This window comes from Arachis ipaensis, chromosome B10 (genome assembly GCF_059453495.1).
Source record: "Arachis ipaensis isolate K30076 ecotype BB chromosome B10, ASM5945349v1, whole genome shotgun sequence".
NCBI classification, from domain to species: Eukaryota; Viridiplantae; Streptophyta; class Magnoliopsida; order Fabales; family Fabaceae; genus Arachis; species Arachis ipaensis.
This window is the reverse complement of record NC_142435.1, coordinates 56,958,773-57,030,861: the sequence shown is the minus strand read 5'-3', so window position 1 is coordinate 57,030,861 and position 72,089 is coordinate 56,958,773. Positions and strand designations below refer to the sequence as shown.

Sequence of the window (72,089 nt, the reverse complement as noted above, 5' to 3'; positions counted from 1 at the left end):
TATAAAGTCGTACTCATCCTCGATGATTTTCTTTCCATGACAACTCCTTTCAACTACTCTTTCATCTTCAAGGGTCTCTCCTACCTTTACCCGTAGGGCCTCCTCTAGCTCTTTATGAAGTATGGATTCGCGAAGATGATTCCTTCTTTCCTGTTCTATATCAATAGCATAATTGGGATCATCTTGCTCTTGGATTGATTGATGTGGGTGCTCTTCCATGGAGGGTTGTGATGGGATGAAAAGATCATTATGTGGTTGAAAAGGAAGTGCACTAGAGCTTGAGGGTTGAACATTAGAGGTAGAAGGTTGGTTCATGCGGGATATAAGATTTTGGAGTGTAGAGGTGAGACCAATGATGTTAGAGATGAGTGTATTGTTATCCAATGGAGGTTGGGGTAGATCTATGTATGGCTCATTCGGTTCATAGGGTGGTTGGTATGGTGGATGTGGGTTAGGGTCATATGGAGGTGAATGGCGGAAAGGGGCTTGTGAGTATGGTGGTCCAAAGTCATGTTGAGGAAAGGGTTCATAGGCATATGGTGGTGGTTGTTGATAGTCCATTGGAGGTGGTTGTTGCCATGAGGGTTTATCAAATCCTTGTGGCTCCTCCCATCTTTAATTGTTCCAACCTTGATGCCTGTTCTCATTGTAATTTCTTCTTCCTGCAACATAATTGTAACCAGACTCATAGCCAAAGGGGTGAGAGTTTATAGTAGTAAATAAAAATTAAAAACGAAAATAAAAACAAATTTAAATTAAAAGGTTATTTAAATTTTGAATTTGAAAATTAAATTTTTAAATTTGAAATTTGAATTTTTGAATTTTAAATTTTTGAAATTTGAATTTTGAATTTTGAGATTTGAAATTTGGAAAAAAATTTTAAAATTGAATTTTGAAAATTTTTAAATTTGAATTTTGAAATTTAATTTTTAAATTTTGAATTTTTGAATTTAATAAAGAAAGAGAAAAACAATAAAATGACAACAACTTAAAAATTTTTAGATCAAAACGAAGAAAACAACTAAGAACAACTTGAAGGTCAAGATGAACACGAAGAACAACTTGAAGATCAAGATGAACACTGAGAAAAAATTTTTTGAAACTTTTTTTATAATTAAATAAAAACCAATAACCTCTTAATTTATGAAAAAAAAAGTAAAAATAAAAACAAAAATAAAAACAAATAAACAAGTAAAAAGCAAATATTTACAATAACCAATAATAAGACACACGTTTGCAATTCTCCGGCAACGACGCCATTTTGAAAGAGCTAAAGATTGATGGTTTAGAAGTTATAGTAAACTCTCGTTGCAAGTATAGTTACTAAACCAAGCAATCAACCTTTCTTGCAAAAGTTTTGGTTGTCACAAGTAACAAACCCCTAAATAAATTGTTAACCGAAGTATTCAAACCTCGGGTCGTCTTCTCAAGGAACTGCAGGGAAGTATGTTCTTATTATTGGTTATGGAGATTGTAAATTTGGGGTTTCAAGAATGAGGAGCAAATGTGACAAATAATTTAAATAGCAAATAAAATAAATAAATAACTGTAAAATAAACTTTTGGCAAGGGATGAGAAATTGGAAGTCCAGATTAGTTACCTTTCTCAACAATAAAGAAGATTGAATCTTAATTCCACTTAGTTGACCTTTACTAAAGCAAAGGAAAGTCAAGGGACTAATTAGCTTGATCTTCGAATCCTATTTATTTCCTAAGAAAAGGTTGGGATTATTGAAGTTCAGTTCAATTAGCAAAGATAACAGTTATCAATTATATTGAGCTAAGATAACTCCTGAGTTACTGATTTCTTAACCAAGACCAAAAGGGGAAAAGTAAATCTATTGGAATAAAGATGTCTTCAGAATAAAAGCAATAATATCATAAACAAAAGAAAGCAATATTAAACTGAAATACCTCAAATAACATTAATTCAAATAATCTGGAACATAGAAGAATTCAAAAATTAAATTGGTAAAATAAATAAAAAGAACATTGAACCTGAGATCGAGAGTCATTCCTAAAACTAAGAGAAATCCTAAATCCTAATCCTAAGAGAGAGGAGAGAACCTCTCTCTCTAAAACTACATCTACTCATAAAATTATGAATTGTGAGCTTCCTTTTGAATGGATGCATTTTCCCACTTTATAGCCTCTAATATGTGTTTTCTGGGCCGCAAACTGGGTCAGAAATAGCCCAGAATTCGCTGGTTGCGAATTCAAACACGTTGATTTTCGTCACTGCGATGCGGCCGCATGGAGCACGCGGTCGCGTCGCCTAGCGTCATGGAAACTATGGCATATTATATATCAAATCGACGCCCCGGACGTTAGCTTTCCAACGCAACTGGAACCGCGTCGTTTGGACTTCTGTAGCTAAAGTTATAGCCGTTTGAGTGTGAAGAGGTCAGGCTGGACAGCTTAGCAATTTCTCCAACTTCTTGTATTCCTTCCACTTTTGCATGCTTCCTTTCCATCCTCTGAGCCATTCCTGCCTTGTAATCTCTAAGATCACTTAACATACTTATCAAGGCATCTAATGGTAATAAGAGATGATTAAACATAGGGAACTTAAGGCCAAAGAAGCATATTTTTAATCAAAGCACATAATTAGGAAGGCAAATGTAAAACCATGCAAATAGTATGAATAAGTGGGTAAAGAGTTGATAAAATCCACTCAATTGAGCACAAGATAAACCATAAAATAGTGGTTTATCACACACGTTTGCAGTTCCCCGGCAACGGCGCCATTTTGAAGAACTGAAGATTGATGGTTTAGAAGTTATAGTAAACTCTCGTTGCAAGTATAGTTACTAAACCAAGCAATCAACCTTTTTTACAAATGTTTTGGTTGTCACAAGTAACAAATCTCTAAATAAATTGATAACCGAAGTATTTAAACCTCAGGTCATCTTCTCAAGGAACTGCAGGGAAGTATGTTCTTATTATTGGTTATGAAGATTGTAAATTGGGGTTTTGAAAGTAAGGAGCACGTAATTTAAATTGCAATTAAAATAAGTAAATGACTGTAAAATAAACTTTTGGTAAGGTATGAGAAATTGGAAGTCATATCCTAGTTATCCTTATCAATGGAGACGAGAATTGAATCTTAATCCCACTTAGTTAGCCTTTACTAAAGTAATGGAAGATCAAGTGGATTAATTAGTCTGATCTTCAGGTTCTAGTCAATTCCTAAGAAAGGACTGGAATTATTGAAGTTCAATTCAATTAGCAAAGATAACAATTATCGATCACGTTGAGTTTGATAACTCCTGAGTTACTGATTTCTTAACCAAGACCAAAAGGGGAAAAGTAAATCTACTGGAATAAAAATGTCTTTAGATTAGAAGCAACAGAAACATAAATAAAAGAGAGCAATAATAAACTGAAATACCTCAATAACATTAATTAAAAGAATTATATGTGACATAGAAAAGTTCATAAATTGAATTGAGAAGATAATTAATTAAAAGGAATGTTGAACCTGATAAAAAGGGGCAATCATGAAAGCAAGAAAAAATCCTAAATCCTAATCCTACGAGAGAGAGGAGAGAACCTCTCTCTAAAAACTACATCTAAATCATCAAAAGTGAATAATTGGAGACTCTCCTTTGAATGGATGCATTCCCCCACTTCATAACCTCTGATCTGTGCCTTCTGGACTTGGATTTATGAAATGCAATTTACCTACACGGATGCATCTAATGCAAATGCTTCTATCTACTTGGTTAAGAGTAATTCAATCTCCCAAGAACATATATGAATGAGAAGGGCTAAGGAAATATGATAATTCATGAACTCTACCAATTTAAATATCAAAATGGAGTGTAAATAACTTGTAAGAAGAAAGCTTGTGAAAGCAGGGAACAAGGAGTTGAGCATCGAACCCTCACCGGAAGTGTATTCGCTCTAGTTGCTCAAGTGTATAGGGTTGATTCACTAATTCTCCTCTACTCATGCTTTCCAAGATTTGTTTTTCATCTAACAATCAACAGTTATTCGGTGCATGCATACATTTATCATGAGGGCTTAGCTTTAGGTTATAATGGGGTTAGGGTCAAGGTGGGATTGTATTTGGTCGAGTTTGAATTTGAATCTTTGATTAACCTAAGCTCTCACCTAACACAAATAACAACCTATACAATTTAAAAACAAACCTAACTACCCATTTATTCACTTTTCACACACTCATGCATTCTCTTTCAATTCACAACCCGTCTGCATTGGTTATTATTGGCTTCACCTTGGGGTATTTTGTCCCCTTTTTGTTGCTTTTTTTTTCTATATACTTTTCTTTCTTTTATTTTTCTATTTCTTTTTATACGTTTTTTTTATCTTTCTTTTGTTTTTCTCTTTTTATTTTGATGAATTATATACAACGGTACCAATGCATGTGGTTTAAAACATTCAATGCATGAGTATGTACCCAATTCCCAATATTTTCAATAAAAATACAAAAGCACACTTTTACCTCTACCAATGTTCCCAAGCTTCCCTCCCGCTTAAATGTCACACCCTCACTAGTGTAAGCTAATCAAAGATTTAAATTAGAGGACATTTATTATTTTTCACTTAGGGGTAGTGATGTGCTAAATTAAAGAACAAAATGAGGTTTAACATAGGCTCAAAATTAGCTAACAATAGTAGATAAAAGGTAAGGCTATTTGCGTAAGTGAGATATTGAAATAACGGCCTCAATCATACAAATGCATTCATACACAAAATAATGGACATAAATAATCAAACAAATCAAAGATTGCAATCATAGAAAGAGAATAATGTACACAGAAATGGAAATAAGTGGTTATATGATGTAACCATGCAATCGGGTTCAAAACTCACATGCCTGTGTGTTCTTAGCTCAAAAACCTTTTCCAAAATTAATTCCTTCAAGCAAGTTTTACGCAAAAAAATTTTTAAATTTGTAGGGTGCCTTAAAAACAGTTTCTTGGAAAAGAATCGTCACTCTAACCAAGTAGTTCTAACACCAAGATAAGTGGAATATGGACAAGCTCTAAAACTATCATGAAATGCAACTAACTTCAAAAAAGCAAATTATGCTAACCAACAAAGACAACTAAGATATGGGTGTTGGAGAAAGAAGGTTGTTACCTACGGAAGTCGGTAAATAGCCTCCCCACACTTAGAAATTTACACGGTTCTCTGTGCTATCAATGATGAACAGAGTAGGTCCAGGAGTGTTACTCGCAATGGCCATAGGATGGTGAAACAAGGATGTCTCCGTATTCACCTCTTGATTACTTCTTTGGCATGATTCGAAGTGGACTCCGGAGTGCCGGTTCCTGCCGAAGGTGGATTGGTGAATCGTGCTGAATTATTTGCAAGGACTTCCTCTTTTGTCTCATCAATGTGGCTAGAGTTCTTCAACCACTTAGAAAGTGGTTTTGGCCTTTGAGGAAGTTGGCGCCTTAGTGGTTGCTCGTTGAGTTGGTCTTTTTGTAGATATCTCTTTAGAAGCCTTTTTCCTTTCCTTTTTAGTTGCCATCCTAAAATGGAAGCAAAAGAGAAAACATTAAGCTCAGAGAGACAAAGACTAGAATTAATGAAATGCAAGAGAAGATTAATGCCACAAGAGAGTGAAGCGTCTTACAAACATGGTAGCTACTACATGCAAGTAAGACGAAAAAATGATGAAGGAGGCATATCACTAGCATGAGATGCAAGAGTAAAAGGAGCATGCAAGTATAAAGCATGAGAAGAATAAACTCAAGCATCGATAACAACAATGATAAACACATGCAAGAAAGGTGGGAGTCATAGGAAAACCTTTCGCTCAACTAACTCCAAGACAATGAAGTCTAGAAATTGAAGAATGTGGGGTTAGAGATCATTGAACCACTCATTCTTACATGACGCTACAAGCATAGCAAACCATAAACAACGAGCATTTGGTGATGAGAAATCATGAAAATGACGCTCAATGCTCGTGTAGCGCAAGTGTTGTGAAAAAGAGGCACTAAGTTGAAAGAAAAAAGGTCAACAATGAACAAAGATGTTATTGACTCTTTTTCACAAACACTTGGTGTGCAAAGTGTAAATAACAAGCAAGTTTGATGAGTCTAAGGGGAATATGCCCCAAAATAGAATGTCATCTACCATAGCACAAACAAGACAAGAGATATGAAATAATCCACCAATTCAAAAAGTAAATGAAACTCAACACCTATACAAGAAAATAAAAGGAAAGAAAAGAAACAAGAGTGAACAAAGAAACAAACAAACAAACAAACAACAAGGTGAAAATTCAACGAAGAACAAAGAGAGCAGAGAAATTAAATGCAATAGTAAAGAAAAATTTTAAAAAGAAACAAAAGAGGAGGAAGAGAAGTAAAACCTTGAAAGAGGAAGAAAGTGAGATTGAGTATAAGTGAGAAAAGGAGAAGAGAGAGGAGAGAAGATGTGGGACCGCCGGAGGTGGTGGTCACCGGTGGTTTAGGTCGCCGGTGGTTGTGGACGGAGAAGAGGTGATAAGGTGTTGTAAGAAGAAAGGAAGAAGGAGTAGAGGAAACAAGTGAGGAAAGAAGAGAAACAAGGCGTGCTGCACTATAGCTGCATCGGCAGTGTGACGTGTGCGCCTCATCCATGTGCACGCGTGGAAGAGGGTAAAAGAAGAGTGACGCGTGGGCGTCGTCCACGCTTAGGCGTGGAGAGCGGAAATGAAAAGGGACGCGTACGCGTCATGTACACGTACGCGTGGGGCAAAGTCATGCTTTGCGCACAAAGGTGGCACAAGACTCGCGCAACTCTCTGGTTTTTGTACCATGAGTTACTGCAGCAAATACAACGCGTACGCGTCAGTGACACACATGCGTGGAAGGCAAAATTGATAACTGATGCGTACGTGTCGTCCACGCTTATGCATGGATGGAAATTGTGCTCCACGCATGAAATTCGAATAGTACCGGCGCAACTCTCTGGTTTTTGTACCAGGAGTTCCAAGTTCAGCCAACGACGCGTGCGAGTCGCCCACGCTCATGCGTGGGTGCGCAAAAAATACAGGGACACGTAGGCGTCAGCTGACGCGCACGCGTGGAGGGGGTTTGTGCTTCTGGCACCTCTCCCGCACAATTCCATCGCAATTCTCTGGTTTTTATACCAGGAGTTTCGACAAGAAAATCGACGTGTACGCATCGTCCACGCTTACACTTGGTGCGCACGAATCCCCACACCTTTGTATAGCAGTACCAACAAGTGCACTGGGTCATCCAAGTAATACCTGAGTGAGTCAGAGTCGATCTTACAGAGATTGTGGTTTGAAACAAGCTATGGTTATCTTGCTGGTCTTAGTCAGGAAAATCAGAAGGAGTTGTTGGGTGGAACTTTGTATAAGTACTTGTTATATCAAATATTTAGATGATAAGTAGGAATAAGGAATTAAATGGAATCTAAGATACGAATAGAGTTAAGAGTTCGAGATGGTTTGTCTTTTTGAAGTAACTTTGGTACTACTGCTCTCTTTGCTTGTGAGTGATTTCTTCAGTGGCAGGCTGTATATGATTGACACTGGTTTGAGCAGCTGCCAATACTCCTCCAGATCTGAACCCTAGGTTTAGTGTGGATCCATTATGATTGATGGTGAAGCTCGTACAGTCCATTCTCCTTAATGATCCTACTCAAAATGCAACAGACAAGGTCGGATCTTCTGGATATGAGAATACTGCTTCTATGGATTCTAGCCTCTACCACAGAGACCCTAACCTCCATGGAAATGGGCTGAACTGATGTCTCGAGAAGTCCCCAATGAAGTCGTAGATTAGCCATCTGAGAGATGTATATTCAAGCTGTTGGTTCGTCCTTGTCTGGTGAAAGACACATTCTGAACCCAAGTAGACGCGGGTGTTTGTCGGGCACGTTTGTCTGAATGTGATGAGCACGGATCGAAGATAAATAGTAGTACTTTCATTAATTCATAGGACTCAGCAGGGCTCCTCCCCTCAACCTAGGAGGTTTAGAAACTCATACATAAAGTAAAATACAATGTAAAATGAAAATAGGGCTGTCAAGTATGCATTATGTTTGTAGATTATGTAAAATACACTTTAAATACTAAACAGATGACTAGTAAGGGTAAAACAGTCTATTTAGTGTTAAAATCCACTTCTAGGACCCACTTGGTGAGTGTTTGAGCTGAGCTTTGATGAGATCCACATGCTATGAGGCTCTTTGGGCGTGAAACACCTGGCTAGGGGGTCCTCATTGGGCGTTTGGACGCCAGTCTCTGCTCTTGGGCGCTGGACGCCAGGAAGGGGGCAGGAAGCTAGCGTCGGACGCTAGTTTTGGGCCTCCTAATCCGAAGCAAAGTATGGACTGATATATATTTCTGGAAAGCTCTAAAAGTAAGCTTTCCATAACCATTGAGAGCGCTCTATTTGGACTTTTGTAGCTCCAGAAAAGCTTTTTCGAGTGCAGGAAGGTCAGATTCGGACAACATCTGCAGTGCTTTCTCTATCTCTAAATCAGACTTCTGCTCCAGCTCCTCAATTTCAGCCAAAAAATACATGAAATTGTGCAAAAACACAAAAACTCATAGTAGAATCCAAAAATATGAATTTAACACTGAAACCTATAAAAACTTAATAAAAACTAAATAAAACTTACTAAAAACTATATGAAAATAATGGCAAAAAGCGTATAAAATATCCACTCATCACGCGTGGAGCGCCTTTTTTTTTTAAACTTGAGGAAAGGCAATTATAGCACAATCTTGGAATTGATTTAAGTTAGATACTTTAAAAACACTTAGAATTTCTTGCAATACTCAAAATCAAGCATTTTTCTTCCGAATTGCCAATTTAACCAAACAAAGATCAATGAAATCCTCATGAAGACTCTAATAAACTCACACTTAGACAAACTCACAAAATAAAAAAAATCACAAAATCAAACAAAGACCCTAAAACTACATGCAAGAGACTATGTACAAGGAGGATCATACCATGGTGGGGTGTCTCCCACCTAGCACTTTTCTTTAACGTCCTTAAGTTGGACGGTCATGAGCTTGCGATCGCCTCTTTGGAACATCCTCAAGGATATCCATCTTGTCCTCCTTGTTGGACTTAGTAAGATTGTTCTTCAAGGGGAGATGCTTCCAATTGTCAATTGAACTATAATTGGGTGCCTTGCTTCCATGAGAATGTGGAAGTTGTGGATCCTTTTCTTTTTCCTTGCTAACTCCTCTTATACCCGTGTCTCTATTGACACTTATCTCATTGTCACTCCCAAAGTGTTCTTCAATTACATTATCTTCAACAATGTCACAACCGAAAATTGAATGTACCTCTAGAGGTTACCTCATGGTTTCCTCTAATATGAACTTCACCACCTTCCCTTTGGCTTCAAATGAGTAATCCCCCGAGAATGCATCCAATTTAAATCAGGATGTCTTCAAGAATGGCCTCCCAAGATGGAGGATGGCCTATCCGAATCAATGGGAGGTGTCTCTAGGATATGGAAATCCACCGAAAAGATTAAGTCCTGAATTCTCACCAATACATTCTCAGCAATACCCACAACCGAAATTATGCTCTTGTCCGCAAGCACAAACCAAGCTTCAGATCCCCTCAACCGTGCAAGGTTCAACTTCTCATAAATCGAGAGTGGCATAATGCTCACACACGACTCTAGGTCGCACATGCAATCCTTAAGTTGAATCTCACCAATCATACAAGACACCAAGCAAGGACCGGGGTCACTATATTTTTTAGGAAAATCATTCATCACAGAAGAAACAAAATTACCTAATAGATTCAACCCTAGTCCACCAATCTTCTCTTTGTGAGTGCACACATCCTTAAGGAACTTAGCATATTTTGGGACTTGATGTATGACATTAAAGACTGGAATAGTTACCTCCACATTTTTGAAGATTTGCACTATGTTGGGGTCAAGCTCCTCATGCATCTTGGCCTTCTTGGCTATCGTAGGAAAAAGGTATAGGAATTTGTTCCTCTAAGTTGTTCTTCCGATTCGGTTCCTTAGCCCTCAATTGTTCTCTTTCTTCCCTTGCAGCTTCTTCCACCTTTTCATCTTCATCTATCTGATGCACGAAATCTGTATCTCTAAAAATTTCCTTCAACAAGTATACCGAATTGTCGTCAAGTAAAAACTCACAGTAGAGTGAGGCCAAATCCCACAGGGATTGATTGGTTGAGAAAAACTTAATCAGAGGAGTGTTCTAGTTGAACAAAACAGAATTGAGTTGGGATTTGCAGAAATTTAAATGGCGGGAAACATAAATAGCAAGAAATGTAAATAACGGAAAGGTAAATAGCAGAATGTAAATGACTGAAAGTAATCGCAAAAGTAAATTTGCAGAAAAGTAAATGGGAATGGGGTAACGAACATCAAAGTAAATAGCAGAATGTAGAGAATGGGAAGATAAGAATAGGTAGGTTCATTAGGTTAAGGAGATATTGCATTCTCCGGATCAAGTTCATTCTCATCTCTTCCTCAATCCATGCAACTCATTAATCTCTTGGCAATCTTAGGTGATTGAATCCTAATTCCTTGGCAATTCAATCCCTCTAAGCTTGAACAATTGCCCAATTCCTTGATCTAATTGCTCATGGGAAGAGATGAAGCACGATCACTGATTATACCACATGTTTTTCTAGATCAAAGCATCGGTAGGAGTATATGTCACTATATCCATCCAACCCTCAATCTAGTCCAACATGAGAAAGTGTTTCTAGCATGATTTCCTCATTCCTCTTCCAAGGTTCAGAGGAAATCCAAGTATGAGCAATTTCTCTTCCGAGACAATTGCTCAATTGGATGAAGAGCAAAAGCTTTCAAGCAAATCAAAGAGAATGATTGATCCATTGAATTACAACAAAGCTCCCTTCTCCAATGAAGTGGGGTTTAGTTGTTCATAACTCTGGGAATTAAAATTGGAAACGTAAAGTGAATTGAAGGTAAAACTGAATACAGAAAAGAGTTTTCATAGAACCCAAGTGTATGATTTAAAGATACTCTCGAATACATTATTCATAAAGAATGAAAAACTTAAAGAAAAATCTGAAAGAGAAAATGAGTAATAAACATTCTTCAAAAGATTAATAAAAACATAAATGTGGCATTATTTCAATATAAATTCAAGCAAAAATAGATTACACAAAGTTTGTAAATGAAAAGGTTAATTTGGCTAAGAGCAAAATTATATTTTCTCTTCTTTTTCAAGCATGCATGAATACTATGATCTTGTTCGAAGGAAACCTGAGATAAAGTTTTGCTCATAAAAGAAAAAAAATGCATTGCAATTGAACAGGTTTAAATCACATACAGAAATTTTTAGAATATAAGGTAAAGGAGTATAGGCTTAACTAAAAGCGATTAAATTGAGTGTTTACAATCCTGGATCCCCCAGGTCCCAATTTCCTTTCTAGTTCAAAACTACTCCTATATATACTACTTCTCTGATCCTCAGTTGAGTTTGCAAGTCTCTGGATGTGGGCCCTTGGCCTCAGTTGAAGCAGTTAACTAACTCTTTGGACTTTGCTCAGCTTGCTGGAGGAGTTGGAGTTGAGCAACATTCACGGTTGTCCCCATGTTAGTGGCATTAACGTGGCCACTAACGTGGACTTTCTTGGCTTCACTCAAGTTAGTGGCACTAACTTTTCTACTAACTTTCCATGATGCTCCAATCTCCACGTTAATGGCTCACGTTAGTGGCACTAACGTGGCTACTAACGTGGGTCTTCTTGGCTTCAAACAAGTTAGTGGCACTCAGTTTTCCACTAACTTTTCAAGCTACCCCTTTCCTCTGCGTTAGTGCCCACATTAGTGGCACTAACGTGGGTCTTCTTGGCTTCAAACAAGTTAGTGGCACTCACTTTTCCACTAACTTTTCAAGCTGCCCCCTTCTTCTACGTTAGTGCCCACGTTAGTGGCACTCACGTGGCCACTAACGTGGGTCTCCTCTACTTTTTTTCTGAAATCAATCAAACAAAGTGCATCAAAGTCTTGCTCTAATCATGAGATAATGCATCATTCATCCTATCATTCGATCCTTGCACTATTCTCATAAAAATATTTAGAATTCACAATGTTTGATTGAATCAAGGTATGAATGCATATTCAAATAATTACTTGCTTATTGCCTAAGAAAATGGATGAAACTAACCTAAAACATACCCAAAATGACTTGTGAAACTAGCTAAGATGTCCTGGCATCACAACACCAAACTTAAATCTTACTTGTCCTCAAGTAAGCAATAGAACATAAAGAGAATGAATGAGAATACAAGAGATACAAGTCCTTATTTTGAGAATTCAAAACCTTGGTTCATGGAGTTTCATGCATATCAATTTAGGTTCATGTTCTTGCTGGTTTCTAGGTTATTATATGCTCCTGACTACTCACTCTATTGCCTTCTATGAGACCCTTATTCTTTAATCCTTATCTTAGCTTTGTTTTTGTTTTCTTTTTCTCTATAGAGCTTATTGCTTTCTTTAGCTAAGTGTTCCATATTGAGGCAACTCTTTATGATAAGCTTTCAGCCAACACTCCCGAACTAGTTGGTTCAAGGTGCTAGGTGTTGAAACACCCCTAAGGACCTACTTACTCAAGCTTCTTCTCAGCACATACACACCACAGGCACATGGTTTGTTATTCATTCTTAAGACCTTGGTGCCCAGCACCTCTCTGGGTTACTAAATATTTTGTGACAAAGTTGCTCTTGATAGTGGACTTTCAGTTGATAATCCCGGGTTAGTTAACTTAAGTTATCAAGTGATAAAGCACTCTTCAAAACCTACTTATCCAAGCATATCCTTGCACAAAAACACCACAAACACATGCCTCAGGGTTCAAACTATTGGTGCCTAGCTTTATTGCGTGCTCTTTTCTTTCTTTGTCATTATATTTTTCTTTCTAGGATCTTATTAATCATCTAAGTCTCATAGAATGCACCTCAAGCTCATAATTTAAGAGATATATTAGCCTTGTACCTTAATGATGAACCAACTTAGCTAGCAAATACCACCATAAACACTAGGACTTTACTCTACAACATTGGACTTCTACTCTTCTTTTTCATAACATCTTCTTATATCTTCTTTTATTAAACACAAGAACACAGCATATAATTCAAGCATTGGTGCAGTGGCCTAAGCATCTAAGCTAGCATGCCAAAGATAAACTAAAGAACTAAATGCAAAGGGCTTAATTGAAATTCCTAAAATAATTATGGAAGCATGTTCTATTTCATACATGATTTTCCTTATTTAAAGCTTAAAAAGAAACTCCACCACCTTGTTCTCATTTGTCCTGTTCATGGCCATCCACTTGTTTGTTTTTTTCTTTGTTGTTCCTTCTTTTTGTCCGTTTGTTCCTCCTTGTATTTGTGCCATTCCTACCTTCTTCCAATCCTCTAATGCTTTTCTCACTGATTCATGGTTCTATTTTGCTCTTTCTTTTTCTAGCCGTGCTAACTCCTCGTGGACCTCTTCATATCTTCTGATTCCTGAATTTAGCTTGGGTAGTTGCCCAACCAAGTAACCAAGCCTAGCTTGAGTGTTTATATCATACCCAGCTCTACTTAGATAAACTCCTTCTTGAAATTCCCTATACTCATCAAATGCTTCCATGTGCTCACATTGCCTTTGGTGCATTTCATGAATATGTACAGCTTGGTAAGCTTGCATTTGGATCAATTTTTGGATGGCCTCTTGTTGTTGAGCTTGCCTTTGATTCACCATGTTGATGGATTCACCAAATTGTTTGCCTTGTTTGAGTTGCTGCTCCATTAATTGCTTTTGCCACTCTCTTTGGTTATCCATCAATTGGGATTAAAATTCTTCTTGTCGGTTCATTATTTATAATTGGAGGTTCCTCTGTTGCTCTTGGATTTCTAGATATTGCCTTGATAAGTTATCAATGGCCTCTTGGACCTGGCTCATGTCCATGGTGATTGGGACTTGTCCTCCCGAAGCTTGTCCATCTGAGTGTTGTGACGCTATTCTTTTCTTTCTTTGGGGCTTCCGTTGAGATTGAGCAGGTGTAACATAGTTCATTCGTCGAGGAGTAATTGGTTTACCAACTATCACCCACTCGGTGTCATTATCCTCAAATATCACCTTAGCCCTTTCACACAAACGAAAGATGGTGCTGGGGTATCCAAGTCGTCCGTCAGAGTCATTCTTCTTGGCCATTTTTGGAATACCTTTTGCTATGAGTTCATGGACCTTGATTTTCCGTCCTTTCATTGTACAATGCACCGTAGTTGCTCTGTTAAGACTAACCTCTGAATTATTCGAGCTAGAAAGAATGGACCTCCTTACTATCTCCAACCATCCTTTGGCTTCCGGGATGAGATCTCCTCTTCTAATAAATTTAGGTACTCCGTTAGAGTCCCTCACCCAATTGGCCCCTATGACACAAATACCATTTATAATTGCGTCATGGACAGGCTCACCCTTCCTTCTTGATTCATAACTTTCTTCCTGAAATGGTATGGCTCGTAGCTTAAGTACCCTTATGATGGACATTGGACTAAAATTCACCATCACCCCCTTACATAACTCTTGTAAGAGTCATCGTTCTTATTTTTTTGAACTGCATTTGCATAGAATTCTCTGACAAGAGTTGCACTCACTTTTGTGACTGGATCAATAAGAAGTTCTCACCTCCTCCTTTCAATTTTCTCCTGGATTTCTGGGCATTCATTCTCCTTGAATTGAAAGGCCAACTCGTGTACTATCTCCTTGTCTGTCATCCATTCGAATTGTAATACATGGTGTAAGGTTCTGAATTTTCTTTCATCAAAGGGGTGTTGCTCCATAGGCTCATTCCTTTTTCTTCTCTTGGAGCTTGGTGATGCCATAGGTGAGGAACCGAATAACAAGGATATAGAGGAGGGTGGCAAGTCTAATGAGTGAGGTGGGTTGGGGGTATGGTTTGAGAATGAAGATAAATGAGTGATCACATTGCTAGCTATAATCAAAGGGTATGAAAGTGTAAATAGGGGAGGTTGAACGAAAGTAAAGGGTATGAATATGGCTTGTAATGGAATAAGGATTGGTATATGGAAGTGAGCAACGGTTTTGGTTATAAAGAGTGGGGACTGTTTGCTTGCAAGGTGGTGGGAAAATGAAAGGTATAGATTGATCTTGTATGGTGAGAATGGATGGTGTGTGTGTGAAGTAGCATGAGAACAAGGATCACCACTTTATGAGGTGTTTGGGTTCGGTCTCCAAGGGTGGAAGCTATGACACATTGAACCATCCAATGCTTTCATGGTAACACTTCCCAAGGAACACTATTCAAGGACATGTGCCTAGCCTTTCATGAAATAGTCGAACTCCCCCCCCCCCTTTTGCGTTGTATTGTCATTTACATCCATTTCTTCCTTCAATTCCCTATGCAATAATAAAAGAAACAAAAGTTACATTCATATGGTGGCGGCAAAATTGAAAATTGGCTAACTCATTTTTGAATTTTCATCAAATAACTAACTAAAACAAACTAAGTATTACTTTTGAATTGAAATCAATTTTGACTTCTTATGAGTTATGCGTATAGCATTGGTGAACACCAAACTTAGTTTGTGATCATGTGGTGCAAAGGAATTATATTGGACTCCTAAGATACACATGATATGATTCCCATGTATCCTCTTAGGGTTCCTTGCACACCAAACTTGTTGTTTATTGTGTGTTTTACGCAAGAATTCACTTAAGTGCTTGTCATATTTGAATTAATTTTCATGAGTACTACTTTATTAACTACGATCAAGACATAAACTAAAAGGATATAGAGCATGGATTGCCTCCCATGAAGTGCTTTTTTAACGTCATTAGCTTGACGGTTGGCCTTTGTCAGGGAGGTTGCTAATGTCTCAGATCTTCTCCTCTTACAGTTAATCTATCTCCACTTGCTTCTTTGAGAATCTCTACATGCTCCAAGGAGAGAACTCTATTAATTGTGTACACTTGAGGTAGCTGAGATGGAATTATAGGAAAGTGAGGTGGAATTAATGGTTGGTGGAGTGATATCACCCTGTCCCTTGGAGAGAAGTCCTCTGTGGGGATTTTCTTGTTTCTCCACCCTCTTGGTACCTTTTTCTCAATTCTCTTCTCTCCTTCAAGTGGTGCTTCAATGATTCGTGCATTAGGAGGGTCCTTGTTGATTGTCCCTTTTGAGTCTTGTGGTTTCAGGTCTTTCTTGGATCTTTTTTATTGTTGTACCACTTGGATTTCTTGTTTTTCCTCTAAAGATGTCTTCAGAGACTCTGCTTGTGATTCACTACTCGTTTCTTCCAAAAATACTTCCTTGTGATCATCCTTCAGGTCTTTGTTTTCTTGTTCTAACTTATGTGAAGGTTTAAAGACATAAAAGGTGAGTTGTTCATCATTTATTCTCAATATCAACTCCCCTTGCTCAACATCTATGAGTGCTCTGGCTGTAGCCAAGAATGGTCTTCCCAGAATGATTGGATGAATATAGCTTGTTTCCATCTCAAGAACAACAAAGTTTATAGGGAGGAAGTATCTCCCTACCTTTACCAGCACATTTCAACTACTCATAGTGCTTGTTTCTGAGTTTTGTCAGCCAGTTGAAGGATTATATTTGTGGATTTTAACTCATTGATTTGCAGCTTCCTCATGAGAAACAGGGGCATTAAATTTCTGCTCGCTCCAAGATCATAAAATCTTCTGTCAATCATTGTATCCCATATAGCATAAGGGATGTGGAAACTCCCTGTGTCCTTCTTCTTTGTAGGCCAATCCTTCTGGATAAGGGCACTGCAATCTTTAGTCATCACTACTGTCTGTCCACCTTTAAGGGATTCTTCTTGGTTAGCAACTCCTTCATGCATTTGATGTATGAAGGCATTTGTTGGAGGACTTTAATGAATGGAATATTGATATGAAGAGACTTAAATGTGTTCAAAAACCTAGAACACTTCTTCTCTTTAGTACCACCCTTGAGCCTTTGACGGAATTGTACTTTTGGCACATAAGGTTTCAAGGCTTCCTTCTCCATTGGATCCTCCCTTTGTGTAGGGTTAATGTCTTGTTCTGTCCCCTCCAATATCTTCTGTGGAAGCCCTTAATTATGCTGTGTTGGTCTGCTAGCTTCTTCATCCAAGATCTCTTCAATTTTTAGAGTGATTGCCTTACATTCTTCCCATATCACTTTCTTTGTTTCTCCTCTTGGACTCTTCTCAGTGTCACATGGGAAGCTATCTGTGGGCTTAGGAATTTGCTGAAAAAGAAATCCTACTTGGGATTCAAGCTTCTTGATGGCAGCTCCCTGGTTTTGCATATTAGATCTTACTTCCTCCTTGAATGCCTTGTTGTCTTGAAACTCCTTGCAGAGATCTTCAAGTAGGGCCTCGATCCAGGAGATTCTATCCTCAGATGGTGCTTATGATGATAGGTTGGGAATTGGAGGTTGAGGGTGGCTGTTTTGTGCTTGATATGGAGGCTGGAAAGAAGTGTTATGTGGGGCTTGGTATGGTCTTTGGTTGGGGTGTTGGTAAGTGGAATTGTTGTAATGGTTGGAGTTTTGAGGCCTCTGGTCTTGGGTTTGGTTTCGCTGGTTTTCCCACCCAAAGTTTGGGTGGTTCTTCTAACCAGGATTATAGGTTTTGGAGTGTGGATCATAGGGTTGTCTTGATGAGTTTCCAACATAATTGGCTTGTTCTAAATCACCTCCTTCCTCTGCATTCACCCCTTCTTGAGTTGGTGGTTGAGTGTTGACTGCTGCAACCTGATTTCTCTCCATCTGCTTGGTGAGGTCTGCCAATTGCTTGGTAATCATCTTGTTTTGAGCTAGCAATGCATCCATATGACTCAGCCCCATTACCCCTCTGTTGGTACTCTGGTCTGAGGCATAGAAGTACTCGTTATTAGCCATAGTCTCAATGATATCTATAGCCTCTTCTATGGTCTTTTTGGTATTGAGAGAGCCTCCTGAAGAGTGGTCCAGGGCCTTCTTTGCTTCCTTAGAAAGACCTTCATAGAAGATATGCAGCTGCACCCATTCGTTGAACATATTAGGGGGACATCTTCTTATTTTCTCCTTGTATCCCTCTCAGGCTTCATACAAAGTTTCTCTATCTAGCTGCCTGAAAGTTTGCACCTCCGTTCTCAACTTGATTATCTTTTGCTGAGGGTAAAACTTTGTTAGAAACTTGTTAACAACATCCTCCCAGGAGGTAATATTCTCCTTAGGAAAGGACTCTAGCCACTTAGATACTTTATCCCTAAGAGAAAAGGGGAACAAGAGCAATCTATATGTGTCAGGATGAACACCATTATCCTTCACAGTGTCACATATTCTCAAGAATGTGGTTAGATGTTGGTTAGGATCTTCTTGTGCACTTCCGCCTAATGAACAATTGTTTTGAGCCAGGGTGATAAGTTGTGGTTTTAGCTCAAAGTTGTTAGCATGAATGGTTGGTTTTAGGATGCTACTTCCACAATTCCATGGGTTTGGGTTTGGATTTATGAAAGAGCCTAGAACTCTTCTCTCCTACCCAACATGGTTACCAGCACCTTCCCCAGCATGATTGTGTACTTCCTCCTCTATAGTAACGTTTAGATCTTCTTCCAATGCTTCCTCTCCAACTATTCCTTAGCCTAAGGAAGGTCCTCTCAGGTTCACTATCAAAAGAGGTTGAAGCTGCTCCTCTTCTACTTGTCATACACACAGCAAAACAAGCAAAGAGAAGCAAGTGAAGGAATCACTCTTTGTCAAGAAGTGTGGTTAGAGTGATTGGTGCAATTTGTCAAACAGTTAGTGGATTAGTGTGTAAGAATGTAAATAAACAATGAAAACACTTGAAATTGCGAAGAATGAAATTAAACAAGCTGAATTACGAACTAATTAACAAAAAGAAAAAGTGTTCAATCTAGTTATCCTCCGATTTAATCATTGTCAATGCAAAATCAATCTTCAGCAACGGCACCAGAAACTTGATGCGCGAAATCTGTATCTCTACAAATTCCCTTCGGCAAGTATACCGAATTGTCTTCAAGTAAAAACTCACAGTAGAGTGAGGTCGAATCCCACAGGGATTGATTGGTTGAGCAACTTTAATAAGAGGAGTGTTCTAGTTGAACTAAACAGAATTGAGTTGGGATTTGCAGAAATTTAAATGGCGGAAACATAAATAACAAGCAATGTAAATACCAGAAAGGTAAATAGCAGAATGTAAATGACTGAATGTAATCGCAGAAAGTAAATTTGCAAAAAAGTAAATGGAAATGGGGTAATGAATATCAAAGTAAATAGTAGAATGTCGAGAATGGGAAGATAAGAATAGGGAGGTTCATTAGGTTAAGGAGATATTGCATTCTCTGGATCAAGTTCATTCTCATCTCTTCCTCAATCCATGCAACTCATTGATCTCTTGGCAATATTAGGTGATTGAATCCCAATTCCTTGGCAATTCAATCTCTCTAAGCTTGAACAATTGCCCAATTCCTTGATCTAATTGCTCATAGGAAGAGATGAAGCACGATCACTAATTATACCACATGTTTTTCTAGATCAAAGCATCGGTAGGATTATATGTCACTATATCCATCCAACTCCCAATCCAGTCCAACATGAGAAAGCATTTCTAGCATGATTTTCACATTTCTCTTCCAAGGTTCAGAGGAAATCCAAGTATGAGCAATTTCTCTTCCGAGACAATTGCTCAATTGGATGAAGAGCGAAAGCTTTCAAGCAAATCAAAGAGAATGAAAAGAAGAAGAAGAATAAGAACTATGATTGATCTATTGAATTACAATAGAGCTCCCTCCCCCAATGAAGTGGGGTTTAGTTGTTGATAGCTCTGGGAATTGAAATTGGGGGTAAAACTGAATACAAAGAAGAGTAATTTGAGTGTTTACAATCCTGGATCCCCATGTCCTAATCCCCTTTCTAGTTCAAAACTACTCCTATATATACTACTTCTCTGATCCTCAGTTGAGTTTACATGTCTCTGGATTTGGGTGATGTGTGAGCATCTTCTTTATCTTTCCCTAGTGAATTTGCATTCAAATTGTTGAGTTTAATCAAGATTTAGTTACCTTTAGGCACTAAGAATGCTACTTTGAGTTATTTGCTATTTTTGTCTATTTCAAGTAGCATTCGAATGGATTTGACGGATTTTGCAGCAGAAAAGGAAGAAAGCGAATGATGCTGTCAATCCCGACCTTCTTGCACTCAAACAGAAATACCTTGAGTTACAGAGGTCCAATTGACGTGATTCTAGCGGCATTGGAAAGCTAACTTCCAGAGCTTATGATAAATAATAGTATACCCTTTTCTTACATTTCATATGGACCACTTCACGCCAAACTTGAGGAAGCTCAAGTTTGGTGCCAACTCAAAAGCATGGAGATTCCAAGGAAAGTATGTGCATGCAACCTCCACGCCAAACTTGGATCCTTTCAAGTTTGGTGCCATCAAGGAACTCCAAGGAAGGCAATGCGTGACGTTCACGCCAAATTTGCAGCACCTCAAGTTCGGCGCCAATGAAGAAGCTCTAAAGAAAGTAGCTCTGTCTACTCCACGACAAACTTGGATTCTTCCAAGTTTGGCGCCAACGTTTAGTGCAAAAGTGGTCCCCATTCATCCAAAGGCTTGCACGAATTCATTATTTGAATCTGATGTAAACTTTTATTTTATTTATAATTAGAAAAATATATTATTTAGTTTTAGAAAATATATTTTACATTAATTAGGATTAGATATAAAAGGGAAAAGAATCAACCCTTCGGGTTTGTTTTCTCTTCTACCTCATTCCGCACTTTACAGTTTTATAGAATCCTTGTTTTCTCTCTAAACCATGAGCAACTAAACCTCCACTGTTAAGGTTAGGAGCTCTGTCTATGGTATGGATTGATACTATTACTTTTCTATTTTAGTTCATGTACTGATTTCTATTTCAAGAATTATTTTCGTTCTTTATCTTATGAATTTGGGTGGAACGGAAGTATGACCCTTGTTCTAATTTGGTTCATGTATAACTTGGAAAAGCTCTTTAATTGGACAACAGCTTGAAAATAATTTCTTCTAAATTTCTAATTATCTGGACTTAACGGGATACGTGACATATAATCCTCTTATATTTGGGTAATTAGGGTTTTGTGGCATATAAACAAGAATTGAACTTCACCCTCTAATTAGAATTAAGTGACCAAGGAATTGGCGGTTGATGAAGGTTAGAGGAGACTAAAAAGGTCTAAGGAATTTGGGTTTAGTCACATATAGTTTGCCATGAATTGAATCTTTCCTGATTAAAATAGTTAGTAAGAAAAGTCAATCCAGAAGATAGATATCTCTGAAGCCTTAACTGTTTCTCCATATATACTTCACAAACTATTTCTACCATAATTACTGTTTGATGTAATTGAGACCCAAACACTATTTTCTGTTTGTCTAACTGATTAGGGAAAAATGATTCCACACAAACTCACTGGTAAGTGTACCGGGTCGCATCAAGTAGTAAAACTCACATAAGTGAGGTCGATCCCACAGGGATTGATGGATTAAGAAACTTTAGTATGGTGATGAATTTAGTTAAGCAAATATTTGATGAATTGGGTGAAATTTGTTTAACAGAAAGGAAATTGCAAGTAATCTATAGTGCAGAATGAAAATTGACAGAAAAGTAAATTACAGGAAGCTTAAATGGCTGAAACTAAGATTGATTAATCAGGGTTTCAGTACCAGAACAGAAAAGAAAAATTGCAGAAGAAGAAAAACAGAAGGAAAACTAAGATCCAATCTAAAATTCTAAAACATAAAAGGAAAATTGCAGAAGAAGAAAAATAGAAAGAAAACTCAGATCAGATCTAAAATTCTAAAACAGAAAAGAAAAATTGCAGAAGAAGAAAAACAGAAAGAAAACTCAGATCGGATCTTCAAATTCTAAAATTCTAAAAAGGAGAAAGTAAAAGAGAACCCCCTAATGAAATCAAATTCTTCTCTATTTATACACTTTCCAATTCTATCATCAAGTACTTGGAGTGGGCTTTTTGGCCTTTAATGAAGTGGGTCAGAGATGGGTACTTGGTTGCAGCTTCCAGGAGAACGTAGCGTTCTGAAAATAAGCGCAGCGTTCATTCACTGAAGCGTACGTGTCTACTGCGCGTGCGCGTCCTTGGTCGCTGAATGCTCCTCACGCGTACGCGTGCTTCAAGCCCATGCGTCCTTCTTGCATTTTTTCACATCAACACGTACGCGTCACATACGCGTACGCATCATTACCATCTTCAACCTCCATCATGCTTGCACGCATTATTCATGCGTGTGCGTCCCTGATAACGTTCGTTAAATGAACGCTACGTTCTCGCCATTAACACTGCTCACGCGTGCGCGTCTGTTGCGCGTGCGCGTGGGTGGCAAAATATCAATTCCATGTTTCATGCCACCCACGCGTTTGCATGCTTCATCCCAGATACTCAATCGACGCGTGCGCGTCATGTACGCGTGCGCGTCGATACCAAATTTTCAATCCCAAATTTGAATCTTGTCGCAGGTGCTCATTTAGGTAACGTAGCACTCTCTTTGGAAAGAGCGCCAATACATCCACGCGTACGCGTCATGCACGCGTATGCGTGGGTCTTCAAAAATCCTTGCCTGACACGTAAGCATCCTGTGTGCGTGCACGTCGCTAGAGAGCGTGGTGTTCTTTATTTGAACACAGCGTTACTCTGCACTGCCCTTCTTTCTCTGCATTTTTTCACCTGAAATCAACCAAACAAGCAATCAATGTCTCATTAAAATCCTAAGGTTTTGCATCATTCATAATAATCATCTAATTCTTGCATAAATCTCATGATTTTGTATAAAATTAATGATGTTTGATTGAATCAAGATAAACATGAAATTCCACTCCAATCACTTACTTATTATGCAAGAAAGTGCATAAAACCTAATGAAAGGAAACATGAGAAGAAATGAAAGAAAACAGAAAAGCATATATGTCCTTATTTAGCAGGTAATTGAATTTGGTTCATGGGGTTTTATGCAGACAGAATGCAGCTCAATTATTGTCAACTTCCCAATGTGAAATGTCTCATTGAGTATTAAATATAGTTGCTTGTTATAATGCCTTGTTCTTTATTGATCCTTGTTAGATTTTTCTTTCTTTCTTTTGCTTCACAAACTTATTTCTCAATTGTAGCTTAGTGTCAAGTGTTGCAGCAGCTTTATGTGAGTAAGGGTCGATCCCACGGATATTGTCGGCTTGAAGCAAGCTATGGTTATTTTGAAATTCTTAGTCAAGAAATTAATAATAAAAATAGTTGGGTTTATGAAGAGTAATTAACATAAAATAAATAATACTTGTTATGCAGTAATGGAGAGCAGATTGAGGTTTTGGAGATGCTCTGTGTTCTGAATCTCTACTTTCCTACTGTCTTCTTTTTCACGCACGCAGGCCTCCTTCCATGGCAAGCTGTTTGTTGGTGGATCACCGTTGTCAATGGCTACCATCCATCCTCTCAATGAAAATGGTCCAAATGCGCTGTCACCGCACGGCTAATCATCTGTCGGTTCTCGATCATGTTGGAATAGGATCCATTGATCCTTTTGCGTCTGTCACTACGCCCAACACTTGCGAGTTTGAAGCTCGTCACAGTCATCCCTTCCCAGATCCTATTCAGAATACCACAGACAAGGTTTAGACTTTTTAGAACTCTGGAATGGCCGCCAATAATTCTAGCCTATACCACGAAGACTCTGATCATGAACCAGGAGGCTAAGAGATACACACTCAAGCTAGTGCAGATAGAATGGAGGTAGTTGTCAGGCACACGTTTCTAGGTGAGAATGATGATGAGTGTCACGGATTATCACATTCATCAGAGTGAAGTGCGAGTGAATATCTTAGAATAGAAACACGCGTGATTGAATGAAAAACAGTAGTAATTGCATTAATTCATCGAAACACAGCAGAGCTCCTCACCCCCAATAATGGGGTTTAGAGACTCATGCCATCAGAAATACAATGTGAAGTGTAAAAATGTCATGAGGTACATAGTAAGTCTCTAAAAGTTATTTTTATACTAAACTAGTAGCTAGGGTTACAGAAAATAAGTAACTAAGTGCAGATAGGGCAGAAATCTACTTTCGGGGCCTACTTGGTGTGTGCTTGGGATGAGCATTGAGCTTTACACATGTAGAGGCTTCTCTTGGAGTTAAACGCCAGGTTGCAGCCTGTTTGTGGCGTTTAACTCTGGTTTGTAACCTGTTTCTGGCGTTTAACTTCAGAATAGGGCAGGATATTGGCGTTTGAACGCCATTTTGCATCATCAAAACTCGGGCAAAGTATGAACTATTATATATTGCAAGAAAGCCCGGATGTCTACTTTCCAACACAATTGACAGCGCGTCAATTGGGTTCATGTAGCTCCAGAAAATCCATTTCAAGTGCAGGGAGGTCAGAATCCAACAGCATCTGCAGTCCTTTTTCAGCCTCTGAATCAGATTTTTGCGCAGGTCCGTCAATTTCAGTCAGAAAATACCTGAAATCACAGAAAAACACACAAACTCATAGTAAAGTCCAGAAATGTGAATTTTGCATAAAAACTAATAAAAACATAGTAAAAACTAACTAAATCATACTAAAAACTACCTAAAAACAATGCCAAAAAGCGTATAAATTATCCGCTCATCACAACACCAAACTTAAATTGTTGCTTGTCCCCAAGCAACTGAAAATCAAATAGGATAAAAAGAAGAGAATATACTATAAATTCCAAAATATCAATGAAACTTAGCTCCAATTAGATGAGCGGGACTAGTAGCTTTTTGCCTCTGAACAGTTTTGGCATCTCACTTTATCCTTTGAAGTTCAGAATGGTTGGCATCTATAGGAACTCAGAATCCAGATAGTGTTATTGATTCTCCTAGTTCAGTATGTTGATTCTTGAACACAGCTAATTTATGAGTCTTGGCCATGGCCCTAAGCACTTTGTTTTCCAGTATTACCACCGGATACATAAATGCCACAGACATATAACTGGGTGAACCTTTTCAGATTATGACCCAGCTTTGCTAGAATCCTCAATTAGAGGTGTCCAGGGTTCTTAAGCACACTGTTTTTGCTTTGGATCACAACTTTAACCGCTCAGTCTCAAGCTTTTCACTTGACACCTTCACGCCACAAGCACATGGTTAGGGACAGCTTGGTTTAGCCGCTTAGGCTGGGATTTTATTACCCTTACCTTTTGGTTTAAAGGGTTACTGGCTTTTTGCTCTTGCCTTTTGGTTTAAAGAGCTATTGGCTTTTTTTGCTTGCTTTTCCTTTTTCTTTCTTTTATTTTTTTTCGCAAGCTTTGTTCTTCACTGCTTTTTCTTGCTTCAAGAATCAATTTTATGATTTTTCATATTATCAATAACATTTCTCCTTTTTCATTATTCTTTCAAGAGCCAACAATTTTAACATTCATAAATAACAAATTCAAAAGACATATGCACTGTTCAAGCATTCATTCAGAAAGCAGAAAGTATTGTCACCACATCAAAATAATTAAACTAATCTCAAGGATGAATTCGAAATTCATGTACTTGTTCTTTTGTAATTAAAGCATTTTTCATTTAAGAAAGGTGATGGATTCATAGGGCATTCATAGCTTTAAGACATAGACACTTGAACACTAATGAACATGTAATAAAGACACAAACATGAATAAACATAGAGCATAGTAAACAAAAAAAAAAAAAACAGAAAAATAAAGAACAAGAGAATTAAAGAACAGGTCCACCTTAGTGATGGCATCTAGTTCTTCCTCTTGAAGATCTTATGGAGTGCTTTAGCTCCTCAATGTCTCTTCCTTGCCTTTGTTGCTCCTCCCTCATAGCTCTTTAATCTTCTCTAATTTCATGGAGGATGACAGAATGCTCTTGGTGCTCCACCCTTAGTTGTCCCATGTTGGAACTCAATTCTCCTAGGGAGGTGTTAATTTTCTCCCAATAGTTTTGTGGAGGAAAGTGCATCCCTTGAGACATCTTAGGGATTTCATGATGAGGAATTTTCTCATGCTCTTGTTGAGGTCCGTGAGTGGGCTCTCTTGTTTGCTCCATCCTTTTCTTAGTGATGGGCTTGTGAGATGAATCTCTCCATCTCCCATGACTCGGATGTGGAAGCAATTGTCTTCCCTTTCCTCTTTCTAGAGGTTTCTCCGGCCATTGGTGCCATTAATGGTTATGGAAAAACAAAAAGCAATGCTTTTACCACACCAAACTTAAAAGGTTTGCTCGTCCTCGAGCGAAAGAAGAAAGAAAGTAGTAGAAGAAGAAGAAAATGGAGGAGATGGAGGGAGATATATGGTTCGGCCAAGGGGTAGAAGTAGTGGTTGTAATGTGTGAAAATGAAGGAGTGGTGAGGGGTTTATATAGGGGTAGGGGGAGGTGATTGGTGAAGGGTATTTGGGAAAGAGTGTTAAGAAAAGGTGGGAGAGAGAGGTGGGGTAGGTGGGGATCCTGTGGGATCCACAGATTCTGAGGAGTCAAGCACTTATCATCCCTGCTCCATTTAGGCGTGCAAAACGCCCATAGAGTGCAATCCTGGTGTTAAATGCCAGGTTGCTGCTTGTTTCTGGCATTTAGCACCAGCTTTTCTCCCTTTATTGGCATTTAATACCAAGTTGTGCTTGTTTCTGGTGTTAAACACCAGACTGTAGCTTGTTTCTGGCGTTTAATGCCAGCTTGATGCTTCTTTTTGGCGTTAAATGCCAGTTTGATGCTTCTTGCTGGCGTTTAAAAGCCAGTAAGTTCTTCCTCTAGGGTGAGTTGTTTTTAATGCTTTTTTTTATTTTGCTTTGATTTTTGTGACTCCACATGATCATCATCCTAAAGAAAACATAAAATAACGATGGAAAATGAAATGAAAAAGTAATTAACATAGATAAATAAGATTGGGTTGCCTCCCAATAAGCGTTTCTTTACTGTCAATAGCTTGACATTACTGAGCCTTATAGTTTCCAATGGCTGCAAACCACGGAGCTTCCTGAATAGCAAACAATTGCTCATTTGGAAAGGTTTCAGAGATCTCAATAGAGGGGGAGGACACCCCTTCTACTAGTTCTATCCGGGACAGATGATCAACCACTTGGTTCTCTGTTCCTTTTCTGTCTCTTATTTCTATATCAAATTCTTGCAGAAGTAACACCCATCTTATGAACCTAGGTTTTGAATCCTGCTTTGTAAGTAGATATTTAAGAGTAGCATGGTCAGTGTACACAATCACTTTTGATCCTACTAAGTATGATCTAAACTTGTCAATGGCATAAACCACTACAAGCAGCTCTTTTTCTGTGGTTGTGTAATTTTTTTGTGCATCATTTAAAATATGGCTAGCATAATAAATGACATGCAGAAGCTTGTTATGCCTATGTCCCAATACTGCACCAATGGCATGGTCACTGGCATCACACATTAGTTCGAATGGTAATGTCCAGTTTGGTGTAGAAATGACTGGTGCTGTGACCAGCTTAGCTTTCAGAGTCTCAAACACCTGCAGACACTCTGTGTCAAACACAAATGGCGTGTCAGCAGCTAGCAGATTGCTCAGAGATTTTGCAATTTTTGAAAAATTCTTTATAAACCTCCTATAGAATCCTGCATGCCCCAGAAAGCTTCTGATTGCCTTAACATTTGCAGGTAGTGGTAATTTTTCAATTACATCTACCTTAGCTTGATCCACCTCTATTCCCTTGTTCGAAATTTTGTGCCCAAGGACAATTTCTTCAGTCACCATAAAGTGACATTTCTCCCAGTTTAAAACTAGGTTAGTCTCTTGGCACCTTTTCAGAACAAGTGCTAGATGGTCAAGACAGGAGCTGAATGAGTCTCCAAATACTGAGATGTCATCCATGAAGACTTCCAGAAACTTTTCTACCATATCAGAGAAGATAGAGAGCATGCACCTCTGAAAGGTTGCAGGTGCATTGCACAGACCAAAAGGCATCCTTCTGTAGGCAAATACTCCAGAAGGACATGTGAATCCTGTTTTCTCTTGGTCCTGAGGATCTACTGCAATTTGGTTGTAACCTGAATAGCCATCCAAAAGGTAGTAATATTCATGACCTGCTAGTCTTTCTAGCATCTAGTCTATGAATGGTAAAGGAAAGTGATCCTTCCTGGTGGCTGTATTGAGCCTTCTGTAGTCAATACACATACGCCACCCTGTAACTGTTCTTGTAGGAACCAGTTCATTCTTTTCATTATGAACCACTATCATTCCTCCCTTCTTGGGGACAACATGGACAATGCTCACCCAGGGGCTATCAGAAATAGGATAAATAATCCCAGCCTCTAGTAACTTAGTGACCTCTTTCTGTACCACCTCCTTCATGGCGGGATTTAACCACCTCTGTGGTTGAACCACTGGCTTATCATCATCCTCCAATAGGATTTTGTGCATGCATCTTGCTGGGCTGATGCCCTTAAGATCACTTATGGACCACCCAAGAGCTGTCTTGTGTGTCCTTAGCACTTGAAGTAGTGCTTTCTCTTCCTGTGGACTTAAAGCAGAGTTTATGATCACAGGAAAAGTGCCATCCTCTCCCAGAAGTGCATATTTCAGGGATGGTGGTAGTGGTTTGAGCTCGGGTTTAGGAGGTTTCTCTTCTTCCTGAGGAATTTTCAGAAGTTTTTTTGTTTCCTCTGATTCCTCCAGATCAGGCTGAATATCTTTAAAGATGTCTTCTAGCTCTGATTCAAGACTTTCAGCCATGTTGATCTCCTGTTCCAGGGAGTCAAGAATATCAACGCTCATGCAGTCATTTGATGTGTTTGGATGCTGCATAGCTTTGACAACATTCAACTTGAACTCATCGTCATTGACTCTCAGGGTTAATTCCCCTTTTTGGACGTCAATGAGGGTTCGTCCAGTTGCTAGAAAGGGTCTTCCTAGAATGAGAGTTGCACTCTTGTGCTCCTCCATTTTCAGCACTACAAAGTCAGTGAAAAAGGCAAATGGCCCAACCTTGACAATCATATCCGGATTGGTTTGACCTCTTCAGTCAAGCCAAGCTTTCTGATAGTGGATGTAGGGATTAGATTGATACTTGCCCCAAGGTCACATAGGGCTGTCTTGGTACAAGTACCCTCTAAAGTGCATGGTATCATAAAGCTTTCGGGATCCTTAAGCTTTTCTAGTAAGCTTGTTAGGATGACTGCACTGCATTCTTCAGTGAGAAAAACTTTTTCTGTTTCTCTCCAATCCTTCTTATGACTTAAGATCTCTTTCATGAACTTAGCATAAGAGGGTATTTACTCAAGTGCCTCTGCAAACGAAATCTTTATTTCAAGAGTCCTGAGATAGTCTGCAAAGCGGGCAAATTGTTTATCATGTTTCGCTCGGTGGAGTTTCTGAGGATAAAGCATTTTGGCTTTATATTCTTCAACCTTAGTTGCTGCAGGTTTATTTCCTACAGAGACAGGTTGAGAAGCCTTCTTGAGGGAGTTATTATCAACACTTGCAGGTGTCTGATCCTTCACTGGCGTTTGATCGCCAGAACTGGACATGGATTGGGCATTTAACGCCAGATTCCTACCCTTTTCTGGCGTTTGAACGCCAGATCTGGACATGGATTGGGAGTTTAACGCCAGTTTTTCACCCGTTTCTGGCCTTTGAACGCCAGACTTATTCCTCTCTGGGCTCTTACTGTCCTCAGAGGGATTTTGGGTAGCAGGTTGCTCATCCTCCATCAGCTATTCCTTTCTTGGCTTTCTGCTGCTTTGAGTTGAGATATTTAATATTTTTCTACTTTTTAATTGAACTGCTTGGCACTCCTCTATTATCTGTTTTGATAACTGCTGTTTTGTCTGATTCAATTGTGATTCCATATCCTTGTTAGCATTTTTGGTTTCTTGTAGCATCTCCTTAAATTCTGCTAACTTCCTTGTTATAAAAGATAGTTGCTGATTGAGTTCAGCAACTTGTTCCTGAGGACTAAAGTCAGTTGATATTGCCTTAGCTTCTTCTTTCATGGAGGACTCATTACTTATGTACAGATGCTGATTTCTAGCATCTATATCGATAAGCTCTTGAGCCTCTTCAATAGTTTTTCTCATGTGTATAGATCCACCAGCTGAGTGGTCTAGAGATATCTGAGCTTTTTCTGTAAGCCCATAGTAGAAGATGTCTAATTGCACCCACTCTGAAAACATTTCAGAGGGGCATTTCCTTAGCATCCCTCTATACCTCTCCCAGGCATTATAAAGGGATTCATCATCCTCTTGTTTAAAGCCTTAGATGTCCAGGCTTAGCTGTGTCATCCTTTTTGGAGGGAAATATTGATTCAGAAATTTGTCTGATAACTATTTCCATGTTCTTATGCTTGTTGTAGGTTGGTTATTTAACCACCTCTTAGCTTGATCTTTTACAGCAAATGGAAACAGTAATAATCTGTAGACATCCTGATCTACTTCCTTGTCATGTACTGTGTCAGCAATTTGCAAGAACTGCACCAAAAACTCAGTAGGTTCTTCCTATGGAAGACCGAAATATTGGCAATTTTGCTGCACCATGACAATGAGCTGAGGATTTAGCTCAAAACTGCTCGCTTTGATGGGAGGTATACAGATGCTACTCCCATATGTAGTAGTAATGGGGTTAGCATATGACCCCAGAGTCCTTCTGGACTGTTCATTTCCACTTAAGTCCATGATGGAGAAAAGGGAATTGATATGAAATGCAAATAAAATATCTTTTTATTTTTAAAAAAATAAATAAATAAAAAAAATAAAACAAAATAAAGTAATTAGAAATTAAAATATAAATTTCAAAAACTAAGAGAAAAATAAATTTGAAAACTAAAAAAATTGCTTAATTAAGAAGATTTGAAAAACTTTGGATATGATTTTTGAAAAAGATTTTGATTTTTGAAATTTTAAAACTAAAACAGGAAAAAATAAAAATTTTAAAATAGAAATCTGAATTTTTGAATGAGATTTTCGAAAATTCATATAGATAGAGAGAAAAGATATTTTTGAAATTAATGAGGAAAGAGAAAAATAACAAAATGACATCAAACTTAGAATTTTTAGATCAAAATAGAGAAAATAAACAAGGAAGCTTTGAATATCACAATGAACACTAAGAACAACTTTTGAAAAAAATTTTAAGAAAACAGAAACACAAAGGACACCAAACTTAAAAAATTTTTGTATTTTGAGCACTGATAATTCGAAAAAAATTGAAAGAAAAATAAAATCATGCAATGGACACCAAACTTAAAATATGAAACTAAACTCAAATAGAAAAAACTCAATTATTAGTTTATAAAAAATTTTCAAAAAACTTAAAAAGAGAAAATAAGGATTTTTAAAAAAAAGTTTCAACCAAAAACAATAATAGAAGACGCAATTTTAGTGACTCTAAACTAAAAAGATAAATTTTTCCTAGTCTAAGCAACAAAATAAATCGTCAGTTATCCAAACTCGAACAATCCCCGACAACGGCGCCAAAAACTTGGTGCACGAATTGTGAATCACACTTTTCACAACTCATACCACTAACCAGCAAGTGCACTGGGTCGTCCAAGTAATACCTTGCGTGAGTAAGGGTCGATCCCACGGAGATTGTCGGCTTGATGCAAGCTATGATTATTTTGCAATTCTTAGTCAGGAAATTAATAATAAAAATGGTTGGGTTTATGAAGAGTAATTAACATAAAATAAATAATACTTGTTATGCAGTAATGGAGAGCAGATTGAGGTTTTGGAGATGCTCTGTCTTCTGAATCTCTGCTTTCCTACTATCTTCTTTTTCACGCACGCAAGTCTCCTTCCATGGCAAGCTGTATGTTGGTGGATCACCATTGTCAATGGCTACCATCCATCCTCTCAGTGAAAATGGTCCAAATACGCTGTCACTGCACGGCTAATCATCTGTCGGTTCTCGATCATGTTGGAATAGGATCCATTGATCCTTTTGCGTCTGTCACTACACCCAACACTCGCGAGTTTCAAGCTCGTCACAGTCATCCCTTCCCAGATCCTACTCGGAATACCACATACAAGGTTTATACTTTTTGGATCTCTGGAATGGCCGCCAATAATTCTATCCTATACCACGAAGACTCTGATCATGATCTAGGAGGCTAAGAGATACACACTCAAGCTAGTGCAGATAGAACGGAGGTGGTTGTCAGGCACGCGTTCCTAGGTGAGAATGATGATGAGTGTCACGGATCATCACATTCATCAGGGTGAAGTACGAGTGAATATCTTAGAATAGAAACAGGCGTGATTGAATGAAAAACAGTAGTAATTGCATTAATTCATCGAAACACAGCAGAGCTCCTCACCTCCAATCATGGGGTTTAGAGACTCATGCCATCAGAAATATAATGTGAAGTGTAAAAATGTCATGAGGTACATAGTAAGTCTCTAAAAGTTGTTTTTATACTAAACTAGTAGCTATGGTTACAGAAAATAAGTAACTAAGTGCAGATAGTGCAGAAATCCACTTCCGAGGCCCACTTGGTGTGTGCTTGGGCTGAGCATTGAGCTTTACACGTGTAGAGGCTTCTCTTAGAGTTAAATGCCAGGTTGCAGCCTGTTTGTGGCGTTTAACTCTAGTTTGTAACCTGTTTCTAGCGTTTAACTTCAGAATAGGGCAGGAAGTTGGCGTTTGAACGCTAGTTTGCGTCGTCAAAACTCGGAAAAAGTATAGACTATTATATATTGCTGGAAAGCCCTGGATGTCTACTTTCCAACACAATTAAGAGCGTACCAATTGGGTTTATATAGCTCCAGAAAATTCATTTTGAGTGCAGAGAGGTCAGAATCCAACAGCATCTGCAGTCCTTTTTCAGCCTTTGAATCATATTTTTCCTCAGGTCCCTCAATTTCAGCAAAAAAATACCTGAAATCACAGATAAACACACAAACTCATAGTAAAGTCTAGAAATGTGAATTTTGCATAAAAACTAATAAAAACATAGTAAAAACTAACTAAATCATACAAAAAACTACCTAAAAATAATGCCAAAAAGCGTATAAATTATCCGCTCATCAGTAATCCTGGATTAGTTAATCCAAGTTACCAAGTTTTAAAATACTCCTCAGAACCTAATAATCTAAGAAGATCCTAATATAATAGCACCACAGGCATGCGTCTTAAGGTCCAAGATATTGATGTCTAGCTTTATTATTTGTTTCTTTCATTTTTGTTTGCCAATTCTTGGCTTTCCTTTCTTTCCTTCTTACTTCTTCTATTTCCAAGGATAATTATTAATTGAAGGCTCATAACAGCAACTAAGTTTATACTTGAAAGAGATATTCTACCTTGCAGCTTTTATTATTGAGCTTACCAACTAATCAAGCAATTACCACCACTGATCCTCATTCTTATTCCTATCAAATTTGACAATTACTTTCTGTTTCAACATTTTTTCTTATTTATGCAGAGGGGAACAAGACATACATTCAAGTAGGCAGGATGAGGTAGACACTTATACTAAAACATTTATTTTGAAAATTAGGAAAAACAGACAACAAAATGCAAAACTTATTCAAAATATAAGAGTGATAAAGAGAATTATTGCCGGTTTAGAATCAATCAAAACAAGAATCAATTCGTTAGTGTAGAACCTATGCACAATTACTCAAGAGGGGGGGTGAATTGAGTATTGCAACAACAATGAATCTTTTTGCGAAAGTTAAAGACAATAAACAAAAGTGTTATTGTACTAGTATTTTTCCAAGAGCTTAACTCAATTGCTAAGCATTTATAAGGAGCTTTTACTTTCCAATAGACACCAACTCAAATAAATTGATCAAGCTTTTCACCAATCGGACTTAAGCTATTCCTTAAGTACTTACGAAGCTACTTTTCGATCACAATTTATTTGCTCAAAAGGTAAAAGACAATAATATTGAAGAGATGAGTTTGGAGAGATGCAAACGCTATTTAGAGTGGTTCGGCACAATCCTTGTCCTACGTCCACTTTCTTTCTCAATCGCTATTGAGAAGTTCCACTATTGCCAAGCTTCAAGGTGCTCGCGCAAAACCTTTTACAATCTGAGTCCTTAGTTTCTAACACCTCACGGTATATGATCACCACTCGTAGACTAACCCACTCCACTTAGAGATACCTTCTCTAAGATTTGCCTTGAGTACTTAGTATACTTCTTTGGTATCCTCACCGACTATAGTGTTTATAACTCTTGACTCAACCTTGGAGATCACACTCCAATTTACAAAGTGTTACAAGAAAACAATTTTCAAAGAATTGTTGAGATGAAATGAGTACTCTCTAGAAGAGTGTATGATTACAAGTTTAGCACTATTGAACCAATTGATATTGCTCTCTCAAATTGTGTATTATAACACCTTAAAAAATGTGTAGAATGAAAGAATATGAACAAGATAGTTTGCAAATACTCACGTGTATGAAATAAGGCTTCAATCCATCTATTTATAGACTCCCCAAACCTTAGAAACGTTGGGGAGTTAATGGGATGGATCCTTTTTGTCAAAACTAGCCATTTTTTTATGTTTTTGAATCATTTGCATCGATGCATAACACTTTGCATCGATGCAAATGTGTCTTTGAAGCTGAAATTTGAATTTTCAGCTAGGTTGCATCGATGCAAACATCTTTGCATCGATGCAACAAGTCGTCGCATGTTTTGCATCGATGCAAGATGAGTGTGCATCGATGCAAACCTTAAAGAATGGCTTAAAATCACTTCAAAATACTTAGGATTGATCTCAAACTTGTTGGAGTCAATTCCTATGCTTTTGTACCTTTGAAAACAAGTTTTTAAACCATTTGGCTAGCATCGAATTGCAAGATGTGCATCAAAACATTTTGTGAGTGTGTGTTGAGAGATTTAGAAATTGGTTCTTACAAGAAGTTACCTAAGTCCTAAGACACTATACTTGTCTTCAAATGTTGTGGACTTGAGTTTCTTGTTGTTGTTGTGTTGCTTTCAACTCTTCATTCCTCAACGTTGAATGTTGGTTGATCTTTTAACATGCTTGTTCATTCAAGTTGTTTGTTGGTTTGTCTTTCATGTCGTTTGTTGGTTTGTCATTCATCAAAACCTACGAATACAAACTTCGCATACAAGAAACATGATTTACAATTTCACCCTTTTTGATAATGACAAACTAATTTTGAGGATATGCATTTATAAATGATTTTGAAAGCAACAATAATGCACTTTGTTTTATAGAAAGCTTTGGAGAAGACTTCACAAAAAAAATTTTGCAGGAGTTCCCCCTAAATATGTGCATTTGTTCCCTTAAAGGGCGTTTATCAAAGAAAACGATTTAGATATCAAAGTTTTTGCTTAGCGGAAGTCTTTTTGAAATCATTGTTTCGCAAACTTATTTCTTCTTTTCAAATCCTCAAACTTCTTCTTTTTCAAGAGTTCAAAATTTCAAATATCCTCAAACTTCTCTTCCCCCTTTTGACATTATCAAAAAGAAAGGAGTTTGAAAGTGTCATAGAAGCATGCATAAAACAATGAATTTTTTTTTTAATTTCAATTTCTCTATTAATTTCAAGGATGAGATATTCCCCCTTTCAAAAAGAATTTGATTTCCTCTTTTTATATATATAACAAGCATGCATAATTCCCCCTAAAGAAGTGAAATATATTAAAGCATGCACATTAACTTAAAATAGGGGTACCAAGCCTATTTTGAGTTATTCACCAAATAAGCATACAAGCATTAATCATTAAACAAAATTATGAAGGAAATATCAAAGTATTTAAACCATAATAGAAATCCTTAGCTTACTAGGAGTTAGTTTAACAGTTCATATAATCAAATAAACATAAAGCAATAAAAAGTGACTTGATGAAGAGGAGACAATCAATCTTGGTCTTCATCATCATCAGTATCCTCTTCATACGGTAGGTGGATGCCGAAATGCTCATATAAGTCATCAATACGACGATCCAAGCGACCCGTGCGATGATCGACACGAGACACACGACGATTAAGTGCTTCAAGTTGCCTACCATGCTCTACTTCAATCCTTTGGATGTTTTGGTTGATGGATTGTAATTCTCTCATTACATCAACCAAGGAGGGTGGTTCTTGAGCTTGAGGTGCTTGTGGAGGAGCTTGCTCTTGAGGACCTTGTTCATCAACATTTCTTCTTCCCATTTTGTTGAGAATATGAGTGTTGATACAAGATTGAGGTGGTACTTCCTTGGCAATCTCATTTGATATATTAATACCAACATAATCAAAGACTTTAGACCATAGGCAAAGGAATCCTAATCCACCATTCCTATCCTTCATCTTGAGCCTAATCATATGTTGTACTATAAAGTATGGCCAATTAATCTTAATCCCATTCATCATAGCCCACATGACAATCAAATCTTCATCATTTACATTCGCATGCCCGGATATTCTAGGTTGCAATACATAGGTGACTAGATATAACAAAGTTCTATGTTCCGCACTCATTGAATTGCAACTAATTTTGGAATGAGCTCCTTGTACAAGATTGAACAAATGCATGGCATTGTCCTTTGAATAACCCCATTCATCAATTGGGGTTTTACCACCTTGAAACAAGTCACCTTGATTTGGCAACTCCCAAATGGTGGCTAACTCATCACCATCTAGCCTATAATCCTTTCTTCCTATCTTGAAGAATAATGTGAAATTTGATTCATCTTCCTCATCAATCTTAATCATGAGTGTACTATAGGCTATGGCAACTAAATCCGGATAATATTTACTCTTAATTTGAACAAAATCCATGAGGCCTTGATGAACTAGAATAGCCTTAAGAGTATCAAAGTTATGAATGACAAGAAGGGTCGGATCCAAATACCTCGGAGGAATTTCCTTTCTTCCGGCGAGCCTTGCCTCATAGAATTGAAGATCTTCATTAGAGGCAAAGTACCTTGCCAAAGGATGATCATTTGGAGGTGGAACCACACTTGAAGAGCCTTTTGACTTCTTGATGGTTCTCTTGATTCTAGGCATTATGGATGATTTTGTTTTATGGGTTTTGTAGAGGAGAATGTGGGGACTTCAAATATGTAATTTGTTTGTAGTGGGTATCAAAGTTTTGTGAGTTGTATGAAGCTATATGTGAGCTTGTTTTGGAGGTTATGGAGGTTTGAATGTGGGGATATGAGTTGTGAGGTTGAAGATGATGAAAAAGTGGGGTTTTGTTGCTCAAAAATGCCAAATTCACGTGTTTTTGTGCAATTTGGTCGTGTTTGCATCGATGCAATAGACTTTGCATCGATGCACACAGCACGTTGTGTGCTTTGCATCGATGCAAAGCTTGGTTGCATCGATGCAACATGCATCATTTTGCCCAAAATCACCAAATTTTCATCCTTTGGTGGTTCTTTCTTCAATCCTTTGAGTTCCATCATGTATATACTCACTTAAACCATTATAAACTTCAATTTGTTGATCCTCCATGTTTATAATCTTCAAATTCTTCAATCTACCTCAAGATTAATCACTCATTCATCAACTCATAAACCTACAACACAATGGCTAATTGGATATCTCCAATGCTTAAGTTAGTAAGAGATACAAAAATAGCAATATAAATACAATGAATTCAAACAAATCATAGTAGATTAGAATCCAAGATACCAAGTTCATTTCGGATGTTAAAAAAACTTTCTTTACATAAAGGTTTAGTGAAGATGTCCGCTAGTTGTTTACTAGTTTCGACAAATTCAATAACCACATCACCTTTTTCAACATGGTCTCTTATGAAGTGATGTCTAATCTCAATATGCTTGGTTCTTGAATGTTGAACCGGATTCTTGGTTAAATTTATTGCACTAGTATTATCACATTTGATAGGAATGTGATCAAGCATGAGTCCATAGTCCACAAGTTGTTGTTTCATCCATAAAATTTGGGCGCAACAACTACCGGCGGCTACATACTCGGCTTCGGCGGTAGATAAGGCTACACTTACTTGTTTCTTACTATGCCATGAAACAAGAGAGTTTCCTAGCAAGTGACAAGTGCCGCTAGTGCTTTTCCTATCCAATTTGCAACCGGCAAAATCGGAATCGGAATAACCAATCAAATCACAAGTGGATCCTTTCGGATACCACAATCCAACATTTAATGTTCCTATGAGATACTTCATAATCCTTTTCACCGCACTTAAGTGAGATTCCTTAGGATTAGCTTGGTATCTCGCACACATGCATACACTAAACATGATATCTGGCCTACTTGCCGTTAGATAAAGTAATGATCCTATCATGCCTCTATACTTCTTTACATCTATGTTTTTACCTTGTTCATCTTTGTCAAGGTAGCAAGTAGTGCTCATTGGTGTGTCCATTGCCTTAGCATTGTCTATTCCAAATCTTTTGAGCAATTCCTTGCAATATTTGGTTTGGCTAACGAAAGTTCCTTCTTTTCCTTGTTTGATTTGAAGACCAAGGAAGAAGTTGAGTTCGCCTATCATGGACATTTCAAATTCACTTTGCATGAGGTTTGAGAAAAACTTGCAAAGTGATTCGTTAGTTGAACCAAATATTATGTCATCGACGTAAACTTGTACCAAAAGGATATTTTTGTTTTCAATCATGATAAATAAAGTTGTATCAACCTTCCCTCTTCTAAAACCCTTTTCTATTAAAAACTTGCTCAAACGTTCATACCAAGCTCTTGGAGCTTGTTTAAGACCATAAAGAGCTTTCTTGAGTTTAAAAACATGATTAGGATTTTCATAATCCTCAAAACCGGGAGGTTGTTCAACATATACTTCTTCTTGAATGAAACCATTAAGAAAGGCACTCTTAACATCCATTTGATAAAGTTTGAAGTTATAAGAGGATGCAAAAGCAAGTAACATCCTAATAGCTTCTAATCTAGCTACGGGAGCATAAGTTTCATCATAATCAATGCCTTCCTCTTGATTATAACCTTTAGCTACCAATCTAGCTTTGTTTCTAACAATTGTACCATTTTCATCGAGTTTATTTCTAAAAACCCATTTTGTTCCTACAATTGTTTGATTACTTGGTTTAGGCACCAATTCCCAAACGTCATTTCGTTTGAATTGGTTAAGCTCCTCTTGCATTGCCATAGCCCAATGTTCATCATCAATTGCGGACTCAATGGTAGATGGTTCAATTTGAGAAACAAAAGCACTATATGCAAATAAATTTCTAAAAGTGGATCGAGTTGTTACCCCTTTCGAAACATCACCAATGACGTTGTCTAGAGGATGTTCCTTTGAAGTACGCCAGTCCTTTGGAAGTGCATTTATTTGTGCTTGTGATGGTTCAATTTCTTCAACTTGAACACTATCCTTTGTTGAGCTTGTAGAGGCTTCATTTAAATCTTTTTCTTTGTCTTCACCATTCAAATTTAGTGAATCAAAGTTTTCTACATTTTCATCAAAATCTTTTCTAGCACAACAACGGTTAGTTTCATCAAAAGCGACATGAATACTTTCTTCCATAGTCATGATGCATTTATTATATACTCTAAAAGCTTTGCTAGTTAAAGAGTAGCCTAATAAGATTCCTTCATCAGCCTTAGCATCAAATTTGCCTAAGTTATCTTTTCCATTATTTAGAATAAAGCATTTACAGCCAAAGACGTGAAGGTGGGAAATATTTGGCTTTCTTCCTTTGTACAATTCGTACGGTGTTTTCTTAAGAATAGGTCGAATGATAATCCTATTCATAACATAACACGCGGTACTAACCGCATCCGCCCAAAAGTACTTAGGAATATTAGCCTCATTGAGCATAGTTCTCGCCATTTCTTCTAAATGACGATTTTTCCTTTCAACCACACCATTTTGTTGTGGTGTTCTAGGAGAGGAAAAATTATGCTCAATGCCATTTTCTTCACAAAAAGTTTCAAAAAGATTGTTTTCAAATTCTCCACCATGATCACTTCTAATAGATGATATATGCAAATTCTTTTCATTTTGAATAACTTTGGCTAATCTTTTGAATGCTCGAAATGCATCACTCTTGTTTGCTAGGAACAGGTCCATGTAAATCGAAAGTAATCATCAACAATAACTAAAGCATAGTAATTGCCACCAAAGCTCATAGTCCTAGAAGGACCAAATAAATCCATGTGCAAAAGTTGTAATGGCCTTGTTGTTGAAACAATGTTTTTGGATTTAAAAGAGGCCTTTACTTGTTTTCCCTTTTGACATGCGTCGCAAAGGACGTCTTTTTCAAAACGTAGCTTTGGTAAGCCAATTACTAACTCTTTAGAGACCAACTTGCTAAGATGGTCCATGTTAGCATGAGCTACTCTACGATGCCATAACCAAGTTTCATCATTTTTACTAACAAGGCATTTCACATCATTTGAGGAAACTTCATCTAGATTAATCATGTATACATTGTCAACACGGTGCCCAATTAGCACAATTTCATTAGTGTCTTGCCTTTTTATCAAACAACATTTTGAATCAAAGGTGACTAAGTTTCCTTTGTCACAAAGTTGGCTAACACTAATGAGATTATGTTTGAGACCTTTGACAAGTATAACATTATCTATGGAGGTAGAAGAATTTTTACCAACTTTTCCAACGCCGATTACTTTGCCGGTGTTGTTGTCTCCATAGATCACGTTTCCTCCGTTTGTAGGCTCTATTGCAGTGAACTTTGATTCATCGCCGGTCATGTGTTTGGAGCATCCACTATCAACATACCAATTTGTATCCTTAGCTCCAACACGTACCTACAAAACAATTAAAATTGGGATTTAGGTACCCAAGTGAATTTGGGTCCTTGATGGTTAGTATGAGCATAATGCCCATAAGGTGCCCATCTCGTATCTTGACTACGAAAGTTTATATGTTTAATTCTAGTAAAGCATACGGGTGCTATATGACCTACTTTATTACAATAATGACATATGACATTTGGATTATGCATCCTATGCATGTTTCTAAATGGTTGCCTAGGTTGTTTCCTAAATGCAACATCTTTTGATCTATATGCATTGTGATTATAATTTCTAAATGAAGCATGTTGAGGAGGATGTTTAAAGGCTTCATTCCTTTTAGGCATGCTTGCCTTTTGGGCTTGCGGTTGCCTAATAGGAGTTTTAGTATTTTTAAATTTTCCTTTTTCAAAACCTAAACCTTTCTTATTATGAACATGCTTTTGGTTTTTCAACATTTTATCTAAGTTCTTTGAAGATTCATTGAACTTAGCTAAAGTGTTCTTAAGATTTGTAATTTCATTTTCATGCATTTTACAAGATTTGTATGGATCACTACTTGTGCTACACTTATCTTTTCCAAGATTGATATTCTCGTTTTTCAACATCTCATTTTGTTTTAAAAGATCCATATTCTTTTTCTTTAGGAGAGAATAATCTTGGGTAAGTTTTGTGTACACCTCAAGTAAGGCATCATATTCATCTTGTAAATTAAAAGAAGTGGAGTTGTCATCACTAACCTTTTCTTCGCTTGCCATTAAGCAAAGATTTGCAACCTCGTCGTCATCGGAGTCGGATTCATCCTCGTTCTCCCATGATATGTATGCTTTCTCCTTCTTCTTAAATTTCTTGTTTTTGTCCTCCTTTTGAAGTTTTGGACAATTGGGTTTAATGTGTCTAACTTCTCCACACTCATAGCATTTTGGTACCTTTGTTTTGCTCTTGAAGTTTTTCTTCATTGCAAACTTATTGAATCTTTTTAATAAGAGTGCAAATTCTTCATCTCCTTCTTCTTCATTATCATCACTCTCTTCTTGTAGTGATGTTGTTTTAAGGGCGAGACTTTTCTTCTTGCTTTCTTCACCTTTTTGTCTATTTAGCATAGTCATCTCATAGGTGAGAAGATTACCTCATAGTTGATCAAATGTAAGTTGATCATAGAGCCTTCCTTCCACAATGGCGTTCACTTTGGAGTTCCATTTTGGTGTAAGGCTTGTAAGCACCTTGGTCACAATTTGTTTATCATTGTATTTTGTGCCAAGCATGCTTAGGTTGTTGAAGATCTTGGAGAGTCTTTCAAGAGCTTCTTCAATGCTCTCTTCATCTTTCATTTTAAAATTTTCCCATTCATGAACCAACATAAATACCTTTGATTCTTTAACGTGGTCGGTTCCTTCGTAAGTGATTTGGAGTTTATCCCAAATCTCTTTAGCGGTTTCACATGTAGAGATCTTCATATAATCATGCTCGTTAAGTGCACAATGAATGAAGTTGATGGCTTTATCATTCATTGCCACTTTCTTCCAATCATCGTCACTATATTCATCTTCTCCTTTCGGTACTTGCTTTGAGACGGAGACTTCTCCTTCTTTAGCGCTTGTTGTCTTTGTTGGAATGTGATTTCCATTCTCAATCACTTTCCAAATTCTCACATCTTGAGAACGGATTCAAATTCTCATCTTATTTTTCCAATAAGAGTAATTTGTTCCACTAAAAAGAGGAGGTCTAGCGGTTGAGTTACCTTCACTAGTGTTGTTGTTGTTAAAGCTTGTGCTTGCCATGATCTTTTCCCTTAAACGGTTAAGTCTTTCAAAGGGTTAAGCTCTGATACCACTTGTAGAACCTATGCACAATTACTCAAGAGGGGGGGGTGAATTGAGTATTGCAACAACAATGAATCTTTTTGCGAAAGTTAAAGACAATAAACAAAAGTGTTATTGTACTAGTATTTTTCCAAGAGCTTAACTCAATTGCTAAGCATTTATAAGGAGCTTTTACTTTCCAATAGACACCAACTCAAATAAATTGATCAAGCTTTTCACCAATCGGACTTAAGCTATTCCTTAAGTACTTACGAAGCTACTTTTCGATCACAATTTATTTGCTCAAAAGGTAAAAGACAATAATATTGAAGAGATGAGTTTGGAGAGATGCAAACGCTATTTAGAGTGGTTCGGCACAATCCTTGTCCTACGTCCACTTTCTTTCTCAATCGCTATTGAGAAGTTCCACTATTGCCAAGCTTCAAGGTGCTCGCGCAAAACCTTTTACAATCCGAGTCCTTAGTTTCTAACACCTTACGGTATATGATCACCACTCGTAGACTAACCCACTCCACTTAGAGATACCTTCTCTAAGATTTGCCTTGAGTACTTAGTATACTTCTTTGGTATCCTCACCGACTATAGTGTTTATAACTCTTGACTCAACCTTGGAGATCACACTCCAATTTACAAAGTGTTACAAGAAAACAATTCTCAAAGAATTGTTGAGATGAAATGAGTACTCTCTAGAAGAGTGTATGATTACAAGTTTATCACTATTGAACCAATTGATATTGCTCTCTCAAATTGTGTATTATAACACCTTAAAAAATGTGTAGAATGAAAGAATATGAACAAGATAGTTTGCAAATACTCACGTGTATGAAATAAGGCTTCAATCCATCTATTTATAGACTCCCCAAACCTTAGAAACGTTGGGGAGTTAATGGGATGGAGCCTTTTTGTCAAAACTAGCCGTTTTTTTATGTTTTTGAATCATTTGCATCGATGCATAACACTTTGCATCGATGCAAATGTGTCTTTGAAGCTGAAATTTGAATTTTCAGCTAGGTTGCATCGATGCAAACATCTTTGCATCGATGCAACAAGTCGTCGCATGTTTTGCATCGATGCAAGATGAGTGTGCATCGATGCAAACCTTAAAGAATGACTTAAAATCACTTCAAAATACTTAGGATTGATCTCAAACTTGTTGGAGTCAATTCCTATGCTTTTGTACCTTTGAAAACAAGTTTTTAAACCATTTGGCTAGCATCGAATTGCAAGATGTGCATCAAAACATTTTGTGAGTGTGTGTTGAGAGATTTAGCAATTGGTTCTTAACAAGAAGTTACCTAAGTCCTAAGACACTATACTTGTCTTCAAATGTTGTGGACTTGAGTTTCTTGTTGTTGTTGTGTTGCTTTCAACTCTTCATTCCTCAACGTTGAATGTTGGTTGATCTTTCAACATGCTTGTTCATTCAAGTTGTTTGTTGGTTTGTCTTTCATGTCGTTTGTTGGTTTGTCATTCATCAAAACCTACGAATACAAACTTCGCATACAAGCAACATGATTTACAGTTAGTAACGTAGTCCAAACCAACAATGAATTCTCAATATCAAATAATAAATTCAATACAAAATAACCGAGAGTAATTAAACCTCGGGTCGTCTTCCTTAGGAGTTGCAATGAAATGTACAATTATTGGCTATGAGAGAAAGCATGGGGATTTGATGATAGCAATTGGCAAGAAAAGTAAAATGTAAGAAAGCAAATAAACATGCAAGGAATGTAAATGGAAACTCTTAGCAAGGATTGGAGAATTTGGGATTCCTATCCTAGTTATGGACCACAAACATGGCAATTGTGTCGAATCAATCTAAACTAGTCAATCCTCCTTGAGAATTAGTCAAAAAACGTAATTGATCTCAATCAATAAGTCCTAGTCAACTCACTAATTACTTAGTGAAAGACTAGCGTCAATGGAAACTAAACCAATTAACTATTCTCACACAATGTGAAATGGACATCCACAACTCAATTCTATCCAAGCATCCAATTCATCAACCAAGAGTGTGAAGACTAAACATGCAAGAAATTAAACATCAAAGCAATAAAAGTCAAAGCAAATAACTGCAAGGAAAGGAAACTTAAAATGCAAGAAACCTCTTGGCACGTAATTGAGAGCTAAGGTTACCTATCCTAGCCATTGACCACAAACACATGATGATTATGAAGAGTTAATCCTACTTAGTCAACCTTACATCGAAGAAAAGTCAAATAGGCATAGCTAATTTCAATCTCTAAGTCCTATGTCAACACTAAGGGTCACATAGAGCCAAGGGAGACCAAATCAGCTAACTACTCTAATATATCAAACAAGAATGGACATCAATGACTAAAGGATCACTAAAGTCAACAATTTCAAGCCAAGAGGGAAGAAAAACTAAGTAAAGACTAAGCCAAGCATTTTATCAAACACTTGGTGTGCATGAGAATAAAATAATATTAAAATACAATAAAATAAATTCTAAAACTACCTAAGCAAGAAAGTAACAATAACAACTAGCGAAAGCAATAAATGACATGGAAACATAAATTTGCATTAATTGGAAATCAAAATGACAAGAGTGTTCATAAAACATAAAATGATAAAATAAAGGAAATAGTAAGAGAAATGAAGAAGAAGAAAGATGAAATAACAATAAATGACAAAGAAAAGTAAATAAAAACAAGAATTAAACATAGAAATTACAAGAAATTAAACTAAAGAACCCTAATTCTAGAGAGAGGGGGGAGCTTCTCTCTCTAGAAACTAAGAGAAAAGCAAGTAAAAGCTAAACCTAATTGCCCCCCCTCCATTTCTCTTCACTTTGGCCTTAAATAGCTTCAGAAAATTAGTTGGACTGGGTTTTGGAGGCCCAAAAATCGTCCCCAGTGATTTGCAATTAATGACCTATGTGCATGCATGCGTGCGTACGCACGACTTACTGTGCGTACACACGTTTGTGCAAAATTCCCATCGTGCGTTGATGCAAGGATTTATACCGGTTCGGAATTCTACAAAATAATTCCGTTGTTAGTATAGTCCAAACCAATAGTCAATCCTCAAATCAAATTAAATTTGGTTTTGTCATAAGTACAAACCCCAAATAAAAAGTAACCGAAGTATTTAAACTCCGGGTCGTCTCACAAGGAATTGCAATGAAGTGATCAATTATTGGCTATGAAGATGCAAGGGGGGTTTGATTTTATAATTGACAAGAAAATATAAATGATAAGAAAGTAAAATAACAAGAACTTAATAAAAGAAATGGAAAGAACTCTTGGCTAGACATAGGAAATTGAGATCACCATCCTTGTCTACATACCAAATATTGATGATTGTGAGGGGCCAACCTATTAAGTCTACCTCCAAAAGCTTTAGGTACGTAATGTCTACTCCTAAGCTTGAAGTACGTCAAATAAGCTTGCTAGAAGAAAGCTCATGAAAGCCGGGAGCAAGGAATTGAGCATCGAACCCTCACCAGAAGTGTATCCGCTCTAGTCGCTCTAGTGTATAGGGTTGATCACTCAATTCTCTTCTACTCATGCTTTCCAAGATTTGTTTTTCTTCTAAAAATCAACAATTATTTAATGCATGCATACATTTATCATGAGGTCTTATTCATAGGTTGTAATGGGGCTAGGGAAAAGGTAGGGATGCATATGGTCAAGTGAGTTTGGAATTTGAATCTTTGATTAACCTAAGCTCTCAGCAAACACATATAACAACCTATACAATTCTAATACACAACCTAGATACCCATGATTCCCACTTTTTCACATACTCATGCATTCCTTTTAATTCACATCCCATATGCATTGTTAATATTACTTTACTTTGGAGCATTTTTGTCCCTTTTTTATTGCATTTTTTTCTTTTTCTATATATATTTTTTCTTTTTTTTAAATTTTTCTTTTGAAATATATTTCTCTTTATTTTGTATTATTTTTTTCCTTTTTTCAATAAAATATATACAAAAGTATCAATGCATATGGTTTAAACATAATTAATACATGAGTATGTACCCAATTCCCAATATTTTCAATGAAAATACAAAGTACACTTTTACCTCAACCAATGTCCCAAGTTTCCTATACCCAATTGATACACACCCTCATTAGACTAAGCTAATCAAAGATCCAAATTAAGGGACATTTATTATTTTTCACTTAAGGGTAGTGATGTGTCATAATTAAGAACAAAAGTGATTCAATAGGCTCAAAATTGGCTAACAATGGTTGATGAAAGGTAGGCTATTTAGGTAAGTGAGCTAATTGAAATGATGGCCTCAATCATATAAATGCATGTATACATGGAATAATGGACCTATAGAATTAAACAAATCAAAGATCACAATCATAGAAAGAGAACAATGCACAAAAGAATGGAGAATAAGTGGTTATATGATGTAGCCATACAATTAGGCTCAAAACTCACATGCTTGTGTTCTTAAATCAAAAACCATGTTCCAAAATAAATTCTTCAAGCAAGTTCACGCAAAAATTTTTTCTTTTTGGTAGGGTTCCCTAAAACAATTTTTCTTGGAAAAGAGATCATCACCCTAACCAAGTAGTCCTAATAAGAAAGAAGTGGTAAGGTATGTAAAAATTCTAACTAACATGCAACCTATCATGCAATGCAACAACTAGCTAACCAAAGAAAATTAAGAATTGGTTCTCAAATCACCAATTCAATGAGACCCAATGACTCAAGGTCACTCAATTCCCTTAGCCTAGGTCAAGAGTAAAGAGAACTACTCAAACACTAAAGGAAACATTCTATAAAACACCTAGTGTGCAATAAAAGTAAACATCACAAAATACAAGAATTAGCAAAACCCATAACTATCATAAGCAAGAAATCAACAATAACAATGAAGATAAACATAGAAGAGCATGGAAACATAAAATTTCATTAAAGAAAATTAAGATCCAACAATGGTTCATCAACATAAAAGAGAGCAAAATAAGAAATTAACAAGAGAAACTAACAAGATTAAGACAATAGAACACTAAAATATCAAGAGTTGTAATCAAAACAAGAATTGAAAGAGAAATTTGAGAGTGATTATCCTAACTTTACCCTAATTTCTATCCTAAATCTAGAGAGAGGAGAGAGCCTCTCTCTCTAGAATTCTATCCTAAAACATGATAAAAACTAAACTATGACTACTTGGTTCATTCCCCCTTCAATCCTTGGGTTCAATAGCATCAGAAAGAGTTGGATTGAGCCCAAAATGCTTCAGAAATTGCCCCCAACGAGTTGCCCAAATTGGACCCACGCTGATCCTGCGACACATGCTTGTCATGTGCGTGTATGCGTCTCTATATGTCAGGAAACTATAGCAAATTATATATCATTTTGTAGCTCCGGATGTTAGCTTTCCAACACAACTAGAACCACCTCATTTGGACCTCTGTAGCTCAAGTTATGATCGATTGAGTGCGAAGAGGTCAGGCTTGACAGCTTTGCGGTTTCTTCATTTCTTCATGTGTTCTCCCGCTTTGCATGCTTTTCTCCTCACTTCTTCCATCCAATACTTGCCTTATGAAGTTCAAATAGGCTTGCTAGAAGAAATCTCATGAAAGCTGGGAGCAAGAAATTGAGCATCGAACCCTTACCGGAAGTGTATCCGCTCTAGTCGCTCTAGTGTATAGGGTTGATCACTCAATTCTCTTCTACTCATGCTTTCCAAGATTTGTTTTTCTTCTACCAATCAACATATGGTCAATTGAGTTTGGAATTTGAATCTTTGATTAACCTAAGCTCTCACCAAACACATATAACAACCTATACAACTCTAATACACAACCTAGCTACCCATGATTCCCACTTTTTCACATACTCATGCATTCTTTTTAATTCACATTCCATATGCATTGTTATTATTACTTTACTTTGGGGCATTTTTGTCCCCTTTTTATTACATTTTTTTTCTATATATTTTTTTCTTTTTTTTATTTTTCTTTTGATATATTTCTCTTTATTTTGTATTATTGTTTTTCTTTTTGTAATACAGTATATACAAGAGTAACAATGCATAGGTTTAAACATAATTAGTACATGAGTATGTACCCAATTTCCAATATTTTCAATGAAAATACAAAGTATGCTTTTACCTCAACCAATGTCCCAAGTTTCCCATACCCAATTGATACATGCCCTCACTAGCTTAAGCTAATCAAAGATCCAAATTAAGGGACATTTATTGTTTTTCACTTAGGGGTAGTGATGTGTCATAATTAAGAACAAAAGGGATTTAATAGGCTCAAAATTGGCTAACAATAGTTGATGAAAGGTAGGCTATTTAGGTAAGTGAGCTAATTAAAATGATGGCCTCAATCATATAAATGCATGTATACATGGAATAATGGACATATAGAATCAAACAAATCAAATATCACAATCATAGAAAGAGAATAATGCACACAAGAATGGAGAATAAGTGGTTAAATGATGTAACCACACAATTAGGCTCAAAACTCACATTCTTGTGTTCTTAACTCAAAAACCATCTTCCAAAATAAATTCTTCAAGCAAGTTCACGCAAAAATTTTTTCAAATTGGTAGGATGCCCTAAAACAGTTTTTCATGGAAAGGAGATCATCACCCTAACCAAGTAGTCCTAATAAGAAATAAGTGGTAAGGTATGTACAAATTCTAACTAACATGCAACCTATCATGCAATGCAACAACTAGCTAACCAAAGAAAATTAAGAATTGGTATTGAAAAAGGAAGTTGTTACCCATGGAGATCGGTCGGACGACCTCCCCAAACTTAAAATTTTGCACCATCCTCGGTGCATGCAAAGAAGGGCAATGTGGATGGGTTGCTACAACTGATGAGCTCCTTCAAAAGATTGTGCGGATGGACTTGTTTATTGCCCCATTTAGAAATTTTTCCTTTCCCTCTTTCGGTGGCCAACCTCAAAGGAGAGAAAAAGAAAGAAAATTAAGCCTACAACAAAGATATGAAAGCAATTAGAACATAGGCGGGGTTAATGCCAAATAAAAGTATAGTTCTCAAATACATGGTAGCTACAACATGTGAGTGAGAAAGCAATTCAAGCAAAGGCATATTAACTAATACTTGATGCAAGAACAAGTTAAAGCTTGAAGAGCATGTTGAGCATCAAGTTCAAATGGAAATTGACACAAACAAGATTAGGGATAATCATGAGAGTATTTGGCCCTATCCTAACACAATGACAACAATGTATAAAAACAAGGGATCATGAGTTAGGACGGACTAAAGCACTAATCTTGTGTGTAGAGAAAATATTACAATTAATGTCAAACAAGTCACAAAGCACCAAGATTAACCAAGAAATTCTCAACAATTGAATATAAGAATCCAACACCATTATTAAAACAAGAACATAGAAAAGAAAACATGAACAAGCTATAAAAACAAAATTAAAATGCAATGGGTGATAATATGCAAATACAACTGATAAACCACTATTTATGGTTTATATTGTGTTTTAATTGAGTGGTTTCATCAAGTCATCACCCACTTATTCATACTAATTGCATGATTTTACATTTTCCTTCCTAGTTTTATTCTATGGTTGAAACCTTGCTTCCTAGAGATCTTTAGTTAGTATATTTTAATTCTCCTTTATACCATTCGATGCCGTGATCCGTGTGTTAAGTGTTTCAGGCTTTATAGGGTAGGAATGGCTTAGAAAATGGAGAGGAACCTTGCAAAAATGGAAGGAACATAAGAAACTAAGGAGATGACCAGCGAACACCGACGCGTGCGAATGGCTCACGCGAGCACGTGGAATGGAGAAAAATGCAGCGACGCGTGTGCGTGCCTGACGCGTACGCGTGGATTGGAGTTTGCACGAATGACACGCATGCATGGACGACGCGTACGCGTGACAAGGAAAATCGCTGAATGACGCGAACGCGTAGACGACGCGTACGCGTGACCTGCGTGATCTGCAGAATTAACAGAAAACGCCAGGGGTGATTTCGGGCTGCGTTTTGACCCAGTTTTCAGCCCAGAAACACAGAATAAAGCCAGGGAACATGCAGAGACTCAACACACAACTTTACACAATAGACATACAATTTTTTAGATACATTGATACATTCTCATTAGGATAGTTTTAGGTTTTTAGATCTGAATTTAGAGAGGATTACTCTACCTCTAGGTTCTCTTTACATTCCGAGTTTGTTACTTTTGCTTTTGGATATTGAAGAGTCATTACCTCCGCTGAAGATACTATTCTAGTTTGTTTCCTTACTTACTCTTTTATTTATTCCATATTCTTAATTCTTGTTTAAAGTAGTAATTGGATTATTTTCATGGATTGTTAATGCAAAGGATTACTTTTATTTTTAATTAATTTTGAATCCCTATTTTATTTAAATTATCATGTCTTCTTCTTATATTTTTATGAGCGTTATATTCATGTCAATGGAGTAGACTCCATACTTGACATGGGGGTTGATTAAAAGGAGACACTTGAGTTGGAAGGCTTAAGTGCTGATTAAACTGGAAGTTGTTGGCTAGTTCTGTATTTACTAACGCTAGACCTTCCCAAGGGAGAGGACTAGGATTTGCGAATAAGAGTTAGCTCAATCACTTGACTTTTCTTTATTTAGTAAAGGTTAACTAAGTGAAAACAACAACCTTTTCAATACTACACTTAAGAGCTCACAACAATGATAGAACTTCCAATTAATCATTCCTCCAGTCAAGGCTTTTTATTTATAATATTAATAATCATTCTTAGTTTTTATTGCTTTAATTTACAATTATTTAATTGCTCATTATTCAACATTTAAAACTCTTGGAAATTCCTAATTAATAAAATAGCATCCTTTCTCGCAACTCGTTGGGAGACGACCTGGGACTCATACTCCCAGTATTTTTTATCTAAATTTTTATGACACCTTTCTAAATTGGTGAGGCAGATTTTAGCTGGTTAAGAGCTATACTCGCAACGCTGTTCTTACATCACAATCTCTTAAATGGCCTAACTTTTACCACGCACCAGTTTTTGGCGCCGTTGCCGGGGAGTTGTAATTGTGTGCTAAATTATTAATTAGTGTACATATTTTATTTTTTATTTGCATATTTTATTTTTATTTTATTACCATGAGCTATATGTTTCTTTAATTGAATGACGCATTCACTGCCTGATCCGAGCTTAGCTGCATTTGATCCTGAAATTGAAAGAACTATTTCACATATTAGGCGAGCTCGACGTCGGTTAGCCTCTGAGGGTGGTGAAGTGATTGTTATCGATTCACCAGTATCATCTGAGGGCGAATCTGAACCGCCATCCGAGAGCGGAACAAGCTCCTTTACTACTGATTCAGTTAATTCACGTGCAGATAGAATGGCAGCACCTAGGAGGATTACTCTCCAGGAAGCTGGAGCCCCAGATTTTACAATGCAGCCGTATCATGTATATCATCCAACTCTGGCTGCAGATTTTGAACTGAAGACTGCACTAATCAACTTAATGCCCAAGTTTCATGGCTTACCTGCTCAGGAGCCCATCAAGCACCTCAGGGATTTTCAGACAGCCTGTTCTACTGTTAGGCGTCAGGGTGCGAATGAAACTTCTATTTTGTTAACTGCCTTCCCGTTTTCTCTTGACGGAAAGGCGAGGGAGTGGTACTACTCCCAACCTGAAGCGACTGTTACTAACTGGGATACGCTCAAGAGAGAAGTTCTAAAAAAATACTTTCCAGCTAAAGTTATAGACAGACTAAGGAAAGAGATCTCATGCATTGTTCAAGGTGAATCAGAAACTCTCTATGAGTACTGGGAGCGTTTTAAGAACCTTCTAGACGCATACCCCCATCACATGATTGACAGGCTAGTGTTAATCAGCTATTTCACTCAAGGCATGAAGCCTCGAGATAAAACTACAGTAGATGGTGCTAGTAATGGTTCTCTGAAAAAGTACAAAACCACAGATGAAGCATGGCAACTGATCAGCGACTTAGCTGAGTTTACTAGGAATCACAGGCACAGGAGCACCCACTCAAAAGCTATTGCAGAAGTTTTCTCTAGCACTGAGACTTCTGCTCTTACACAGAGTATATGCGAAATGACCAACCTACTGAAGCAATTAAAGTTGAATCAACAACAACAAGCTCAGCCTTCCCCACCACAGCAAAGCCAACAGTTAGTTCCACAAAGAGTATGCGGCATATGTGCTGATTATAGTCATTATACTGATGAATGTCCGCAGCTCCAACAAGAAGACACTACTGTGGCAGCTACTGATAACTTCTATGACCGCCCAAATCAAGGATATAACCAACAAGGTGACAACTACAACTAAGGTGGAAACTATAACCAAGGATGGCAAGACAACTCCAACCAAAGTTAGAGGGATAATTCCAACCATGGCTGGAGGGACAACTATAACAGTGGAGGCAGAGACAACAATGGAAACCAGAGATGAAATAACAACAACAGACAGCAGAATCAGAACCAACCTTATAGAGCTCCTCACTTACGGCAATCACAAGGACCACATCACAACCAACAACAGGTCCCTCAGACCACTTATCCCACTTTCTCATCAAATGACGAGATGCTTTGTTCTCTTGCACAAGGACAACAAGACATGCAGACTATACTGAACTCTACTTTAAATGGTCTGAATACCACTTTAAAAGCTCTCGCTGCCCGGATAGATTCATTACCTACTCTCACTAACCAACCTTTTAGCTCCAGTGAAATTCCTTCTCAACCCTTACCTAACTCCAAGGGTGCCATCAATGCCATCACTTTGAGGTCCGGAACCACACTACCTGAGAGGAATCAGGAAGAGCCAAGCCCAATAGAATACGCCCCAATTGAAGACTCAGTGGAAGTAGAAGATGCTGAAATGGAAGATGCTGAAGAGGAAGATGAAGTACAAGACGAGGTTGAGGAAGAAGTAGCTCAGCAAAAGAATGGACCACCAATGGATACAGAAGCTGCAAGTGGCACCATCCCTATCCCATTCCCACACCTTGCAAGGAAGTCCAGAAAGCAGATGAAACTTGATCCCAAAATGGTAGAAATTTTCAAAAATGTTGAGGTAACTGTTCTCCTTTTTGATGTTATTCAGCAAGTACCTAAATATGCAAACTTTCTGAAAGATTTATGCATTCATAAAGAGAAAATTAGTGAATTAGAAACTATCCCTTTAGGTAGTTCTATATCTGCTTTAATGGGAGGTATACCTGAAAAATGTAGTGATCCAAGTCCATGCATGGTTAACTGTACCATTAGAGGTGTAATATTTTCTAATTGCATGTGTGACTTAGGAGCATGTGTTAGTATAATGCCATTGTCTATATATGATACTCTAAGGCTCCCTCCCTTAAAAAGGTCGGCAGCTCGTTTTGTGTTAGCAGATAAAAGAATTATTACAGTAGTTGGAATTGCTGAAGATGTATTAGTGAGTATTAAGGGACTCACATTTTCCATTGACTTCTATATCCTGGAAATGCCCCCTAATGACTCAAGAAGACCATCATCAATCCTGCTTGGAAGGTGAAAAACCACTATTTTATGGTTTATATTGTGTTTAATTGTGTGGTTTTATCATGATCCTTACCCACTTATTCATTAAATTAGCATGCAATTATAATTCCTTCCTGAATTTATTACATGTTTGAAAACTGCTTCCTAGAGACTTTAATTATGTATTTTTAATTCTCCTTTATTCCATTCGATGCCGTGATCTGTGTGTTGAGTGTTTCAGACTTTACAGGGCATGAATGAGTTGGAGATTGGAAAGGAAGCTGGCAGAAATGGAAGGAACACAAGAATTTGAGGAGATAACCAGCGAGAAGTGACGCGGTCGCATGGCTCACGCGACCACGCGAAGGAGAGAAAATCGCAGTGACGCGGCCGCATGGCTCACGCGGCCGCGCGGATTGGAAAAGCTAAAGTGACACGGTAGCATGGACGACGCGAACGTGTGGCAAGGAAAAGCGCGAATGACGCGTCCGCATGGGTGATGCGATCGCGTGACATTTGCGATCTGCATAATCTGCAGAACTCGCTGAGGGTGATTTTGGACCTTATTTCGACCTAGTTTTCGGCCCGGAACAACAGACTTGAGCCAGAGAACATGCAGAATCAAAGGACAACATTCATTCTACACAGTTTTCAGTTTTAGATCGAGTTTTACTCCTCCTCTAGGTTTTTTTCTTTAGTTTTTAGGATTTAATTTTCAATTGGTCTTAGCATTGGAACATTGAGAAGAGTTAGTACTTCATCAAGACTTCGTCATTCTAGTTCGTTCTCTTAACTTGGTTTTATTATTCCATGTTCTTTGCTTTGCTCAATTTTGTCAATTGAATACTTTTATGATTATTTAATACAAGGGTTATTTCTTTTATTTTAATTCATTTTAATTTCCAATAATCATGTTTTCTTTTAATTCCCTTTCATGTGTTATGGATTTATTATTTACAATGAGCGAGTAGTTCCCTCACTTGATGGGGAGTTGATTGAAAGGAACTCTTGAGTTGGAAGGATTGAAAGAAAATTTGTAATTGGGTTAACTGTTGGATTGCTATCTAGTCACTAACACCAATCCCTTCGAACTAAGTGGGTTGCAACTCGTGAACAGATCTAGCATTCCAACTCGTTTGACTTTTCTTTACCTAGTAAAGGATAACTAAACAGAACTACCATTAATTATCAATTAATCTTGAAATTATTCCATCAATAATAGAGATTCCAACTAATCAACTCCCACTCAAGGCTTTTACTCATATTATTTAATTTCTCAATTTAATTTTCCATCTACTTAACTCAATTTCTTTGGAAACATCTGATTAATAAAATAGCACACTTTTCTACAACTCGTTGGGAGATGACCTGGGACTCAAACTCCCAGTAATTTTTACTTTAAATTCTCTGTGACATATTTCTAAATTGATAGGCAGATTTTCGGTGAGTTAAGAACTATACTTACAACGTAACTATTTTAATAATTTTTAATTCACCAACTTCTGTGCTCCGTCAGAAGGCAATTCCTGAAGACCTCGAAGTTCAAGCTGGACACATTCTCAGGAACTTACTCCTTTGAGATAGATGGCAGAACAGTAAGTTTCAGTTTAAATGAAGCTATAAAGCACCCTCTGGAAGATCATTCTATCTTTCAGTGCGACATCATTGATGAAACTATAGCTGAAGTTCACCAAGAAGAATTAGAAGAGAAGCACATGTGGCAAGGTCCAAGTGTGGGGACACCCTCTGAACATAATAAAGACACCTTACCATTACCACTAGCCCCGGATGATCCAGAACCTAGCCATGAGCAGAAATTGGAATTGAAGCCCCTTCCTCCACACCTCAAGTATGCTTACCTTGAGGATAATCAGAAGTTTCTAGTTATCATTGCAAGGGAACTCACTTCTCAACAGGAGGAGCAACTGCTTAGTGTGCTGAGAAAACATAAGAAAGCAATTGGATGGAGCTTGGCGGATATAGTAGGCATCAGCCCTCAAGTTTGTGAGCACAGAATATATTTAGAAGAGGAATCAAAACCTGTCCATCAACCCCAAAGAAGATTGAATCCAACCATCTTAGAAGTTGTCAAGAAAGAAGTGACCAGGCTACTTGAAACAGATATCATTTACCCCATCTCAGATAGTGAATAGGTCAGTCCAGTACAAGTGGTGCCCAAGAAGTCTGGAGTCATAACAATAAAAAATGAGCATGGAGAGCTCCTGACAACTAGAGTGCAAAATTCATGGAGGGTTTGCATTGACTATAGGCGTCTCAACCAAGCTACTCGCAAGGATCATTACCCCTTGCCATTTATTGATCAGATGCTCGATCGCCTGTCAGGTAAATCCCATTATTGCTTTTTAGATGGTTATACAGGCTACTTTCCAATTCATATAGCTCCTGAGGATCATGAGAAGACCACTTTTACATGTCCCTTTGGAACGTACTCTTATAAAAGAATGCCTTTTGGCTTATGTAATGCACCTGCTATATTTCAAAGATGCATGATGAGTATCTTTTCAGATCTTATTGAGAACTGTATGGAAGTATTTATGGATGATTTTAGCGTATATGGTGATTCATTTGACCTTTTCTTGGATAGTTTAGCTAGAGTATTAGACAGATGTGTCAGTTCAAACTTTGTATTGAATTTTGAAAAATGTCACTTTATGGTAAAACAAGGGATTGTTCTAGGACATGTTGTCTCTAAAACTGGTATTTCAGTAGATCCAGCAAAGGTAGATGTCATTTCTAGTTTACCTTACCCCTCCTCCGTGAGGGAAGTCCGTTCGTTCCTAGGCCATGCAGGTTTTTACAGGAGATTCATTAAGGACTTCAGTAAGGTAGCATTACCCTTATCTAGACTGCTACAGAAAGATATTGATTTCGAGTTCAGTGAGGATTGCATGAAAGCGTTTGATAAGCTGAAAATCACCCTGACTCAAGCTCCAATTGTGAGAGAACCAGATTGGAACCAGCAATTTGAAATTATGTGTGATGCCTCCAACCATGTAGTAGGAGCGGCACTAGCCCAGCGGGAAGGTAAGGATCCCTTCATCATTGCTTATGCGTCTAAAACCTTAGATGCTGCTCAGTCTAATTATACCACTACTGAAAAAGAGCTTCTTGCCATTGTTTTTGCTCTGGATAAATTTTGAGCCTATTTACTTGGTACTAAGGTAGTAGTGTACTCAGACCATGCAGCTCTAAAATATTTATTAGCTAAAAAGGAGTCCAAACCAAGGTTGATACGTTGGATACTACTGCTGTAAGAATTTGATTTAGAAATTAAGGATAGGAGTGGTAACCAGAATTTAGTGGCAGACCACTTGAGTCGCCTTGAGCACATTAAGGTTGACTCCACCCCTATAAATGATGCTTTCCCATTTGATAGCTTGCATGCAGTATCTGAAGTAGTTCCTTGGTATGCACTTGTGGCTAATTATCTAGTTAGCCATACTTTCCCTCCCAATTTCACTAAACATCAAAGGGACTATCTGAAAAACGAGTCTAAATATTATATATAGGATGACCCATATTTATGGAGGTGTGGTGTTGACCAGGTAATTAGGAGGTGTGTACCTCAATCAGAATTCCAGTCCATTTTAGAGGCATGCCACTCTTCTGAGAGTGGAGGACATTTTGGCCCTTAAAGAACAGCTAGAAAAATCTTAGATTGTGGATTCTGGTGGCCTACTCTTTTTAAAGATGCTGCTGAATTTTGTAAATCTTGTTCCCCATGCCAAAGATTTGATAATATATTCAAGAGGGATGAGATGCCTCAACAGATTATGCTTTTCTGTGAAATTTTTTATGTTTGGGGCATTGATTTCATGGGTCTATTTCCAAACTCTAATGGTTACCTTTATATATTGTTAGCTGTAGATTATGTTTCTAAATGGGTGGAAGCAATTCCTACCGGCACTGATGATGCTAACACTGTTGTTTCCTTTGTTAGAAACCATATTATCTGTCGCTTTGGATCACCACGAACCATCGTGAGCGATCAAGGCACTCACTTTTGTAACAAGAGACTAACAGGATTACTGAAGAAGCATGGGATAGTTCACAAAGTAGCAACAGCTTATCATCCCCAGACCAATGGACAAGCAGAAGTGTCTAACAGAGAAATCAAACGCATCCTAGAGAAGATAGTAAAGCCTCATAGGAAAGACTGGAGTGCCAGGCTACAAGATGCACTTTGAGCATATAGAACAGCATACAAGACACCCATCGGGATGATCCCCTTCCACTTAGTATACGGAAAGGCTTGCCACCTTCCAGTAGAGGTGGAACACAAAGCTTTCTGGGCTGTAAGGGAATGCAATATGAATTTTGAAGAATCTGGTGCTGAAAGAAAGCTATAACTAGCAGAATTAGAAAATCTTCGCCTAGAAGCATATAACAATTCCAGGAGATACAAAGAGAAAATGAAGGCTGTCCATGAAAAGCACATAAAAAGGAGAGAGTTCAGACTAGGGGAGTTAGTTCTTCTTTATAACTCCAGACTGAGGCTTATGCCAGGCAAACTAAGATCAAGATGGGAAGGTCCCTACAGAGTAGAGAAGGCAAAGCCATACGGAATTTTTCACCTGCGTCATCCTTCTAACTCCAAATTCATTAAGGTCAATGGACATCGCCTAAAGCTTTATCATGGTGAAAAGATAAAGGATCACAAAGAACTAGAGATTTTTCTCTTGGAAGACCCAGCAACAGAAGTAGAATGAGCCTGAAGACCGTCCAACTTAAGGACGTAAAAGTAAAGTGCTAGGTGGGAGACAACCCACCATGGTATGATCGTTCAGTTTCAGTCTTAGTTTTATTTTACTTTATTCTATTTTTATTTTTGTTAATGACTCATCTCATAATCTCTGTATATAGCTACATAGAGCCTGCATCTGTATTTGCATACTGCGTATATATATATATATATATAAAAGGGGTGCACGTGATGCGCAAGCGTCGCTGACGCGTCCGCGTCATAGGTGCCCTCGACACGAGAAGAAAAGAAGCAGAGAGTCACACGAAAGCGTGGCTGGAGGCGTGCCTTAGGCACAAACATGCCCACACGTGCGCGTGGGTGACGCGCACGCGTGGGGTGGATATTTTTCAAAATGAGCACAAGCCCAAGCCCTATCACGCGAACGTGTGCCCCACGCATCCGCGTCGTTTTTCAAAATATGGCCATTCACGCGATCGCGTCACCCACGTGCACGCGACACCCAAATTTTTGGCAAAATGCGTATAAAACAGAGAGTTGTGCTTACGCGAGGCTGTACTCGCGCCAATAGCACAAATCAGGTCACGCGATCGCGTGACCCACGCTTCCGCGGCACCTGACCTTATCACCCACCACGCGATCGCGTGACCCACGCATCCGCGTCACATGCGACGCACAGCTTATCTAGATCAGCGCCAAATATCTTATCTTTTCTTCCCCAAATCTAAATCTTTTCTTTCCCTTCTTATTTCTTTCTTCTCTCTTCTTCCTTCTTTATTCTTTCTCACTTATTACTTTCTCCTCCCTTATTTTTCACATCCATTATCAAGGTTCTCTTCTTTCTTTCTTTACTTTTTACTTTTCCTTTATTATTTTTATTAATGTTTTCTTCTTCTTTTTCTTTTTTTACTTTAATTAACTATATTTTCTTTTCCCTTTCTTTTTCTTTATTCCTTTAATTGGTGTTAGAAATTTAATTGGGTGATTATTTTATTTTAAATTTTGCTTATGAGTTTTTTGTGGAATTGTTTGTGAAATAACATATTTACCATGAATGCTATGTGTATGTTAAAAAGCCTGTATGGCATTGTGCATTATTTTTATGTTACTCTATTCTACTACTCTAATGCCTGTTTTTCACAAAACTCCTTTTCACATTTTATTGATTAAATATAATTGTCAACACAAACAGATTGTTAGTTTGAAAGAGTTGATAATCTAACTTGGACATTTAATGCTTGATCTATGCTACTCATGCCTTTGCCAGCATTTCAATAAACATCTTACATTTAATAGCCATCACATGCACTTGCTACATTTTCATTGATGAACTTTTCACATGTAGTCATGACCATGTGTTAACGACATCCATCTTTACCATGCATTGATTATCGCCTATACCATCCTCTTCCTTGCTCAAACCCTTAGCTTTACTTATTACTTTCTTTTTCCCTTTTCAGGATGGCCACCAAAAAGGGGAAAGAGAAAGCTACTCCCAAACCACCAGCAACGAAAGGGACAAAAAGAGCACTAGTGGCAGAGCCATCTTCAACAGCAGTAAAGCCCTCAACAAAACAAATCAAGAGGATCATCAAGATCGATGAAAAAGAGAAAGCTTTTCCAGCAAAGGATACTGCGCAGTTCACTAACCGCTACTGCGAGAAGATATTCCCCATCCTGGCTGAGAGAAACTATAACAATGAGCACCTTCTCATTCTCCCGACCAACATTGTTAAAATTGTTGAGCCCCGCATTGAATGAAGACATTGGGGATTCCTACGGAGACAGTCACGGCAGGTTAACCTTTCATGGGTAGTTAAATTCTACTCCAATTTTCACATGCCAACCATGCAGTCTGTCTATGTCCGTCAGAAGCAAGTTCCCATAACTGAAGAGGCCATTCAACGAGCTTTAGATTTTCCCCCTGCACCAGAAGGATTGGACACATTCCAAGAAGCCTCATTCAAACGCCAGACATATCAATTTGACTGGGACGCCGTTCTCAGAGTTATAGCACAACCTGGCAGCAGATGGATCTATGGATACCATCGATCTTGACGTAAGAGCATATTGGCTTCAGTACTTACCTTGGAGGCTCGAATATAGGCACAGATCATGTCCCATTATGTCTTTTTGAGCACTCACGAGTCCTCCTTCACCGCAGACATGGCTGTTCTACTCTGGTGTATCCTTACCGACCAACACCTCAATTTACCAAGACACATTTCGGCATGCTATGGGACACGTACAGATTGCAGGCAACCTACCTTTTCCCGCCTTAGTTTTAGATCTAGTCTCAGTAGCTGGAGTCTCCTACAGAGATGGGGACACCAAGGCCATGATTCCACGGGATGATTAAGTCGTCCCTAACGGGAAATATATCAGATCTCCAGCAGCCACTACTAGCCGGCCTGCAGAACCGGCCGAAGATATTTCTTCTGTTTCCACATCACAAGCACCTTCAACAAACCAACTGCTCCATCAGATACTTGAGAGGCTAGACCGGCTTGACCGGAAAGGAAAGCAAAGGGAGCGTCGTAACAAGTGTCGATTTACATACCTCAAGGAACTGCTTGTTGGTAACCACCCACCTGAAGAAGAACCAGACACCCCGAACTCCACTTCATTTACCAGCACAGGGAGCCATGACGGTCCCGATTGTGGAGATGCTGCCACCAGCCCCCCATTTGTTCCTGACTAATGGCACTGAGGACAGTGCCAAGCTTTAAGTGTGGGTAGGTCGGTCAGTACCTGACTTCTGGAGGTAATTTCTCTTCCTTAAACACCAATAGAATAGGATATTTAGTTAATTTTTTTCTTTTGTTTAGAATAGGATAAACTGCATAGTAATAGGTTATTTTCATGCATGTTCTAATTGGTTGAAAATCAATAAGTTTCTTTTAAGACCCTATTTTTGAAAAATCTCACTAAGTTAAATCAAAACTCTTATGTTAAACTTGTTTGGAAGTTGTATTTGGAACATAGTTAAAAGCTAGAACACACAACCTGTGAGATTTGAGCTTAATGACATGGTTACATTATTTAACCATAAAATTTTATTGTTGTGTGTTTGCTTCTCTATGATTGTGATTTATATTTTGTTCCATCCTATATGTCCAATATTTAATGTGTTATATGCATGCATATGATTGAGGCCATTATTTTATTAACTCACTTACCCCAAATAGCCTACTGATGAGCGGATAATTTATACGCTTTTTGACATTGTTTTTAGTATGTTTTTAGTAGGATCTAGTTACTTTTAGGGATGTTTTTAATAGATTTTGTGTTAAATTCACATTTCTGGACTTTACTATGAGTTTGTGTGTTTTTTTGTGATTTCAGGTATTTTCTGGCTGAAATTGAGGGACTTGAGCAGAAATCAGATTCAGAGGTTGAAAAAGGACTGCTGATGCTGTTGGATTCTTACCTCCCTCCACTCAAGGTGGATTTTCTGGAGCTACAGAACTCGAAATGGCGCGCTTCCAATTGCGTTGGAAAGTAGACATCCAGGGCTTTCCAGAAATATATAATAGTCCATACTTTGGCCAAGAATTGACGATGTAAACTGGCGTTCAACGCCAGCCTTCTGCCCAAATCTGGCGTCCAGCGCCAGAAAAGGATCCAAAACCAGAGTTGAACGCCCAAACTGGCACAGAAACTGGCGTTCAACTCCACAAATGGCCTCTGCACGTGTAACACTCAAGCCCAAGCCCAAGCACACACCAAGTGGGCCCCGGAAGTGGATTTGTACATCAATTACTTACTCATGTAAACCCTAGTAGCTAGTTTTATTATAAATAGGACCTCTTACTATTGTATTAGGTATCTTTGAACGCATTGTTCTTAGACCATAGGGGCTGGCCACACGGCCATGCCTGGACCTTCACTTATGTATTTTCATACGGTAGAGTTTCTACACTCCATAGATTAAGGTGTGGAGCTCTGCTGTTCCTCAGAGATTAATGCAAAGTACTACTATTTTCTATTCAATTCTTCTTATTTCTCTTCTAAGATATCCATTCGCACTCAAGAACGTGATGAAGGTGATGATTATGTGTGACGCTCATCATCCTTCTCCCTTATGAACGCGTGCCTGACAAACACTTCCGTTCTACATGAATTAAGCTAGAACGAATATCTCTTAGATCTCCTAACAAGAATCTTCGTGGCGTAAGCTAGAATGATGGCGGCATTCAAGAGAATCCGGAAGGTCTAAACCTTGTCTGTGGTATTCTGAGTAGGATTCAATGATTGAATGACTGTGACGAGCTTCAAACTCGCGAGTGCTGGGCGTTAGTGACAGACGCAAAAGGAGGGTGAATCCTATTCCAGCATGATCGAGAACCGACAGATGAATAGCCGTGCCGTGACAGGGTGCGTGAGCATATGATTCACTGAGAGGAGGGGATGTAGCCACTGACAACGGTGATGCCCTTGCATACAGCCAGCCATGGAAAGGAGTAAGACTGATTGGATGAAGATAGCAGGAAAGCAGAGGTTCAGAGGAACGAAAAGCATCTCCATTCGCTTATCTGAAATTCCTACCAATGATTTACATAAGTATCTCTATCCCTATTCTTTATGTTTTATTTACATAATATATTGTAGCCCATATGAGTCAACTTAACTGAGATTTGCAAGGTGACCATAGCTTGCTTCATACCAACAATCTCTGTGGGATTCGACCCTTACTCACGTAAGGTATTACTTGGACGACCCAGTGCACTTGCTGGTTAGTTGAACGGAGTTGTTTCAACACATAGGTGCCATAATAATGATTCCATACAACAACAAAGAATACTACATTGATGTGATCACAATTTCGTCCACCAAGTTTTTGGCGCCGTTGCCGGGGATTGTTCGAGTTTGGACAACTAACGGTTCATCTTGTTGCTCAGATTAGGTAATTTTCTTTTTGTTTTCTTTTCAAAAAAAAAATTTTTTTCAAAAACCTTTCAAAAATTCCTCACTTGTTTTCGAAAAAAAAAAATTTACTAAAAAAAAAATGTTTTCAAAAATAAATTATTCTATGGCTTCAAAAATTTTAAGAATGAATTCTAGTGTTTCATGAAATATGTTGAATCATATCTGGCTGTAAAGCCATACCCAAACTACTTTGGGATTGGTATTCAACTAATCACTTCAGCCCATGTAATTATATGTTGCATCCTGGCTGGCTGTAAAGCCATGTCTAAATTTATTTGGACTGAGGCAGCAATTTGTTATCAAGAGCAAGCTAGTTGGAGTTAATCCACCTGCTACTGTTTCTGATTTACATACTAAAGCTTGGCTGGCTATTAAGCCATGCCTGACCCTTTGATTGGAGCTTTAGAGCATAAGATTCCTGGAATTCATACTAAAAATTTTTGAATCCTTATTTTTCTTTTTTTTAAATAATTTTCGAAAAATATAAGTTAAAAATCCAAAAAAATTTGAAAATCATAAAAATCAAAAATATTTTCTGTTTCTTGTTTGAGTCTTGAGTCATATTATAAGTTTGGTGTCACATGCATATGCATCTAGCATTTTTAAAAAATTTCATGCATTCATAGTGTTCTTCGTGATCTTCAAGTTGTTCTTGGTAAGTCTTCTTGTTTGATCTTGATAATTTTTTTGTTTTGTGTCTTTTCATGTTTATCATATGCATTCTTGAATTCTTAGTGCGTAAGCATTAAAGAATTCTAAGTTTGGTGTCTTGCATGTTTTCTCTGCATTAAAATTTTTTCAAAATTGTGTCTATGATGTTCATCATGATCTTCAAAGTGTTCTTGGTGTTCATCTTGACATTCATAGCATTCTTGCATGCATTCATTGTTTTGATCTAAAAATTTCATGCATTGCATAATTTTCATGTTTTTCATAAAAATTTCAAAAATAAAAAAAATATCTTTCCTTTTTTCTCTCATCAAATTCGAAAATTTGGATTGACTTTTTCAAAAATTTTTAAAATCAAGTTGTTTCTTATGAGTCAAATCAAATTTTCAATTTGAAAATCTTATCTTTTTCAAAATCTTTTTCAAAAATCAAATCTTTTTCAAAATTCTTAGTTATTTTCGAAAATTCCAAAAATAATTTTCAAAAATCTTTTTCTTATTTTATACCATAATTTTCGAAAATAACATAATCAATTAATGTTTTGATTCAAAAATTTGAAGTTTGTTACTTGCTTGTTAAGAAAGATTCAAACTTTAAGTTCTAGAATCATATCTTGTGATTTCTTGTGAATCAAGTCATTAATTAAGATTTTAAAAATCAAATCTTTTTCAAAACTAACTCCAATCATATCTTTTCAAAAATATCTTCTTATCTTATCTTTTTCAAAAATATCTTTTCAAAATATCTTCTCTAACCTCCTAACTTCTTATCTTTTCAAAATTTGTTTCAACTAACTAACTAACTTTTTGTTTGTTTCTTATCTTTTTCAAAACCACCTAACTAACTCTCTCTCTCTCATTTTTTCGAAAATATCTCTCCCCCTTTTCAAAATTTCTTTTTAATTTATTAATTATTTTAATTTAAAAAAAAATTCGAAAAAATACTAAACTTTTTCAAAAACTATTTTCAAAAATCACTAACTCCTTTTCAAAAATAAATTTCGAAAATTCCCCCCCTCTCTCTCATCCTATTCTATTTATTCATTCATTAACTAACATTACTTCCTCACATCATCACCAAATTCGAACCCCCTACTCTATCTGTGTTCGAATTTCTTCTTCTTCTCTTCTACTGACAATAAGGATCCTCTTTACTGTGACATAGAGGATTCCTCTTCTTTTCTTTTGTTCTCCTCTTTCTTATGAGCAGGGACAGAGAAAAAGGCATTCTTGTTGAAGCTGATCCAGAACCTGAAAGGACTCTGAAGAGAAAATTAAGAGAAGCTAAATTACAACAATCCAGAGACAACTTGATTGAAAATTTCGAACAAGTAAAGGAGATGGCAGCCGAACCCAACAACAATGCAAGGAGAATGCTTGGTGACTTTACTGCACCTAATTCCAATTTACATGGAAGAAGCATCTCCATTCCTGCCATTGGAGCAAACAACTTTGAGCTGAAACCTCAGTTAGTTTCTCTGATGCAGCAGAACTGCAAGTTTCATGGACTTCCATCTGAAGATCCTTTTCAGTTCTTAACTGAATTCTTGCAGATATGTGATACTGTTAAGACTAATGGCGTAAATCCTGAAGTCTACAGGCTCATGCTTTTCCCTTTTGCTGTAAGAGACAGAGCTAGATTATGGTTGGATTCTCAACCTAAAGACAGCCTGAACTCTTGGGATAAGCTGGTCACGGCTTTCTTAGCCAAGTACTTTCCTCCTCAAAAGCTGAGCAAGCTTAGAGCTGATGTTCAAACCTTCAGACAGAAAGAAGGTGAATCTCTCTATGAAGCTTGGGAAAGATACAAACAGTTGACCAAAAAGTGTCCTTCTGACATGCTTTCAGAATGGACCATCCTGGATATATTCTATGATGGTCTGTCTGAGCTATCAAAGATGTCACTGGACACCTCTGCAGGTGGATCCATTCACCTAAAGAAAACGCCTGCAGAAGCTCAAGAACTCATTGACATGGTTGCTAATAACCAGTTCATGTACACTTCTGAGAGGAATCCTGTGAGTAATGGGACGCCTATGAAGAAGGGAGTTCTTGAAGTTGATACTCTGAATGCCATATTGGCTCAGAATAAAATATTGACTCAGCAAGTCAATATGATCTCTCAGAGTCTGCATTGAATGCAAGCTGCATCCAACAGTACTCAAGAGGCATCTTCTGAAGAAGAAGCCTATGATCCTGAGAACCCTGCAATAGCAGAGGTGAACTACTTAGGTGAACCTTATGGAAACACCTATAACTCAACATGGAGAAATCATCCAAATTTCTCATGGAAGGATCAAAAGCCCCAACAAGGCTTTAATAATGGTGGAAGAAACAGGTTTAGCAATAGCAAGCCTTTTCCATCATCAACTCAGCAACAGACAGAGAACTCTGAACAAAATGCTTCTAATTTAGCAAATCTAGTCTCTGATCTATCTAAGGCCACTGTAAGTTTCATGAATGAAACAAGGTCTTCCATTAGAAATCTGGAAGCACAAGTGGGCCAGCTGAGTAAAAGGATCACTGAAATCCCTCCTAGTACTCTCCCAAGCAATACAGAAGAGAACCCAAAAGGAGAGTGCAAGGCCATTGACATAAGCGCCATGGCCGAACCTGAGAGGAGAGGAGAGGACGTGAATCCCAAGGAGGAAGACGTCCTGGGACATCCAGTAATCAATAAGGAGCTTCCCTCTGGGGAAACAAAGGACTCTGAGGCTCATCTAGAGACCATAGAGATTCCATTGAACCTCCTTATGCCCTTCATGAGCTCTGATGAGTATTCCTCTTCTGAAGAGAATGAGGATGTCACTGAAGAGCAAACTGCCAAGTTTCTTGGTGCAATCATGAAGCTGAATGCCAAATTGTTTGGCATTGATGCTTGGGAAGTTGAACCTCCCTTGTTCATCAATGAACTAAGTGATCTGGATCAACTGACATTGCCTCAGAAGAGACAGGATCCTGGAAAGTTCATAATCCCTTGTACCATAGGCACCATGATCTTTAAGGCTCTGTGTGACCTTGGTTCAGGGATAAACCTCATGCCCCTCTCTGTAATAGAGAAACTGGGAATCTATGGGGTGCAAGCTGCTAAAATCTCACTGGAGATGGCAGACAGCTCAAGAAGACAGGCTTATGGACAAGTAGAAGATGTATTAGTAAAGGTTGAGGGCCTTCACATACCTACTGATTTCATAGTCCTGGATACTGGAAAGGAAGAGGATGAATCTATCATCCTAGGAAGACCTTTCCCGGCCACAGCAAGAGCTGTGATTGATGTTGACAGAGGTGAAATATTCCTTCAATGGAATGAGAACTCCCTTGTATTCAAAACTCAAGGATCTCCCTCTGCAACCATGGAGAGGAAGCAGCCAAAACTTCTCTCCAAGCAGAGTCAACCAGTGCCCCCACAGTCAAACTCTAAGTTTGGTGTTGGGAGGCCATAACCAAACTCTAAGTTTGGTGTTGAACTCCCATATCCAAACTCTAAGTTTGGTGTTGGAGAGTCTCAACAAAGCTCTGCACATCTGTGAGGCTCCATGAGAGCCCACTGTCAAGCTATTGACATTAAAGAAGCGCTTGTTGGGAGGTAACCCAATGTTTATCTAATTCTTATTTTTATTGTTTTTCATGTTTTCTTAGGTTCATGATCATGTGGAGTCACAAAATAAATAGAAAAATTGAAAACGGAATCAAAAACAGCAGAAGAAAAATCACACCCTGGAGGAGCATCTGTCTGGCGTTCAAACGCCAGAACAGAGCATAGTTCTGGCGCTGAACGCCCAGAATGGGAGCATCCTGGCGCTGAACGCCCAGAACAAGCATGGTTCTGGCGTTCAACGCCAGAAATGGCAGCAAATGGGCGTTGGCGCCCAAAATGGGCACCAACCTGGCGCTGAACGCCCAGAGTTGTGTGCAAGGGCATTTTGCATGCCTAAATTGGTGCAGGGATGTAAATGCCTTGACACCTCAGGGTCTGTGGACACCACAGGATCATCTCAGGATCTGTGGACCCCACAGGATCCCCACTTTACCTCCTCATAATCCTAGTTTTTATTTCCACATCTTCTTCTTCATCTATTCCTTCTTCTTTTGCTCGAGGGCGAGCAACATTCTAAGTTTGGTGTGGTAAAAGCATAGCTTTTTTGTTTTTTTCATAACCATTGATGGCACCTAAGGCCAGAGAAGCCTCTAGAAAGAGGAAAGGGAAGACAAAAGCTTCCATCAAGGGTCTATAGCTCAGTGGTAGAACATTTGACTGCAAATCAAGAGATCCCTGAGATACCTCAGGGGATACATTTTCTTCCACACAATTATTGGAAGCAACTAAGGGTGGAAGAGCACTCCATCATCCTTCATGAAATCAGAGAAGATCTAAAAGCAATGAAGGAGGAGCAGCAAAGACAAGGAAGAGACATAGAAGAGCTCAAGGACATCACTAAGGTGGACTCATTCCTTGTTCTTACTTTCTCTGTTTTTCATTTTCTATGTTATGTGCTTATCTATGTTTGTGTCTTCATTACATGATCATTAGTAGTTAGTAAACTCTGTCTTAAAGTTATAAATGTCCTATGAATCCATCACCTCTCTTAAAAGAAAAATGTTTTAATTCAAAAGAACAAGAAGTACATGAGTTTCAATTTTATCCTTGAACTTAGCTTAATTATATTGATGTGGTGACAATGCTTCTTGTTTTCTGAATGTATGCTTGAACAGTGCATATGTCTTTTGAAGTTGTTGTTTAAGAATGTTAAATATGTTGGCTCTTGAAAGAATGATGACTAGGAGACATGTTATTCGATAATCTGAAAAATCATAAAAATGATTCTTGAAGCAAGAAAAAGCAGCAAAGAACAAAGCTTGCAGAAAAAAAAAAGGGCGAAAAAAAAAAAGGAAAAGAAAAAAAAATAGAAAGAAAAAGAAAAAGCAAGCAGAAAAAGCCAATAACCCTTAAAACCAAAAGGCAAGGGCAAATAAAAAGGATCCCAAGGCTTTGAGCATCAGTGGATAGGAGGGCCTAAAGGAATAAAATCCTGGTCTAAGCGGCTAAACCAAGCTGTCCCTAACCATGTGCTTGTGGCGTGTAGGTGTCAAGTGAAAACTTGAGACTGAGCGGTTAAAGTCAAGGTCCAAAGAAAAAAAAGAGTGTGCTTAAGAACCCTGGACACCTCTAATTGGGGACTTTAGCAAAGCTAAGTCACAATCTGAAAAGGTTCACCCAATTATGTGTCTGTGGCATTTATGTATCCGGTGGTAATACTGGAAAACAAAGTGCTTAGGGCCACGGCCAAGACTCATAAAGAAGCTGTGTTCAAGAATCATCATACTGAACTAAGAGAGTCAATAACACTATTCGAAATCTGAAGTTCCTATAGATGCCAATCATTCTGAACCTCAATGGATAAAGTGAGATGCCAAAACTATTCAAGAGGCAAAAAGCTATAAGTCCCGCTCATATGATTGAAGCTCTGTTTCATTGATAGTTTGGAATTTATAGTATGTTCTATTCTTTTTATCCTAATTTGATTTTCAGTTGCTTGGGGACAAGCAACAATTTAAGTTTGGTGTTGTGATGAGCGGATAATTTATACGCTTTTTGACATTGTTTTTAGTATGTTTTTAGTAGGATCTAGTTACTTTTAGGGATGTTTTTAATAGATTTTGTGTTAAATTCACATTTCTGGACTTTACTATGAGTTTGTGTGTTTTTCTGTGATTTCAGGTATTTTCTGGCTGAAATTGAGGGACTTGAGCAGAAATCAGATTCAGAGGTTGAAAAAGGACTGCTGATGCTGTTGGATTCTGACCTCCCTGCACTCAAAGGGGATTTTCTGGAGCTACAGAACTCGAAATAGCGCGCTTCCAATTGCGTTGGAAAGTAGACATCCAGGGCTTTCCAGCAATATATAATAGTCCATACTTTGGCCAAGAATTGACGACGTAAACTGGCGTTCAACGCCAGCCTTCTGCCCAAATCTGGCGTCCAGCGCCAGAAAAGGATCCAAAACCAGAGTTGAACGCCCAAACTGGCACAGAAACTGGCGTTCAACTCCACAAATGGCCTCTGCACGTGTAACACTCAAGCCCAAGCCCAAGCACACACCAAGTGGGCCCCGGAAGTGGATTTGTACATCAATTACTTACTCATGTAAACCCTAGTAGCTAGTTTTATTATAAATAGGACCTCTTACTATTGTATTAGGTATCTTTGAACGCATTGTTCTTAGACCATAGGGGCTGGCCACACGGCCATGCCTGGACCTTCACTTATGTATTTTCATACGGTAGAGTTTCTACACTCCATAGATTAAGGTGTGGAGCTCTGCTGTTCCTCAAAGATTAATGCAAAGTACTACTATTTTCTATTCAATTCTTCTTATTTCTCTTCTAAGATATCCATTCGCACTCAAGAACATGATGAAGGTGATGATTATGTGTGACGCTCATCATCCTTCTCCCTTATGAACGCGTGCCTGACAAACACTTCCGTTCTACATGAATTAAGCTAGAACGAATATCTCTTAGATCTCCTAACAAGAATCTTCGTGGCGTAAGCTAGAATGATGGCGGCATTCAAGAGAATCCGGAAGGTCTAAACCTTGTCTGTGGTATTCTGAGTAGGATTCAATGATTGAATGACTGTGACGAGCTTCAAACTCGCGAGTGCTGGGCGTTAGTGACAGACGCAAAAGGAGGGTGAATCCTATTCCAGCATGATCGAGAACCGACAGATGAATAGCCGTGCCGTGACAGGGTGCGTGAGCATATGATTCACTGAGAGGAGGGGATGTAGCCACTGACAACGGTGATGCCCTTGCATACAGCCAGCCATGGAAAGGAGTAAGACTGATTGGATGAAGATAGCAGGAAAGCAGAGGTTCAGAGGAACGAAAAGCATCTCCATTCGCTTATCTGAAATTCCTACCAATGATTTACATAAGTATCTCTATCCCTATTCTTTATTTTTTATTTACATAATATATTGTAGCCCATATGAGTCAACTTAACTGAGATTTGCAAGGTGACCATAGCTTGCTTCATACCAACAATCTCCGTGGGATTCGACCCTTACTCACGTAAGGTATTACTTGGACGACCCAGTGCACTTGCTGGTTAGTTGAACGGAGTTGTGTCAACACATAGGTGCCATAATAATGATTCCATACAACAACAAAGAATACTACATTGATGTGATCACAATTTCGTCCACCACCTACCCTTCCATTCACCTTTGTTAGCCACTTTGAGCCTTTTTAATCCCATTTGTTTTATATTTTACCACATCACTAGCCTTAAGCGGAAAAACAAGTAATACCCCAAATTGAGTCTTTGGTTAGCTTAAGATAGAGATTATATATCAATTAAGTGTAGGAAAACTATGGGAATATGGGTTAACAAGGAAATGTGTTATGTTTTTAATTTGATAAATTAATTGGGAATTTGGGTACCTACTCATGTGAAACTAGAAAAATTATAAAATCCATGTGAATTGATAGGTTATGTTTGCTTAAAAAAATCCAAAAATATTCAAATAAATAAGTAATTAGATAAATGAATAAGGGAAAAAAATTACCCCAATGCTAAGTTAAGTTTAATGAAAAATCAATGCATGTGTGATACAAGTTAAGAGAAAATTTGAAACATGAGTATGTAATACAAAAGTGGGAAAAATTTTGGGTAGCTAGGCATGATTTAAGAAGAATGTAGAGTATGTATGTTAGGTGATAGCTTAGGATAATCAAGGATTCAATTTATAGCTCACTTAGCCATATATATACCCTCACCTTTACCTTGGCCCCATTACAACCTTGAAAAGACCTCATGATATTTG

The 72,089-nt window shown here is 37.8% G+C and overlaps 2 non-coding genes across 2 annotated transcripts; both read right to left on the bottom strand.

The window, feature by feature from the left end:
* Window positions 1-52,181: 52,181 nt before the first annotated feature.
* On the bottom strand, window positions 52,182-52,289 carry LOC148580157 (small nucleolar RNA R71). Its single transcript, XR_015896297.1, has one exon. It is a non-coding gene; the product is annotated as a small nucleolar RNA R71 (small nucleolar RNA).
* Window positions 52,290-65,997: 13,708 nt separating this feature from the next.
* On the bottom strand, window positions 65,998-66,105 carry LOC148580156 (small nucleolar RNA R71). The gene has a single exon (XR_015898954.1). It is a non-coding gene; the product is annotated as a small nucleolar RNA R71 (small nucleolar RNA).
* Window positions 66,106-72,089: the final 5,984 nt, after the last annotated feature.